Source organism: Balaenoptera acutorostrata, chromosome 3 (genome assembly GCF_949987535.1).
Source record: "Balaenoptera acutorostrata chromosome 3, mBalAcu1.1, whole genome shotgun sequence".
Lineage (NCBI taxonomy): Eukaryota > Metazoa > Chordata > Mammalia > Artiodactyla > Balaenopteridae > Balaenoptera > Balaenoptera acutorostrata.
The window spans coordinates 106,360,267-106,430,270 of record NC_080066.1 but is presented as its reverse complement, the minus strand read 5'-3'; the positions used below and the strand labels follow the sequence as shown (position 1 = coordinate 106,430,270).

Here is a 70,004-nt window from a genome sequence, read left to right as displayed (position 1 = left end):
CCTCATCTATAAAGAGGGAATAATATCTAATATTTACCTACTACCTATTTATGTCTGTCTATCTGTCTGTCTATCTATCTCATAAGAGAACAAGGCTTTTCCAGTGGCATGGGCCAGACTAATGACGGCATTCTGCCTTTAGTTCACCATCTCCCTCCAAGGATCCTAAAGCTGAGGGAGTTTTATTTCAAGTGATGCAACATCACTCTACCAAGGCCCTCAGAAATGGCTTTCCTTTCACTGACATATCTTAGTCAATCAACTATTTATCAAGGGTTTTGCTAAGTAGCTAGCTCCAAGCAAGGAGGTACAGAGTACTTACTAAAAAAAAAAAAAAGAAAACAGACATAATTATTTGTAACTCAATTCCTGCCATTAAGTTGTTTTAATAGTAATTACTAAACACTTACCCTTCCTTTTTAGGTCCTACAAGCTTTGCCCTGAATCTTGACCATGGGTTTTTGGGGTCAGGGAAGGAGTCTACATGTGTGATTCCCATATCCACTCTGCACATGATTTGTGCTCAATACAGTTATTCTCTAGGTAAGAGAACTGGATGAAAGCATATGAAGACTGTCCCTACCCCTGGGTGTGACTGAACAATGCTATCAAGGCCTCTGCTACACCAAGAAAATTCCTCTTAGACACGAGGCTGTACTTGTTCCAGTATAAACTCCCCTCAGGAGTTCTGCCTCCACCACAGTATCAGGTTTCCATATGATCCTGAGTCTACAGACAGCTAAAGTGAGGCTCCCCATTGCTACCACCCAGGCCAGGACTGAGGCCCTGAGATCTCCCTGACTAATGGATCTGCTCAGTTGATCTTACATCGGACTGCACACAAATGGTCTGCTCCAAAGCACACTCTACATCACAGTGATGATTTGAGCATGCCCGACTCCCTTCTAAACTGTGAACTCCTCCAGAAGTGGGCTCGTGACTTCTCCTACTCTTCTGACAGTGCCTAATACAAAAGAGATAGTGCATGCCTAGCAAATGCTACCTGTTACAGACACCATGCTGCCCAAATTACCCAGGCCTGGAGTCATTCCTCTGGTCTTCTGCAGGCAGATGTGCTTCTCTTACCTAGGTTAAGGTATATGTCATCTGGGAAGGATACCATGAGAAGTCAAACTCATTAGCAGTGATTAGTTGATTTCATTTATTCATTGTCTCCTAACAAAAATAAGGCCTTGGGCTTCACTGGTGGTGCAGTGGTTAAGAATCTGCCTGCCAATGCAGGGGACACGGGTTCGAGCCCTGGTCCGGGAAGATCCCACATGCCGTGGAGCAACTAAGCCCATGAGCCACAACTACTGAAGCCCGCACGCCTAGAGCCCGTGCTCCACAACAAGAGAAGCCACTGCAATGAGAAGCCCACGTACTGCAACAAAGAGTAGCCCCCGCTCACCCTAACTAGAGAAAGCCCGCACGCAGCAACGAAGACCCAACGCTGCCAAAAATAAATAAATAAATAAATAAATTTTTAAAAAAGGTCTTTTGGGAAGGGGGGGTATGAAAAAATAAAATACGATCCACAAAGGCAGATAAAGGTCTAGAGCACAGGGTGCCTCAGTGAAGAGGGATCTGGCAGCCATGCTAGTCAGCACAAGATACAACAGTTCCCGACAGAAGCTCGGGAAGGAGAGGGGGTGAGTGTGGCCAATTTCCTCCATCCAGGGCAATCTCTGCACAGAATTTAGCCATAAGGGAGCCAAGGATTCCCAGGCATTTGTATCTTTTTGCTGAGGCCAGGGCCTCAGCCTTGTACCTTCCAGTTTCACCCCCTCCTCCCTTTTTCCCTCTGAAGATTGCAGAAAAATCCCAGAGGCCAACCAGACATTTTCCTCTCAGCAGCTCCTGGTTAGGAGGAAACAGAGTTGGCCAATAGGATGCTGGCTCAAATCAGCCTCATCCATTTGGGAGTCCTGGCCAACCAGAGCCGGCAAGCACAGTAGGAAATAAGGGAGGAACTCAAAGTACATTCCTCCCTGCTCACAGCCAGAGCTAGATCCAGGATCACCAGTCTGCTGCCAGTTTTGATAAGCTGGTCAATTAAGCCTCTCCAACTGAATACTGCCTCCTATCCTGTACCTCTGCAGGGTTTCTGTCCCAATTATCACACTATACACAAAGAAGAATTTGTATGGAGGGGAGGGAAGTAGGGGGTGGTGGCATGTTTTTTCTTTTCCTTTTTAAAATAAAGAATGAATGAAAAAAGACTGCATTGTGCGGTGGTAGAAAGGAAACTGGGCTAAAAGTCAAGAAATCTAAATCGGAGTCTGGCTCCGCTACTCACAACTCATGAACTTGTGCTGTCCATGTCACTCCCTGAACCAGTCTCTTCATGCAAATGAGGGTGCTGGCCCATGTGATAACCACATGTACAAAGTACCTTCTATATGCCAGGTACTACGAGAAATGTGTTATACTTATTTCCATTCCTCGTAAAATCCTATGAAGTAGTTATTATCTTCATTTTGCAAACGAAGCAACTGAGGCTCAGAGGAGATAGGTGACTTGTCAAAAACTATGCAGCTAGGGAGTTGAGTTTCAAGGTCAGGTTTTTTCAGATCCCAAAACCCATTAAGCCATATGCTATTGTTAAATGACCTCCAAACTTCCTTCCAGCTCTAATGCTCTGGAATTTCTTGAATAATCCCTCACTGTCACTTTTTTCTTCATTCATCAGTTCATGCCATCAAGATCTGGAAGCTAGGGACTTCCCTGGTGGCGCAATGGTTAAGAATCCACCTGCCAATGCAGGGGACACGGATTCGAGCCCTGGTCCGGGAAGATCCCACATGCCATGGAGCAACTAAGCCCATGCGCCACAACTACTGAGCCTGTGCTCTAGAGCCCATGAGCCACAACTACTGAGCCTGCATGCCACAATTACTGAAGCCCAGAGCCCATGTTCCACAACGAGAAGCCACTGCATTGAGAAGCCCACGCACCACAACGAAGAGTAGCCCCTGCTCACCGCAACTAGAGAAAGCTCAGGCACAGCAACAAAGACCCAACGCAGCCAAAAATAAATAAATAAATAAATAAATAATTTTTTAAAAAAGATCTGGAAGCTAAATTACCCAATTGTACTTTCTATGGCCACAGAGGCAAACACTCCAAATTATTCAAGGACCCCGAGATCCCCAGGGCTTCAAGAGGCTCTTACCTCTCCACATATTTATTCTTCCATTACTCACACAGGAGAAAAATCAAGCCTTAAGAAATACAAGGCTTCCTGAATTCATCTGTCTTCTTTCTTTTTCTTCTAATAATTATTAAGGCAACTGAACTTTTTTTAGTTTTTATTTTTGGCTGCGTTGGGTCTTTGTTGCTGCACACGGGCTTTCTCTAGTTGCGCTGAGCGGGGTCTACTCTTCGTTGCGGTGCACGGGCTTCTCATTGCAGTGGCTTCTCTTGTTGCAGAGCACGGGCTCTAGGCGCGCGGGCTCAGTAGTTGTGGCTCGCGGGCTTAGTTGCTCCGCGGCATGTGGGATCTTCCTGGACCAGGGCTCAAACCCGTGTCCCCTGCATTGGCAGGCGGATTCTTAACCACTGCGCCACCAGGGAAGCCCAAGGCAACTGAACCTTTTAATGTATCAAACAATGTTTATTTCTTCTCATTTAATTTTAGAATTGTTTGTTTCTCGTTGTTGTTTACTTATTCCTGTGTATGTGATCCAAAAGACGGCAGGGCAGGCCCATTTTCAGTCTGGGTACCAGCCAAAGCTGCCCTATAATCAAGAGGCCTCTCAACGAACTGATGATGATCCCGCCCTTTAGCGGCTTCCACTCAAGGTAGCCTGACCCACACATTCTAAACAGATCACAAAAATATGGAATAATAACAGCTAGTAAACAAAGAAAGTGTTAAAGCAGAAAATAAGCAGTTGGTTAAAACAAAGTGTTATGTAATTCTTCAACTTGCCTCTCCCTGTGCCAATAGGTAATTGAGAGAAGTCATTCTGGCTGTAAGCAGGGTTATGCCTGAACCACTGCAGACCTATCACTGACTGCAGGAGGGAGATGCAGACAGGCATGAGGATGTTCCAGAAGAGACACAAGATTTAGACTCTTAAAAAAAAAAAAAAAAAAGTCTATGTATGTTAGAGAACAGGCCCAGGACAGAGGTCAAAAATAATAGGGGAAAAGTTACCCTAGAGTTTAATCAAAAGAGATCTGTCAATATTTGGCGTGTTCTGCAGGAGACCATCCAGAAGAAGCAATTAACATAAAGTAAATTCAGGGGAAGAGCTGCAGCGTGTCCTGTGCTGGCAAGGGAAATGGCACTCTCACAGGCTGCCGGTGGAAGTATAAACTGGCGTATTAGCCTTTTCGGAGGGCAACTTCAGTCTCTATTAACATTTCAAACTTCTATCCAGCAATTCTACTTCTAGACATTTATGAGAAAAATAATTCAATACTCTTTACAACAACAGTGTTTAGAATAATTCCCATCATTAGGGAAATAGTTACATAAACTATAGACATTATGTAGCAGTGAAAAAATTGAGAAAGATCTTTAGGCAGAGATATGGAAAGATTTAAGATATATTATTAAGATAAAAAAGCAAGTTATAAAACCCTATGTATAGTGTGTTCCCATTTATGTAAAAATAAAATAACTATAAAACACTCACAAAACCATGTATTTCTGTACATACATAAATACATGGAAAAGAATCCAAAAGATATACATGAATTTGATAATAGTGGTTGTAAGAATTGGAGTGAAAATCAAAGGGGTTTCCCTTATCTGTATTGTTTGAAATCTGCTTTAGAAATGTATTCATGTGTAGTAAATAATGACCAACAAAAACACCCTCTAAAAATGAACTAAATTATGTATACATATAGATATATACACCTTTATATATGAAATGAAAGATATTCAAGGTATGTTTTTAGTGAAAAAAGCAAGTTACCAAACACCAGGCATAGTATAATCTAATGATGAGGGTGGAGGGTGGAGGGTAGAGGGTAATGAACATCAGCCTGGAGTAAGAGGCCTGAGTTCAAATCTTCACTCTGCCACTTAATGGTCCCTTGATCGTGGGTAAGCTGCTTAATCCTTCCAAAGCCTTGGTTTAAGAATTACCTAGTACATGGAGTGCTATGGGGTTAAGTGAGAATGTATAAAAAGTACTTTCCACAGAGCCTGGCACAGATAAGCACTCAATAAATGGTGACCATTATTTGCATTAATAATAATAAATTCAGTATCAAAAATTGGATCTCTGAGATCATTCCTAAGAGAATCTATGATACTTGATGATTTAGTCCTAACATTAATCATCATTATTTTTTAAATTACTAATTCTGTGAGTTTTAGTCATTAAATTTTAGACCTGGAAAGAATCGCAAGAATTCATCTAACCTGATGGTCCCAAATCTGGCTGCATAGTAAAGTTAGCTAGAAAGCATTAGGGGAGGAAAAGAGACATTCCAAGGTTCCACTTCAGACTAGATTAGAATTTCCGGGAGGTGGGATCAAATGATCTCTTTATTTACAAATGTTCTTTATCTATACATGTGCTTATACATGCATAGAACACCTCTGGGGAGGGAAATGAGGGACAAAGGTACAAAGGAAATTTCATCGTACTCCCTTTTGTAGTGTTTACATTTTTACCTACTCAAAAAATAAATTCTTTTAAGAAATATAGGGATTTTCCTGGTGGCGCAGTGGTTAAGAATCCACCTGCCAATGCAGGGGACACGGGTTCGAGCTCTGGTCTGGGAAGATCCCACATGCCACGGAGCAACTAAGCCCATGCACCACAACTACTGAGCCTGCGCTCTAGAGCCCACGAGCCACAACTACTGAGCCTGCGTGACACAACTACTAAAGCCCGTGCGCCTAGAGCCTGTGCTCCACAACGAGAAGCCACAGCAATGAGAAGCCCGCACACCGCAACGAAGAGTAGCCCCCGCTCGCTGCACCTAGAGAAAGCCGACGCGCAGCAACAAAGACCCAACACAGCCAAAAATAAATAAATTTTTGGGGCTTCCCTGGTGGCGCAGTGGTTAAGAATCCGCCTGCCAATGAAGGGGACACAGGTTTGAGCCCTGCACCTTGAAGATCCCACATGCCATGGAGCAGCTTGAGCCCGCATGCCGCAACTAATGAAGCCCATGCACCTTGAGCCCGTGCTCCGCAATAAGAGATGCCACCACAGTGAGAAGCCCAAGCACCACAACAAAGAGTAGCCCCCGCTGCCACAACTAAAGAGAAGCCCGCGCGCAGCAATGAAGACCCAACGCAGCCAAAAATAATAAATAAATTAAAAAATTTTAAAAAATAAATTTTTTTAAAAAAGAAAAAAGAAATATAATCATAACCTCCTTCAGGTGAATCTAATGCAGTCACTCCACAGACCAGAATGGTGGCCTTTATCCTTTGCCCCAGAAATTCCACTTCAGAAAATTGCAAAGACTTCTGTATAAAGATGTGGGTAGCTGTCACAGAAGGAAAATACAACGACAAACCTGCAAACATCATAAATGTCTAACAAAAAGAAATGATTTTATAAATTATGGTATATCCATGATGAGATATTACATGTTGATTAAGTATTTTTTAATCTGATTTTTTAATAGCATAAGAAAATACACCACTACGTTAAGTGAACAAAACAGGGTCCAAATGTGTACAAATGGCCTAACCATAATTTTGGAGTAGGAAGATGGTGAGAAATGTCTATAAAAAAGTAAAAGGAAATACAGTACATATAAAAACAAGCCTATGTCCTTTTCTCTGCACTCCACTGCCACTCCTCAGCCCTGGCCCCTCTTTAGGAACTGGCTTAAAATCCTACTGAGGAGCCTAAGCACTATTATACTGTGTAGTGACCTCCCTTGGTCATCACATAATTATCTTACTCATCATCATACTTATTGTAACTTTTTGTGTCCTCCCTCCAGAGGACAAATATTTACCACAACTAGGAACGTCACAGACTCTAAAGCAACTATTACACCTTGATATATGGCTCTATGCCAATTCAACACATTTGCCGAATAGCTGGGAATGTGTAAGGCTTTAGGCTAGTGCTACGTGTACCTCACTTTAAAGACCTGGATTTCTGCCCTCAAGGAGCTAGCATCCCATCTCTGTGGACAGCTAAGACACATATATAAGAAAGAGTAAGTAACAATATAAGAGGACACAAAAGCAGCACAGGGAATAGGTGCTACAAGGAGTTCACACCCATTTGCACATAGACACACAACGTGAGTTACTGCCATTTACTGTATATTCTTTATTTCCCCTTTGAACCAAAATATAAACCCCTTAGATGTAGCAGTTCTATCTCATCCCTTATTTTTATATCTAAACCTAATGCCTAGTGTCTGGCAGATAGTAGGTGCTTAATAAATGTTTCTTAAATTAATGATACTCTTTACTCTGCACAGTTTAACACGCAAACTTCTGAGTGAATTAATTACTGCGGTATGAATAACAGTGGGGAATGCCATCTAAGTGAATGGTGGTTAGGAGAGTAGACATGATAGAACTTGCTCCTGGTGTATTTCAGACTGAAAAAGGTTGGGAAACAGTGGGGTAGCTGCCGTCAGGAGACTCTGCTAACCCAAGGGACTCCTCCCAGACTTCAGTTCTTTGGTGAAGGGCTAGACAGGAGGGAGTCTAAATCTGCATTGAATATAGTCTCCTTTACTTTTCAGAGGAGAAAAACGATGACAAGCAAGTTGTCCCTCTTTGTTTCAGGTCGGACCACAGTAGTGACCTTAACAGAATCTTCAGTGCCAACCACACCCTTGTCAATGCACACCCCAACCTCCCTTCTTCTGCTCCATATACATCTGCAGCTCTTCTCTTGTCTCTCCAGCCCTCGGTCAAGGACAGAAGCTATGCTAGCCATCAGACAGTCATCTCTTTGAAATCCCAGCTAGGAATCAGTGCACTAAACCCCCCAGGGAAGTAATTATCTGATTTGAAGAGAAGGCTCGTCCCTAAAATGTTGACTGGACCACAGAGATCAAACTCAAAGTTCACCCTGAATGCAAGGAGGAAAGGGAACTGAGAATGAATCCTGAATTTTCCTATCCTGGATGTTCTTGGTTCTCCAGGACACAGTACACATTTAAGGATTAATATGTCTATCTAGAAAAAACCTTCAGAGTTCATCCGGCTTTGGGTAAACTTTAACCATTCTAGACAGATAAGAATTTATCTCCCAAAGAGTTCCTTCACTAGAGCATGTCACTGACTTGCAAGGAGGAAGTTCTCCTTCATTTCTAACCTAAAGCACTCCTATTAAAATTGAGATTTCTTTCTTTAGAAGACCTTCAAGGAAGCAAATTAGCATCCTCTATATCATTATTTCTCAGGTTATTTATGCATGCTAATGTTTGAGACCCACAGCTCTACCTCTAACCTTTAGAAGCATCAAGACACTCTCATTTCTCCAATGTTACTAATTCTAATTATTTTCCTCTTCAATAGGCTCCACTCTCCATGATTTCCCTTCTCTGTCTCTTCACACTTCCCTCAGATTTCTTTCCACTCTTAGACTGTTCTTTCCTCTTCAACCCTTCAGCCCCCTTTCCATCCCTAAGTCTCCTATCCTAAATGGACAGAAGCCTTGCTTTACCACCTCCTACTTTTCTGACCTAGCATTCTTCCCTGTAGGAATGTTAATTAGCATGTGGGATTTAATTAATTCAGCAGCTAATTAAAAATGGGAGAGGAAGAGTAGGAGAGGAGGTGGGCGGGAGAGACAGAGCCCGCCTCAGTGCAGAAGGCACCGCAGATGGTTCTGGGTTGGCTGGCACCATGCCACCGCCCTCCAACCCTCCCCCCCCAACAGCACGCACGGCGACGGGGGAGGGGCAAAAGTGAGGGGCACAGCCTGGCAGAGCCTCTAGACAGACACATTCAGTCCTGCCGCCGCTTTGTGCTGGGGAGAGACAGAAAGAGGGAGAAAACGAGAGAAAGGGTGGGAGAAACAAGGACAGACCACACTCAGGAAGACCCAAACAAGGGGGCGCCAGAGCCGAACAACCGGGAGAAGCAAAGGGGAGAGCTGTTCATCCCAAAGACAGCCAGCGCCTTGGGGTTCCCTGGCTCCTGAGGACAAGATGGGGAAAGACAGCTGCTGATCCTCTGGAGAAAAAGGGACCGCGTACTCTGACAACCAGGGACCCACTCTGCAGCCATTCTTCCCATAGCATGCTGCTTCTTCAGCATGGGCAGGCGATGAGGAAGACAGCTACTGAAAATGAAAGGGGGGGGGTGGAGGGAGCGGGCGCAGATGGGCGACGGTGAGCAAGTGGACGAGAAGGAGATTGAAAGGAAGAGGAATGAAGGGTATTCGTGAAGGGAAGGGAGAAGTGGGACAAGGTGAAGGAGAAGAAATAATGAAGAAAGAGGAGGAAGTCAGGGGCAGAGTCATGCTTTGTTTGCCAAGAAGGATAAAGAGGGCTGGAGTGTCTGTGCAGAGGACTTCCACATTTGATCCCGCCCAGCCCAGGCCAGGCAGCGGGGTACAGAAGCACTGCAGGGAGGGGGCAGGAGCAGATCCCTGAGGGTCAACAAAGGTGCCGGAGACAGGGGACTCATCCCATAGGATCTTCCTAAATTCTGGATACTTCTGCCACACCAGGAATTTATCAAAAGCAATGGAGAAAAGCTTCCAAATGAACAGAAAAGGAGGCTAGGATGACAGGAGGCTGCAGAATCCGATTCCAGGAGCTCCAGCGGGGAGATGGGTGAGGAATGGGATTTTTAGCAGCACCCAGCAGGCTCTTTAAGAGTGTCACCTGACACTCTGAGGGAAACACAGCCATTAGGGGATCAATTTGAGGATCTGAGGGATGAGAAAGAGAGCGAAGGCTGGGTTTCAGAAAGCACCCTTTTGGTGGGAGGCATCTAGGAAGCTTTGGAGCTTAAAGCCTTGGGAGGGAATAAAAAGGGCAAGAGAAGCCTGCCATCAGCAATAGATTACTTAAGACTTGACTGAAAGAAACTGAGAAGGAGGGTATGAAGCCAGATGAATCTTCTCTGGTGTTAACTGCCACAGAACTGAACGCAATGGCAGACAAGGGTCATTGTAGCTAAGAGACAGGGTTTTCCTGGCTAGGAATTCTGATTTGATCTCTTTACCACCTAGGGCTTTCTGCAAGAGCTAGCAGTGTGTGAATCAAAATTGGGGAAGAGGAAGTAGACACTCAAGGGCTTTTTATTCTCCAGATCTCACCCGTGGGGCTAAACCCAAGGCTGGCAGATGAGACAAAGCAGTTCTCAGAGTAAGTTGCTACAGGCTCAGTCCTAGTGGAAATACACGAATGCTTTCTGAGCTTATTTTCTAGTCTAGGCTTTAATTAACAAAAATTGTAAGAACATTTATTAATAGAATCACAATGATGCCTTTACAGTAGAGATAAATTCTTTAAGATTTAGGATTATTAAAAAAAAAAAAAAAAAGATTTAGGATTATTAGCACTAAAGGAGGAAGTGGGTGGTCCACAGAGCCTTTTGTTATTTTATTGGTCCCGGACCCAAGAGTTAGTTGCAAACGAGCTGCAAGACAAAAAACGGAGACTCCAGAGTTTCTGGCATCCACCACCATGTGCTATCCAGCCCTGAAATATTTTTAAGGGGAGAGAAGGCTTAGGGCAAGGGGTATATTAGTTAGCAGTAAGGTCAAATTAAATCTGGAATGGGCAATAGCAGCCAAGACTTTGGAAATTCTCTACCTTGCTACTGTCAAGGTTCCCTCCAAGAGGCTGGACTATGTAGCACCTGAGGGGAGTGCTAGCCCTTCCCAGGGAGTCACGTACCTTCTCTGCCTGCACACCCCAGCTCTCGCACTGCTGCTGCTCGCCCTCAGCAGGCCAGCCCAGGCTGGCTTAGCTACAAAACCTGACTGTGCTGCTGGCTTCAAAGCTGTCAGTGACTGTGGGGATGAAATGGGAACACTGGCTTCCATCAGGGTAGTCAACAAAAAGTCAGACCCAGGTATCCGAGAGAATGTGGGTTCTAACGCCAGCTCTGCTAATGACTTATCTGTACAGTTTTGGACAAACCACTTTCCTCTACAGTGCCGAGTGGAAGAAAACAAAAATTTTAACCAATACAATTTTAGCTACAGTACCGTAAGCACCTAGAGAAGAAATAGTTAAAAATTTATAACTCTTGTAGAAGGTACTAAAGCTGAAAAGTCCCTACCATTCAGGCAACAAATATTTACTGAGCCTTGCTTGGGAATTCCCTGACAGTCCAGTGGTCAGGACTCAGCGCTTTCACTGCTGGGAGCCTGGGTTCAATCCCTGGTCAGGGAACAAAGATCCCACAAGCTGTGCAGCATGGACAAAAAAAAAAAAAAAAAGAGAGACCGTAACAGGTTTCCTCTTTCATCGTCTAAGTTACATGAGTCCACGACGCTAACTAGAGTCCCCCGAATAGGATGAGAGGTCTTGAAAAGGACAGCAGGAAAATCAGCTGAGGAAACAAAGCAGCCACTGGCCCATTTGTCTCCACCAATATACACACCTTAAGACGGCAGGAGAGGCAGGCAAAAGAGAGGTTTCCATAGGTACCTCCAAGGCTCAGGTAATAAAATAAAGGATGTGGTGTTTTGCACTGTGGCTCTTTCCAGGGCTCTGCCTCTCTCCACAGTCTAGGAGTCAGCCTTGACTCACACAAGCAAGGAAAATGGAAGCCAGTCATTCTGAGGCTGCCATTTATGCTAAGGAAGATCTCCTCCCACCAGGGAATGAAGGAAAGAGGCCACACCATCCATCTTGTGGGCAATTCCTAGGCCATACACAAGGCGAAGACTCAGCACTATTATCCAGGGAGCTATCAGAATGCTATTAATCCACAAAAATAATTCAATAAGAGGAAAATTAGTCATCCTAGAAACTGGGTAACTTTACAACCAACAACACCACTGAGTTAGCTGAGGGATTGCAGTGGTCAACACAATGAATGAGCAGTCTCCGGATAAAGTTAAGAAGCAAGGCGGGGCAAGAGCGAGGGTACTCTCTGGTGAATTTGGGTATATTCTGGAAAGACTAAACAAATAAAGGGAGCTATGGCTGAGTGGGGAACCCCATGAACTTGGCTGAGATAAAGGAGAGACATGGAATGATAGGAGGAGGAAGCAGTCCCAAGAGAAAAATGAGGTTCTACAGCCAGAATTGTGCTCAGTAGTGACCAGGGAGCCAGGGTACCCACCAAGTAGGCGTCACAGCTGCCCTGGCAAGGACCATTTGAGGACTCAAAAGATCAAAAACAGGACATTTCCTAAGGGACCACAGGACAGGTTTTAGAGCATGGTTTTCCTCCAGATTCTACAAAATACAGGATAACAAAAGCACAGCTATCCTTAGCAATCTAAACCAAAAGTTTTTGGATGAAGCCCTTATTATCTGAATTATTGTGACTCCCCATCTTCCATTTTCCCAGCACGTGGAACCAGATTCTACAGATTCAGGTAACACCAGGTCCCTTGTCAGCTGAACTCTATCTAAAATCCAGGCACTGAACAGACTTGGACAGCAAAGGATAAGTGTACTTTCCCTTCTCCACTCATTCTCCCCAGAGCCTCAGCCTTCTCTTCACCTAGCCCTTAACACTGACCCCTGAGCTCCCCAACCCTGTCCTCTTCTAACTCACTCTCACCCATGGCCCCTTTTAATTACGAGAGTCATCTGAAAGATGCCAACGGCAGAAGAGATAAAAAAAAAAGGGAGTAAGGAAGAGTGTAGATTTTAGACAGGGGAGTGAGATGGAAATCCTACAGACAGAGAGAGAAATAGAGACAGAGAAAGCAAGGGAGCTGGAGCAGGGGGGAGGGGAAGAAGATGGCACTGCGGAAAAAAGAGCGCCACAAAATTAATTTGAGAAAGGGAACAGTAGAGGAGACGTTGGTGGAATAACAATCAGGCAGTAGAGGGCTGGAGAAAGGGGGAGGGCGCCAGGGGAGGGGAGGACCCTACATGCAGAGCAGCAGCAGCACCACCTATGGGCATGGCGGAGGGTTACAGACAGCAACAAAAGAGGCCCCCGCCTGGGCACAGGAGCCTGGGGTGCAGGTGGGGAGGGAGAAGTCATGGCTTCTGCCCTTCAAGCCTCTCAGTAACACAACATGCGGGCTAGAAGACTAAATTCTATATGGCTCTCCTGGGAAGAGAGTGATTTAACAAGGTAAGGGAGGGGGACAGAGAACTCCTGGCTTTTTCCATTCCAAGGGGGTTTCCCTCTCAGAATTCAGGTAGTAGAAAAGAGAAGGGTAAGGAAGGGGAGGAATGCCAGGTACTGAAAGGCAAGTGTGCGCTGCCTGCTTCTTCTTTCATTAGCTGGAGAAAGGATTTTCTCTTTATTTCCAAGTGATTTCCTTTCCCCACGGGATGCTGGAGTATAGCTCCCTCCCTGGGGCAATGGACGCCCCTCACTCAGCTGCTTCCTCCCAGCATTGCCGTGAAACTCCCAACCATCATTAGAAACCCCTAGGGAGCCACCAAGCTCTGAGAAGGAAAGGGAAGGGTTGCCCCCCCCAACAAACAGACCTGGGGGGTGGGCGCAGGGGTAGGGTGGGAAGAAGGAGAGAGAGAGAATGCAAAAGCTCTGCAGATGGAGGGGAGAGAGAAATGTGATCAGTGGTATTTGTTGTGCTTCCTGGGAGGAAGGATCCTTCACATTTTTAATAATAATAAATACATGAAGACAGATTTGCCAGCATTGCTCTGGCTCCTTGGGAAGTGTGGGGGAGGGGAGCCAATGCAGCTGCAGCACAGCCCAATATCTCCCTGGCCCCCTCCCCCATTAGATAGGCTCGGTATTGCAGCAGCCTACCCCTCCCCCTCTAACCGCAGTCCTCCCATCAGAGCCCACTCTTTCCATGGTCCCTTCACACAGCCCTGCCCCTCCCTCCTCCCCCTCTCTCCCTCTCTCTACTTCCCCAACCCTAGACTCTATCCTTTCAGCACAGGTCCTCATTTAACACAGTCTCACTCCAGCTCTCAGAAGCCCTGGTACCCACCTAGTCCTCGCCCAATCTGAGGCCCCGCTCTTTCCTGCCAGTGCCCTTCGCAGTTGACATGCAACACCTCCACAGAAGTAACCCAGCACAGTTCAGCATTTCCCGGATCCCACCAAAAGGGATTGCTTTTTCCCCATTTTTATTTCAATGTGACCTCCTATCTCACAACCTTAAATATAACGGCCATTAAATGTGCCTGTACTCAGGGGGTGTCGGGGCCTCGGGACTAGGTGACTGCTGCCACCTATTGACCCAAATTTGTTCGAGACAGACCTTTAATACACTTCTTACACAGTGACGCTCTGTTATTTCAAAAGCATCAATAGCTTAAACATGCAAAGGCATGGCTCTTGGGGCTTCTCTGAGACCCTCTGAACAATGAGATCAAAGAAATACAAAAGCAAGACTGGGCAGACAGCCAGATCAATGATGCCTTTCTCCATGCAGAGGCAGAAAAAGAGGCCAAGCCCAAGGAATGAAAAAGCAACTTTCAGTCTCCTCAAGGGTCTGAAGGCAAAGAAGAGTGGGGGACAGACAGACTTTTTCTCAAGTGCTGTTAAAAACCTCGTGCATCACAATATGAATGATGTTAGCAATAGAGCAGAAGGCAGTATTTCATTCATATGCCTCTGTCAAATTAGCCAAATCCTTGGATAAGTCTCAACATGAATCTGAGGTTTACACACCTAATAGATCCCAAGGAGGATGGGGATACTCAGGACTGCTGCTGACTCACACTCAATCCGTACCAATCAGAACTGGAGATGGAACAGATAAACTGCGCTATGCATTAAGGGCAGGTCTACACCAGGCAGCTCTATGGATTGGTTTAGCTCTGTACCTTCCACCAACCCAAGGCAAGGAACAAGATGAGAAAGCTTGAACTCTCCATGGTGCTGAAAATGGACATAATTGAGTCATCCTTCCCTCATAAACATGTTTTTCTAGTACGGTATCCATGAAGACTGCTGTGAACTCCTGACAGACATTTCCCCAGTCCTTCATAAAATCATAACAAAACAAAGCTTCAGAGACAAAAAAGGCCTTGATCAAACCCTTTTCCCACCCCCTCAGATGACAATACTAAGGCTTATCAGTACTGGAGAAAAGATTTTCTCTTTATTTCCAAGTGATTTCCTTTCCCCACGGGATGCTGGAGTATAGCTCCCTCCCTGGGGCAATGGACGCCCCTCACTCAGCTGCTTCCTCCCAGCATTGCTGTGAAACTCCCAACCATCATTAGAAACCCCCAGGGAGCCACCAAGCTCTGAGAAGGAAAGGGAAGGGTTCCCCCACCAGTCAAACAGACCTGGGGGGTGGGGGGATAGGGTAGAAAGAATGACAGAGAGAATGCAAAAGCTCTGCAGATGGAGGGGAGAGAGAAATGTGATCAGTGGTATTTGTTGTACCTCCAGGGAGGAAGGATCCTTCACATTTTTAATAATAACAGACTAAATAAATTAAAACAAGTAAAAATAAATCCTAAGACTCTCCTTACCATCACATGATAAAACTGAACAAGTGCCCATGAGCACTAACGATATACATTACTTAGTGAACGCTGGAAGTGATCTGCTGTTAGCACTGCACTGAAGAAATCTGACATTCATGTGGTCTGAACAACCAGAGAACTAAATCTGAGTAGGAATAAGAGAAAGAATAGCAAACAACAGCCATAAAGAAACCCTGAAATCTTAATTCTCAGTTGCCCTGCCCTACTACTGTAAAAGTGATTTTTAAACTACATTCTATGGAGTTCTAAAGGTTCCTAGGAGCTCCTCAGAAATCCTGGGGAAAGTGGGCCATGAGAACTCGAAGTTCCAGGACCCCTCATCCTCGCTTCAACCACAGTAACCTAGCTTATGCCTGTTTTACAGGTTGAGAATCCACACAAAACTTTGTCAACAATGGACTCTAAACATTGTTTGATGACTCTGGTGCAAATATTCTCAAAATTACTCAATTTTTTGTTGGAAATCTCTTTCAAATATCGCCTGTCATCTAGAAGGCCAGGGATAACAAGATTTCCTAAGATTAAAGACTGGATTCAATTAATTTAAGGTCCACAAAGGCAGGGATTTTAGTCTGTTCAGTTCACTCCTACAATACAAAAAGGCCAGAACAGTGTCTGGAACTTGTGGTTTCTTTGAAGGCAAGGGCTTGAATAGAAATGGTGCAATAAGGAGGGGAGAGCTACAGGTCATAAACTACCTACCAATGTATTTTTAAAGGGGAAAAAAAAAGGAAAAACAAAATCCTGAAGACGTTCATGAACCCCAGGACACTTGGCAGTCCTCCATCCTCTGTGTTCCCCAAGAACTGGTTCTCTAACTCATTAGTTGTGTAACCTTGGGCAAATAAATAACCTAAGTTTCTCAGTTTCCTCATTAGTAAAATAGAGATAACATATATTTTGCAAGAATTAAGTATAAAGCACTTAGCTCAGTATGTAACACAAAGTTAAGATCTTTTTCAAAAAAAGAGCATCTCCTTTTCCTTGGCAGTTCCCACAATCCAAAAATCCTTAATAAATTAGATGCAAATGCAATAGCTAGTCCTAAAAAGAGAATGTAGTAGTCCTAACCACTTGTCCAGTTAGTTCAGCCAGAAAGGAAAAAGAATCTCTAAATATGTTCTTGAGGCTCTTTGCTTGGATTCATTCAAGGAGATGGAAGTATGAGGGCTCTGGGCACATCAGGGTCACTCAGATCTGCCAGGGACTAAGTCAGAGGCCCCAGAAGTAAGCGCATCTTGGTATCATCCGTGAGAAACAGCTCTAGGCTCTTTGGTTTGGAGGAAATCTCAGGGATTCAGTCTAATACATTTATTTTTCAGCTGAGGAAAATTAAAGGCCAGAGATGTCACATGATTTGCCCAGGATCACAGAGTTAACAGAAGACAGTACTGCGTTGTCTCTCTTAACTACTTTCTACCAAGCTACACCTGACTGAAAACAGACCCCCACCCCAACTGGGCAGACCAATGTAAGTCCAAATTCATAGGACTTATAATCAACTAGGTTTTACTGATGTAATGATCCAAATTATATCCCTCTCCATGACACATCATTAACTCCAATGAATTACTTCTAGACTCAACTCTCTTCCCATCCCTCTTTCCACCTTCTAAATTATACAAGGCCAGAGGGATCTCTCGCTAACAGAAGTCATTCTCTGAACAGAATACAAGATCTCAGATATGTAACTCCCACCAGTCTCCTGACTTGGGCTGATATGACTGAGGGGTTTTCATTCTCTTGGTCTTCAAGAATTTTCTGTCTGCCTGCTTGTTGGCATTCTTTCACAAGCTCTTTGTAAAAGGGCTGGCGTTTGCTCAGTGGTAAACTGAAGACTTTGTTGAAAGAGGGTCAAAGAGGCTGAAAAACACAAGACTATACTGATTCTTCACACTCCTCTCATTCACTCTACTGTTCTCTCCAGATAAACTCTAACTCTTAATAACTGACCTAAGATCAGCCCTACGTCCATGCTATTTTAGAAAGAAAGGAAAAACATTCAGAGAAGTGGAGACAAGAATAACTCTTGGTAATGAGAAAAGGTTCTATCTAGCTTTTGATTATAGTCAAGCACCAAAGGAGGTTTCCTGAGCCACTAATGCCACCTGGTGGCCAGCAAGATATATTAATAAACCTTAAAATCAATATATTTCAGATGATCTGTATTATCATTATAACAAATCATACAGGAACTTGGGGCAACGTGGGGCTGAAAGAGTGGATTATACTACTCTAATCTCTCAATATTTTTTGATTAAATAACCAATTTCTAGTTTCTGGTGAAAATGTATTATCAAAGAAAACCATGAAAGCCAAACTTTCTTATTCCCCCCAAAACCTCATCCTTCCCTTTTCCTTCACCCTCTCACCAAAAACACCCCATACCCAGTGATTCCAGTCACATAATACATGTGCAAAAGGGGCTTCAATTCGTAAGTAAAATCAATTTTATTAATAAAGATCTTTCCACATGTCCAGAGCAAATAATTAATGAATTCTGAGGAAAAAACCTACATACAGTGAAATTAGACGTATCCCAGGATGACAAAAAATAAATTAAATATGTACACCCATAATCACCGCCGCCTCCGAAAACCTGAAAGGAAGGGAAACCAAGAATGAGGCAAAGGACAGTTGGGAAAAGCCAAAGGGACAGAAAAAAAGGACATCTAGAGAGAATGGCTCGATAGGAGTGGGTTCCCTCGGCAATACTCTCTATATCCTCCCAGGACAAAAGACTAGAAGCAGGATGGAAACTGAAATGGGATAATGGTTCCTTCAAGTGACACTTTTATAGTTTACTTAAGGAAACCTGAACAGGAGCTGTGGGGCCTTCAGAAATAGAATCCAGAAATGCCGATTTTCATCTTGGGAAAGAAAAAAATAAATGCCCACCTCTAAAGAGATTAACACCCAGTATGGAAGAGATACTGTAAAGGTTGGTTAAGACCTACAGGATGGCAAATCCGGAGTTGGCATCCCAATTCATAAACCCCATCCTGCACTTGTTCACCCAGGTCCTAGCCATTCACTAACCTTTTTTCTTCTGACCTTTCTTAGCTATCTTCTTCCGCTTCTTAGTAGAATTCTGATCCTGGAGACACATGGCGAAGGGAAGGAATGGCAGTGAGCTTCCAAGTTTAGTGTCCCTTCCCAAGTTCCTCACGGCAACAAGCCCACATACATTTAGCTGACAGCATTAAGGTCACCTCCCACCACTGTATCACTACCTCACCTCATCAAGATGAGGGGCTCCTCCTGTCAAAGCACTGATGTCACTGAAGTGCGTGAGGGAATGAATTTGTGAGCTCATGACATTTGCTCGTTTTCGCCGTCCTTTCTCCCGCTTACTGACACTTAAACGCACCATCATGCTCTCCTCATAGTTAATCCTGCCAGAGAAACACAGACACCACTTGCAGCATGCTCAGTACATAGAGGCAGAAAGTTGCAGCCAAGAACGTGGGCCCAGGTGTTTACTCACCCCTCGTTCAGACAGTTCTCAAGAAATTTCATAGCAAGTCACTACAGTATTTAGTGAGGTGATACTGTGTGCTCAACACTCAATGCTCAATACTCAGTGAAATGTTCTTTGCACTAGAACTTCCCTCCTCCCCAGAGATGAACTCACAGCCCATCCACAGGAATACTTAAACTATATCAGAAAATTCTTCATATTCCAGCTCCATAAACAGGATCCTCTACACGAACCTTCTCACTCAAATCTACCAACTGTAGAGATGAACACCTGGGCAAAGTTGATGCGTCTGTGTTCAACTTATAACTGCTTTTCTACTTTTCTTCCCTGAACTTATCTAGCACTCTCCATGCCATTATAAAAACGTGACTTTCTTGCCTTCTGCAGAAAATAAAGAGCAGTGAGAGTGAAATACAGAACTTTAAAATCCTACTAGGTGGAACTGCATATATTCTTCTCCATGTAGCACTTGCTCAGCCTGAACAGTTGGGGGGAAAAAAAAGACATTCCCCCCGCTAGTTCCTATTCTGTACTTCAAACCCCTAACTCTTAGAAACCGTCACACCAAATTTTGCACTCCACTTTCTAGATAATGTGGGTTCTCTTGGAATTAAGACTTGATCATCGTCATTCAAAGCAAAAGGACAGGTCTCTACAGCATAGCAAACAATTTCTAACTGCAAGGACTCGGACCTGTGTTGATCCTCCTGGCTCTGTCGAGTAACATGAGGATGCCGAGCATCACGGATTTCCTCTGGAGCATCTGAGTACTGCTCCTTTAGTTCACGAATGACAGAGCTGCTCAATGCCCGTCTCTTGGCTCGTTCTAGGCGCTTCTTCTCCCGCTCAGCTTCTGTTTCATCTATGTGATAAAAATCAGCAAGGGTTATCCCAGAACAAAGAAGAGAAACACAATTCATGCTGAGGAAGCAGCAGCCACAGTTCCTACCATAATGCACTGGAACCAAGCGTGGTGGAACATATTTCTTAGCTGTCCCTTTTCCAGATTTCATCCCTGAAGCCCCAGACTGGCCTTCCTCTGCTTCATCTTCCTCCTCATCCCCAGAGCTCAACTACAAAAGGAACATAATGTCCACAAACTTAGGAAGCGTTAGTCAAAGAAGCGCTAAGAAAATCCAAAGCTGAAGTACTCTGGGAAGGTGGGAATACAAACAAGAGGGAGAAAGGGGAATCTCACATTCAATCTAAGGCACAAGCTGGGAATCAACGGTAATAAGAGAATCCCAGGAGATCCAGGAGCATTACAAGGCTCATTCAGGCTTAGATTCCTGAGGAAAATCAGGATAATGCAACCTCTTACCTTGCTCATCATATTGCTGGGATGAGGCTTAAAACGGAGTGGGTCACTCTCACCTAAAATAAAAGACCCAAGAGATTTTACAAGATCTGGAACTTTGTGAACGGCCCACACATAACCTTACAGCTTCCCCCACTTACTGAGGCTGCCTGTCACTGCTGTCTTCACCAGTTTGTCAATTTGATACTTCAGTTTTTGGTCCAAAGGACGAAGCTTTTCCAAAACCTATAATGTGGTTAAATAGGATTACATGTCCTCCTCAAAATTAAGCATACACCAAAAGTCCCTATGTTAAGTTGCCAGATAAAGCACCTAAAATATGCACAAAGTAGAGCAAATGAAGACAAAAATGCTTTTTTTCATTTGGTTTCCTCCCTTAAACATGAGAACACCCACTTAAATGAGAGCTATTGTGTCACAGTCCTGGAGTTCAGGATATAGAAACGCAGAACTCTAAGATGACAAATGCCTCATACCGTGCGAATCTCCACCAGTCTCAAAACTGCAGGATGTCCCTGAAGAGACCCTCCTGAGGCTTTGTCCAGAATGAGATGGCTCAGATCCATAAGGTACATTAGCAACAGCTGATCTTTCACTTCCAAAAGGCTGAGACCCTGAGTTGAATCAAACAGTAAGAGATGCAAATTCAGTTTTAACCACAGAATAAGGAGAAGAGTCTAGGGAGAACAGGATAATTTTTTCCAAGTTCAAGTTTTTTCCATGCAGTTCATATAAGGTATCTAGAGTAGTCTCAAGGAAGTGGCTGTACCTAAAATGGCCACAGAGAAAATTATGCTAACACAACAGAAGCACAGCTCAGAGAATTACTGTATGACAATAAGAACAGGAAAATCAATAAAGTATCCCCCAAAATGACTATAGCAAGGTTTCTCAAACTCAGAGCTATTGACATCTGGGGGACAGATAATTCTTTGCTGTGGAGCGCTGTCTGGGCACTGAAGGATGTTCAACAGCATCCCTGGCCTCCAACCATTGATGCCATCCCCCAAGTTGTGACAATCAAAAATGTCTCCATACAGTAATGAATTTTAAATTAATTTAACCAAAACAATCACTGATTTTATCCCCATACAATGGAATTATGTAATATAGGTAAAAACAATGACCTGTACATACTGACATGGACTTATCTATGTCAACACACTTTCTACACTGTATAGGAAGTGTGAGTAATGTGGTTCCAATTAAGGGGGGGAGGTGAGAAGTATGATACACACATTTTATATGTATAGAAAAATTTCTGAAAATAACATAATTAACAACTGCTACCCCTGAGGATCAAGATGAGGAAAAGCAAGAAATGGAGTGCTTGTACTGAAAAAGTGGTTTTCCATCAAGCATATATTACTTTTACAATCAACAAAATAAAAAATGTACCCCAGTGATTATCTCAGAATGGTGATTACACTGATTTTTAATTCTCTTCTTTGTGATTTTATGTATCTTCTAAACTTTCTAAAATTAAAAGTGTATTAGGGGCTTCCTTGGTGGTGCAGTGGTTAAGAATCCGCCTGCCAATGCAGTGGACATGGGTTCGAGCCCTGGTCTGGGAAAATCCCACATGCTGCGGAGCAACTAAGCCCGTGTACCACAACTACTGAGCCTGCGCTCTAGAGCCCACGAGCCACAACTACTGAAGCCTGCATGCCTAGAGCATGTGCTGTGCAACAAGAGAAGCCACCGCAATGAAAAGCCCTCGCACCGCAACGAAGAGTAGACCCCGCTCACTGCAACTAGAGAAAGCCCGCGCGAAGCAACAAAGACCCAACACAGCCAAAAAATAAATAAAAATAAATTTAAAAAAAATTTTTTTAAAGTGTAGTATACTTACAGGCAGAAAATCATAAATTATAAGTGTATTCTTTTAAATAAAAAAAGTAACGTGTGTAAGCAGACTTAAGCTATAGTTATTAAAAAAAAAAAAGTCACTGTGACTGCATAAAACGAAAATGAAAAAGTCCACAGCCATCGGAAGACCTATTTCAGACAGATTAAATACTCTGCCTAGGATTACATAGTAAGAGGAGTACAGCTGGGATTCAAAGTCAGCCTGACTCCAACACCCAAGCCCTAGGTATCTGTAAACCAACATGCTAAGCTCTTGAGATCAACACTAGCATGCTACAGAAGGATGAGCAAAGGATTTAAAGACAGACAAATTGAGCTCAAGTTTTGAATGAGGCATTTAGTAGTCAAATATTGGGTAAATTATGACCTCTGTCTCCTCATCTATAATATGTACAGTATTTCCTTCCCACCCCCAAAAGTAATTATGAGGCTCAAATAAGATATGAAAGCACTTTGTAGCCTAAAAAGCACCTACTAGAAGTCTTTGATCCTGAAGGTTAATAAATATCTGTTCAGTGAATAAATATACAGTGATCTAAAACACACGTGAGCAGCCCATCTCAAAGAGGCATTAAAATGGATCAAAGCATGATACCAGAATAAAGACAGCCAAGAATTTGAGAAATAGGCTCTTCTGACATGCTTGGGCATTGTCAAGTTCTAATGGGTTACAAGCGTATGAAAGAAAGCCAAAATAAAAAGCAAAGATTAAAAAATGAGAAATAAGAAAAGAATGAAAATGAATGATGAGAAAGAAAAGGCAAAAAGAAGATACATTAAAAATTCGGGGACTTCCCTGGTGGCACAGTGGTTAAGAATCTGCCTGCCAATGCAGGGGGGACATGGGTTCGATCCCTGGTCCAGGAAGATCCCACATGCCGCAGAGCAACTAAGCCTGTGCGCCACAACTACTGAGCCTGCATGCCACAACTACCGAAGCGCACATGCTCTAGAGCCTGTGCTCTGCAACAAGAGAAGCCACCGCAGTGAGAAGCCTGTGCACCGCAATGAAGAGTAGCCCCCGGTTGCCCCAACTAGAGAAAGCCCGCACGCAACAATGAAAACCCAACGTGGCCAAAAATAAATTAAAAATTTTTTTAAAAAATCCGTTATCTTTTTTTTTTTTTAATTTATTTATTTTTGGCTGTGTTGGGTCTTCGTTTCTGTGCGAGGGCTTTCTCCAGTTGTGGCAAGTGGGGGCCACTCTTCATCGCGGTGCACGGGCCTCTCGCTATCGCGGCCTCTCTTGCTGCGGAGCACAGGCTCCAGACGCGCAGGCTCAGTAGTTGTGGCTCACGGGCCCAGTTGCTCTGCGGCACGTGGGATCCTCCCGGACCAGGGCTCGAACCTGTGTCCCCTGCACTAGCAGGCAGACTCTCAACCACTACGCCACCAGGGAAGCCCTAGCTATCTTTTTAAAACACAAATCCGCTGTGAATCTCATGCTTAAAAATCCTTCAATGATTTTTATTAACCTACTATAATGATTTTCGTATTTCTGTTGACCTACAGAACGTTTTGCTTAAATGATATCTTAGGACGAAAGCTCAATACATAAAACAGGTAACACCCAAGTTTTCCAGCTCAAGTAGGTATGAGGGATCCAGAGACCTCCTTCTTTTTTTCTTCTTTAAATAATTTTTTGGAAGTGATCCATTTTTAAAGTCTTTATTGAATTTGTTACAATAAACATCTGTTTTATGTTTTGGTTTTTTGGCCGCGAGGCATGTGGGACCTTAGCTCCCTGACCAGGGATCGAACCCACACCCCCTGCATTGGAAGGCAAAGTCTTAACCACTGGACCGCCAGGGAAGTCCCCAGAGACCTCCTTCTATACTGCCCCACACTCAATGGTCCCTGAGAAGGTTCTATAAAACCTTAATTTGAAAACTACCATATTTAATTTTAAGATACGCATCATTTTTATATTTTAACATCTCTGAAGTCACGATACATCTTTAAATCAATGGTATCTTAGCATTATGTCATAGATTAACAAGCAACATTGTATGCTCAGTATATAAAGTCAGTGATATGTCCCCAATTAACAGCATTTTATATTAAATGAAATACAGTTGGCCTACATGGCTCTTCACACAGAGTGACTACTTTTCTGCCCCCAACACACACACAAAATGTACACCCAAGCACACTACATGACTTACCTCCTTTCCCAGAATATCACCATACTTGTAGGTCTTTGTGCCTTTGCACATGCTGTTTCTTTCTATCCCTCTGACTCCTATTTATTCCTCACAATCCTGTTACCTCTCTGAGATGCCTCCCCTAATTCCCTTTGCTCCGTGATATTTATTTAATCTTGCTCCTCAGCTTGCACAGCCGCTCATCATGACTGCTACTGCTTATACCTATTGCTTTCACCTGCCTTCTCTACTAGACTTCAGCACAGAAACTGGATCTTATTCATCTTCAAAGCTCCAGCACTAAGGACCTACAAGACACTCACTAAGTCTACGATGGAAAGAACTGTTGAGAACATCAAGTCAAGGGGTGCTTACTCTTCATTTATGTCCTACCTTCTCTGTAGGATAGGCTTTAGCTTGAACTTTTTTGGTCAGAGCTTGCACCTGTGCAGTGACAGCCATCACCTGAAATTAATCCAAATAAAACCACTGATTAGAATACATCAAGTTATCTCTGTGAGCTGTGAAGTGCAAAAGCTAAACAATACCACCTAAAAATTATCTGAAACACTGCCTAAAGTACACCACTATCTTTTCAGTTCTGGGAAAGTATAGGAGAGATGGTTTCTGATACTTCTTTAAAAGACAGAAAAACCTTTCCACCTCTTCTTAAAGCTAAAGAGACCATCTTACAAAACCAGCGGGAGGGGATGGGGACTGAGACAGTGGTGATGGGGGCATCGTAGCTTTGTACCAGTTGGATTTGCAACGCACAGAACTATATAAACGTATATGAGCTAGGCACCCGAAGGGCACATCGTGTCACCTTTTTTGGCATCGGTTTCCTTAGCTGTAAGAATAAACAAAATTGATTCAGATGCTTTCTTTCTGGAGTTTTCTGTATTCCTTTGGAGGCAGAAATCAATTACTCGTTATTGTAGCCTGAAAAGGTTTTCATTATATCATTTTGCTCTTACTGTATCTGGTGATTCAAATATGTGCCCCCAAATCACCAAAGTTTAGAGGTGCGGCAAACAAAGTCAAAGCCGATTCGTGACTCATCTATTCCAAAGGGGTGCCATTACTCACCTGCTCCTGGAGGTTTTTCAAAAGCGCCACGGCATTTGGCAGGTCTGACTCCAGCACCTCCTATGGAAGAGAGAGTAAACAAAAAACATGCTTTCCTCAGGATTATAAGACGGAACGTGTGAGGTGGAAAAGCCCCCTCTCTCCTTCAAACACCCCGGACTTCCTGCCTTCCCACTCCGGTGCACATACAGCCTCGCCTCAGAGCCGGCCGGCCTCTCAGGTCACTGGAAAAGAGCGGTAACTCCAGCCCCGTCTCCCTACTACTGCTTTTGCCCCGCTGTGGCAAGGAGGGCGCCTCCCTGGAGTTATTTCCATCACCACCCTTCCCTCGCCCCAATAATTTGCCTCGAGGCACTGAGGAGAAAGGAAACGTCCACAATACCAAGCCGAGGAAGCAAACACACTACACTCACCGGCGCCGCCATCTTCACAAAGCCCGCCCCTTCCGGAACTGTACTTCCTGAGAGCTGACGTTGTCTTGATAGACTTGAGAGGCCGCCGCCGCTTGCAAACCTAAGCCAATAGGAATAAGGGCTCTCTCACTTCCGCCCCGAACAGGATATACGAGAGGAGGGGCCGGGTCCAGCCAATGGAATAGAAGAACTGGCTAAATTCGTCAGACTTAGGAGGAGCTTTAACGACGTAAAGATGCTATTGGAAAGAAGCATGTGATTAGTAAATTGAGTAGAATGATTGGAGCTAAGCCAGTAAAAACTCGGCAACTGATTGATTGACAGTTAGAAAGACCCAATGGAAAAAAGGAGTTAACTGAGCGACCTGAGAACATATTGACTCCTGGACGCCGCAGTACCCGGAGTCTTTTTCAAGAGGCTTCTCTTGCATTGCCTGAACCCGCCGCTAGGTGACGGGCTTCGGCCTCTCTCTGAGAAGGTGGCCACGTTACGAAGCCGCCATTGCTGGCTGCTGTTCCAACGTGGGCCGCGCTAGATTACTCACAGACCCCAAGGCCCTTGTGTGATCGTGGAGAAGTCATTCGATCTCTGAGCATTTTTCATCTATAAATAGGAGAGTTGGGCCAGAGAAGCCCAGAGCCAGTTTAGACACGGACGGTAAGGACACACGCGCCTCGTACGCACCTGGGGGCGCTGCGAAGAGACGCCCCCAGCTGCAGCCCCAACACTTCCTACTAGTTCGGCGACATGAAGGGAGGGACGTTTAACAAATGAAGCCAGTTCAGATTTACGTGACTTGCCCCTGGTCACACATGTCCCTGCAGAACTTGGTTTAAACCCAGCCTGTGCATATATAGTATTTCATTATGCTCTGTCTCATCTTTCCCCAATACTTGCAAATATGTCAGCTCACTCATGCTTCTCACAGGCTGATGAAGTCAGTTGGATGGGTATTAATTGTTCCCATCGTCTGCCTTGGGAAGTAAGCACTGCAAGGGGAAATGATGGTCTTGAATTTTACCTGCAGCTGTCGAGCAGAGCTAGGACTAGAAATCAGATTTCCTGACTTGGAGTGGTCTTCTGGAATTAAACAAGGAATAACTCCCATATCTCGGCAACCAGGGTGGGAAAATCCTGGTTTCTAAATCTTTTGCTGGATTCAGGAAGAAAAAGGCAGGGCCCAGGTATCCAGTCCTCATGCCTCTGCCTCAAGCATTTATTTGCTGTTTCAGGCCCAGCATGGAAGCTCAGTGTGCCTTGACAGCCTACTCAGTCAATTAACCAATAGTTTTTATACCGTTTATCAGGATTTGTATTATGAAAAATCTCCATTTCAACATAAATTTGTGACCTATTCAGATCCTCTGCCCATTTTTTTTTTTTTTTTTTTTTTTTTTTATTAATTTATTTATTTATTTATTTTCGGCTGTGTTGGGTCGTCGTTTCTGTGCGAGGGCTTTCTCCAGTTGCGGCGAGCGGGGACCACTCTTCATCGCGGTGCGCGGGCCTCTCACTACCGCGGCCTCTCTTGTTGCGGAGCACAGGCTCCAGACGCGCAGGCTCAGTAGTTGTGGCGCACGGGCTTAGTTGCTCCGCGGCATGTGGGATCTTCCCGGACCAGGGCTCGAACCCGTGTGCCCTGCATTGGCAGGCGGACTCCCAACCACTGCGCCACCAGGGAAGCCCCCTCTGCCCATTTTTTAATCAGGTAATTCTTTTGCTATTTAAGTTGTATGAGTTCTTTATATATTTTGGATATCAACCACTTATCAGATATATGATTTGCATATATTTTCTCCCATTCCATAGGTTGCCGTTTCATTTTGTTGATGGTTTCCTTTGCTGTGCAGAAGCTTTTTAGCATGATGTAGTCCCACTTGTTTATTTTTGTTTTGTTGCCTTTGCTTTTGCTGTCAGATCCAAAAACAATCATTGTCAAGACTGCTGTTAAGGAGCTTACTGCCTATGTTTTCTTCTAGGAGTTTTAAAGTTTCAGGTCTTCCATTCAAGTCTTTAATCCATTTTGAGTTAATTTTGTGTATAGTGTAAGATAAGGGTCTAGTTTCATTCTTTTGCATGTAGCTGTTCAGTTTTTGCAACACCATTTATTGAAGAGACTGTTCTTTCCCAATTGCATATTCTTAGCTCCTCTGTAGTAAATTAATTGACCATACACGTGTGGGTTTATTTCTAGGCTCTCTATTCTGTCCCATTCATCTATGTGTTTGTTTTTATGCCAATATGATATTGTTTTGATAACTATAGTTTTGTAATATAGTTTGAAATCATGGACAGAAATAACATTTAACCAACTATCTGGGCACTTCATGACTCAGTCAGGTTTACACATAAAATTAACCATCACGCTATACGCAAAAATACTCATAATCATTGACTCAGAAATCTATTTCTTAGAATTTATCCTGACAAAATCTTTCAAAAAAAGAAAAGAAGCCATATATATATATGTTTACAGAGACATTATTTATAAGTTCAAAAAACTGCAAACAAGGGGTTAGAGAGTGATTGTTAATGGAAGGGGGTTTCTTTTTGAGGTGATGAAAATGTTCTAAAATTAGGTAGTGGTGATGGTTACACAACTCTGAATATACTAAAAATGACTGAATTGTACACTGTAAAAAGGTGAATTTTATGGTATATGAATTGTCTGAATAAAGGTGTTATAAAACTATAAGCAATCTAAATATCAAACAAGTAAATTTTCATATATTATCACAGAAATAGCAAATAGCTCCATTTATTGAGTGCTTACTATATGCGAGGCATTATTCTGAACACTTTACATGTATAAATTCAGTGGTTTTTCAAAGTGTGGTCCTTGATCTAGTAGCATCTGAAATGCAGATTCAGGCACCCCACCCTGTCCTACTGAATCAGAATTTCTGAGGCCAAGGCCTAAGATGCTTTATTTTAATAAGCCTTCCGTGTATTCTGCAACATGGTCAAGTTTGAGTGTCTCTGTTTTAACTTGTTTAATTCTCATAGTAAACCCATAAGATGGGCAATATTATTTTCTCCATTTTATAGATAGTAGTGGAACATCTGCCATCATAAAAATGATAAAATCTAAGATTGCAGAAATATGGAATTCTAATGGCTAGAACATAAGATTATGTACATATTGTATGTACCCACAGCAGCCCTATATGTATACCATATATGTATTTTTGTATGTATATATATAATAGAAACACACACACACCTTGGAAAGAAGCTGAGAATTGAAAATAGTTAATGTGATTGGGTAGGAGATCTTGGGTGTTATTTCTGTACTTGCATAGTTTCAACAAAGTTTTGTTTGTGTTTCAGGAGCAGCCCTGCTGAATCAAAAAGTACTTTCGTAGAAGAGCCACTGATACTACTATATATAAAATAGATAACAACAAGGACTTACTGTATAGCACAAGGAATTATACTCAATATTTTGTATTAACCTATAAGGGAAAAGAATTTGAAAAAGAATATAGATAGATAGATAGATATCTGAATCACTGTGCTGTATGCCTGAAACTAACATGACATTGTAAATCAATTATACTTCAATTAAAAAATGCACATTAGGGCTTCCCTGGTGGCACAGTGGTTGGGAATCTGCCTGCCAATGCTGGGGACACGGGTTCGAGCCCTGGTCTGGGAGGATCCCACATGCCGCGGAGCAACTAGGCCCGTGAGCCACAACTACTGAGCCTGCGCGTCTGGAGGCTGTGCTCCGCAACAAGAGAGGCCGCGATAGTGAGAGGCCTGCGCACCGCGATGAAGAGTGGCCCCCGCTTGCCGCAACTAGAGACAGCCCTCGCACAGAAATGAAGACCCAACACAGCCAAAAATGAAAATTAATTAATTAATTAATTTTTAAAAAAATGCACATTAGAGGGAATTCCCTGGTGGCACAGTGGTTAAGAATCCGCCTGCCAATGCAGGGGACACGGGTTCGAGCTCTGATTCAGGAAGATCCCACATGCCGCGGAGCAACAGAGCCTGTGCGCAACAACTACTGAGCCTGCACTCTAGAGCCCGTGAGCCACAACTACTGAGCCCACGTGCCGCAGCTACTGAAGGCTGCACACCTAGAGCCCACACTCCGCAACAGGAGAAGCCACCGCAATGAGAAGCCCGTGCACTGCAACAAAGAGTAGCCCCCGCTCACCACAACTAGAGAAAGCCCGCGCACAGCAATGAAGACCCAACACAGCCAAAAAATAAAGAAAGAAAAAAACATTTTTTTCTAAATGCACGTTAGAATCATCAGAGGATCTCATCCATTCCGTCAACATTTTTGTTATTTATATATATTGTGGTATTACTGAATGTTTAATCAGAGCCAGCTAGGCCTTTAAAAACTTGAATTTCCACATTTGGAAATGGGAAAAATATAATTTTGCTACTCAGTTTTGAGAATCTACTGAAGCAAAGTATGTGTAAGTACATTATAAATCATTGTGGACTTCACAAGTTAATGATATTTTTATTTTTTTTATTTTAATTTTTTAAAAATATATTTTATTTTATTTTATTTTTATTTTTGGCCGTGTTGGGTCTTTGTTGCTGCGCATGGGCTTTCTCTAGTTGTGGCAATCGGGGGCTACTCTTTGTTGTGGTGTGTAGGCTTCTCATTGTGGTGGCTTCTCTTTTTGCGGAGCACGGGCTCTAGGCACGTGAGCTTCAGTAGTTGCAGCACGCGGGCTCAGTAGTTGTGGCACGTGGGCCCTAGAGCCCGCGGGTGTCAGTAGTTGCGGCACGTGGGCTCAGTAGTTGCAGAGCGCAGGCTCAGTAGTTGTGGCGCACGGGCTTAGTTGCTCCATGGCATGTGGGATCTTCCCGGACCAGGGATCGAACCCGTATCCCTTTCATTGGCAGGTGGATTCTTAACCACTGCACCACCAGGGAAGTCCCTAATGATATTTTTAAGTGATTCCTGGATATATTGCTGGCAATTTATTAATAGTGGAATAGTTAAAAAAAAAAAGAAGAGCCACTGAGCAGTGCCTGGAGGGGCAGACAGGAAAAGTCCCAATAATTTTAAAGAGGTGGGAAAGCCCAGCCTGGGGTGAGGGTACTGTTGGGAGACCAGTCAGATCTGGAGGTGGGAGGTTGTGAAGGGCTAAGTTGGGACAATCTGGGGCCAGTTTATGAAGTGTCTTTAAGTGCCAGTCAGAAGAATTCAGGCTTTGTCTCCGAGACAACATGGAACCCTGGAAGTTTCTATGAGTGACAGATATGTTAGAAGTGGTACTTTAGAAAACTGAGTCTGCCAGTCATTTGGTGAGATGAGAAGATGGAAGACTAGTTAAGGTGCTATTGCAATTATCCAGGCATGAGAAGGGGCCTTGCCTCATGACGTTAAAGAGAGAATGGGGAAGAAGGGAGGAGGCGGGACCTTTTGAAGGTGGAATCTACAGATGAATAGAAATGTGGTTGGCTGCCTTTCTCCTGAGCCCCCTCCCCTTTCTCATGTCTAATTCTCAGCTTCTCTGGGGAGTTCCCTTCGTTCCCTACCTGTGACCACAAATCTAGAATCTCCTCTGCAAATGAATCTGAAAACTCAATGTTAGTTTTCCCAAGAATGACTGGTTATACCACCAATTCTATAAAATCAGATAATATAACCACCCCCCCACCCCACCCCCACCACACACACACACACACACACACACACACACACACACCGGCACCTTAAAACACATTAATGGCTGCTCGGTGCCTGTAGGTTAAAATTCACACTCCCTTAATTTGGTTCATGAGGTCCTTTGTGACCAGCCTTCACCTGCCTCCCAGGCTCTTCTGCGGTCAGATCCCCTGATTACTTCCATTCCTTAGCCACACTGAGTTCACCTCAGTTCCTCTCAGGCCTTTGGACAAGCTGGTCTCTCTGCCCAGCTCCTTCTTTTCTTGATCTACTCCAGCTCATCCTTCAAGTCTGACCTTAAAAGTCATTTCCTCCAGGGAGCCTTTCCTGATCTCCAGTCCAGATTAGGTGGCCTTGCTTTGTGCTCCAGGATTTCTTCCATCACAGCACCTGGCACTTCCTCCATCACAGTACATGCCACACTATACTGTCACTGCCTGTCACTGCCTATACCTGTCTGCCTCTCCGTAGTAATCTGTGAGCTCCTGAAGTCAGGACTGTGCCTGCCACAAAGTTGGTGCTTGATCAGTGTTGGTGGAATGAACGTTCATTCCTGGGCTATGGTAAGGCACGCTCCCATTAACATTATCATTCTCATTAACATGAGTTGAACAATCAAACTGGAAGAAGCTGGGATCTGGAATTATTAGACAGGGCCCACTGAGATGGGGCAGATCCTGGGGAACATTGTCATTGCAGATGCTGGAAGAAAGTACAGACCAGCCTGGCAGCAGATGAAGGGAGTTAGTCTATTAAAGCAGTCAGAATCAGGAAGATATTCTAATAAGAGGGCACTGGAACAGGTTTGGAAAGCCAAGCAGGCAAGTGGAAGTAATATTAATAGATACCACTTGGCTTCCCTGGTGGCGCAGTGGTTGAGAATCCACCTGCCAATGCAGGGGACACGGGTTCGAGCCCTGGTCTGGGAAGATCCCACATGCCGCGGAGCAACTAGGCCCGTGAGCCACAACTACTGAGCCTGCGCGTCTGGAGCCTGTGCTCTGCAACAAGAGAGGCCACGATAATGAGAGGCCCGCGCACCGCGATGAAGAGTGGCTCCCACTTGCCGCAACTAGAGAAAGCCCTCGCACAGAAACGAAGACCCAACACAGCCATAAATAAATTAATTAATTAAATTAAAAAAAAAATAGATACCACTTATTGAGCATTCACTGTTTGTTGGGAGCTGTGCCTATAACTTTTTTTTCCCCATCTTTATTGAGGTATATTTGACAAAAAGTGTATGTATTTAAAACGTACAATGTGATGTTTTGATATATGTATACATTGTGAAATGTTTTCCACAATCAAGCTAACAAGCTAATTAACGTATCTATCACCTTATATAGTTACCTCCACCCTTTTTTTGTGGGGTGGTCAGAACAATTAAGAACTACTCTCGGGCTTCCCTGGTGGCGCAGTGGTTAAGAATCCGCCTGCCAATGCAGGGGACACGGGTTCGAGCCCTGGTCTGGGAAGATCCCACATGCCGCAGAGCAACTAAGCTCGTGCGCCACAACTACTGAGCCTGCGCTCTAGAGCCTGTGAGCCACAACTACTGAGCCCAAGTGCCACAACTACTGAAGCCCATGCGCCTAGAGCCCGTGCTCCACAATAAGAGAAGCCACCGCGATGAGAAGCCTGCGCACCGCAATGAAGAGTAGCCCCCGCTCGCCGCAACTAGAGAAAGCCCGCACACAGCAACGAAGACCCAACACAGCCAAAAATAAATAAATAAAATAAATAAATTTATAAAAAAAAAAAAAAAAAAGAACTACTCTCATAGCAAATTTCAAGTACACAATACAGTACTTTTAACTATAGTCACCATGCTGTATGTTAGATCGCCAAAACTTACATCCTTCATATATGAAACTTTGTACACTTTGAACAGCATTTCCCCCACCTCCCCAGCCACTGGAAACCACCGTTCTACTTTCTGCTTCTAAGAGTTTGTCTTTTTTAGATTTCACATATAAGTGAAATCATGCAGTATTTGTCTTTCTGTATCTGGTTTACTTCACTTAGCATCACACTCTCCAACTTCATCCATATTGTCACAAATGATAAGATTTCCTTCTTTTAGGGCTAGATAATATTCTTCATCCATTCATCCATCACTGGACATTTAGGTTGTTTCCATGTCTTGACTATTATGAAGAATGCTGCAGTGAACATGCAGGTATCTCTTCACGACAGTGATTTCATTTCCTTTGGCTATATATACCCAGAAAAGGAATTGCTGGATAATATGGTACTCCTGTTTTTAATTTTTTGAGGAACCTCTATACCGTATTTCATAATGGCTGTACCATTTTTTTTTATAACTTCATATACGTAATCCTTAAGTCAAGTATATGGGGTAGGTATTACCATCCACATTTTACAGTTAAGACTGTGGTTTAGTGCTGGGATTCAAAAATAGTTCTTCCTGGGCCTGTCCTCTTTTCTCTACATGAGTGCTTCTCCAACTTTAATGTGCATTAAATCACCGGGGGTGGGGGGGGTCTTATTAAAATGCAGATTCTGTTAAAATGCAGAAAGGTAACTCAGGCCTGGGTTGGGGCCTGAGATTCTGCCGTCCTCATAAACTCCCACTGATGAGGATATGTCAGTCCACGGATCATACTTTGAGTCACAAGACTCTGCACGATACTTCACTTTTTTCTCAGAGAGGTTAAGTAACTCACCTAGGTCACACAGCTAGTCCATAAGCCAGGGTTTTTGACCACAGGCCTATTTGATGTCAAAACCTATGGTCTTAGTCATTAAGATATACTGTCTCCCTCTATTCGAAGGAAACAGGGCACCCCGCTTCCAGTCTGGGGCTTAAGGGAAAAAATCTAATCCCTGAGAAGTAGACAGGCACCAGAGAAACTAAGAGGGTTACCAAGACAGGGCTTCTGGCAGAGGGAACAAAACCAGGGCTCAGTTACCAGACTGTGGCACAGGGTGGGGCCCAAGTCTTAGGAACAAGACAGAAGCTGCATTTCCAGAACTACAGCACAGAAGCAAGGGTGACTTGATGATGACACTCCAAAGGTGGGCAATAGCTTGTTCTATCCCTCCTGCCTGGAGCCTGAAATGGGGCCAGAGCCTGGGGCAGGACTGACCCTGCCAGTGTGACAAGGTCACATGGGAGAGAAGAGAAAGATCATAGGGGTGGGAGCCTCACCACCTTCACACCCTCCTCCCTGGGATCCTTGGCACTGCCCAGAGAGGCTAGGCCTTCCTGGGGCTCACCAGCATCCTATGGGGCTGCTGACCCTATCCCCTGCACTCTCCCTTTGCACCTTCTCTTCTCTTGATTTCAAGCCCTCCTCCCACCTCAGTCCTCTACATACCAACTCCCTGTTTGAATGACAGGATGGTTCCAAATTTCAGGCCCTTATCCTATTGACCTTGTTCTGTCAGGATCCATAACAATTACCTTAAATTTTTCTTTCTTTTTTCCACCACCTTAAATTTTGCCTTGTTCCCTTTGAATGGCCAGGGTATAGGTATCTGGGAAGTGGCAGAAACCAGGGACGCTTAGTACTGGCTAAGTCTGGGGTCTTCAGTGGGGAGTGGGGGGCCCACAGGAGTAGCACAGAGCAGGGTGAGAATCGGGTACAGGATATTTCAGATGCTTCTGGACTTATGCTTCCACAGCAGGAATCCAGCCATCCATGTTACACCAGCTGTCAGCTCAAGAGCTGCATCAGAGTCATCAACTATATTAGGATCTTGGTCAGAACTTTTGATTGACTTCTGGCTAAAGGTCAGCAAAGGACAGGTACAAATGTGACCTAAAGGATAAGTTACAGAGCCCCAAACAGAAAAATGACCAGACAAATTTCTGAGCATGAAAAATGTGACAGTTCAGAATTGGCTTTGCAAAATAAATTAGCAGACATCTTTATGTCAATGTTAGGGTTGTGCAGAGACAGATATAGCCTCTGCTGTATTAGGATAATTTCCCATGACCCCAAAGCCCACCACATACCTCCTGCACTTCTGCCCCCAGGCAGAGTCCCTCTGTCCAAGTGACCCCTCTTCCAAGAGGAGGATGTCCAGGGACAAAGACAAGCTGAGACAGAAGGGGGATGTTTGTTGGCATCCCTTACATATCCTCCTGAGCCTCTTGGATTCATTTTCATTTGGGTTCTTTTTTAAGAGCTAATTACTGTTTAGCCTCTGGAGACTCTGGTAATCGTCCAAATGCAAGTTACTTGAGGAGGGACCCCTGGGATACCTCCAAAACTACAAACATTTCATTTTTGTGTATCCCGGTTTAAAAAAAAAAAAATCCCAAGCGTGTATTTTATACCTACACATAAATGTGTATCTGGATGGACACTCTCCAACTATTAACCATGGTTGCCTTTGCAGAATGGGACTGTGAATAGTGGAAGAAGCTTTCCCTCACTTGCCTTGTAGAAGATATATTGTTTGAATTTTTAAAGTAACAAGCATTACTTTTATAATATGGGAGGAAGGAAAGAAAGAGGAAGGGAGGGAGGAAGAAAGAATGATTTGAGAGAGAGAAGAAAAGTAGAAAGACAAAAAAAAGAGGGAGGGAGTGAGGGAGGAAGGAAGGAAGGGGGGAAGGAAGGGAGGGAGGAAGGGCGAGAAAGGGAAAGAAAAAGGAACAGAATGAGAAGCCTCCTCCACTCTCTCCCTGAATAAGATCCAGGGAATCTCATCTATGTCCCTATCCTGCAGGAGCAATTGGAGGCCTCATAGGAAAGAACAGCAGCTGTTCACCTTCTTTGGTACATTATTCATCATGCATTTATTTTATGTAGATTCATCAGAGTTGAAAGAGCTCAAGATAAAAATATACATAACTTCTGGCCATTTAAAATATCAAAACAATGAAAAATATTTAAAGAGGCTAGAGGCAAGAGGGAGGGCAAGGGGAAAACAGAAAAAGAACAAGAAAGAAAGAAACAGCAGTTTCAAGTAAATAGCAACAAATACCAGTGTGCCTAAAAATCCTAAAAATCCAGTGTGCCTAAAAATCCTAAAAATCCAGTGTGCCTAAAAATCCTGCTGCACCCTGTTAAGCTATGACAGCCTTGTTCCCTGGAGGCTGGGCCAAAAAGGTCGACACAGAAGCCTTTGTCTCCTTTATTTCCCCCGGATGGGCACAGCTTTGGACAGTGGCCGTGGATGGGGTTGCTCAAGACCCAGCCCTTTCAGGACGCACCTCCAGCTTACCTTCCGCAGAAACCTTCCCTCATCGCCCTCTCCCCTTACTGCCCTGCCTCTGCATTCCTACATTTATGGACTCAAATTTTCAGTTATTTTCCCCATGTTAAGTGTTGCCACTCTGGACCTGTGATCATGTTGGCCGTGTGTTCATTGATCTGAAAACTCTTTGAGGACAGAGGGGCCTCTGACCTGCCTCTTTACCCCCTCGGAGTCTAGGTGCTGCCTGGTCCACAGAGGGTGTGCAGTGACCTTCCTGTCCCCTTCCCTCCACCTCTCCACGCTCTTCTCCAGTGACAGTGCCAGAAGCCAGGAGGACCCTGGTTAGCAGATGACCATGCAGGCATGTCTGTCTAATTCTAGCCAAGGGCATGGGGGAAGGGACAGAGCCCAGGGCCCTGTGGCCTCTTCTCTGAGAGGACGCAGGGCTAAGAATAGGACGGGAGATTAGGGAGGGATTTGAACTGCATTGTTATCTCACAGGAATGGTGTTCATTTGGGAGTGTTTTCTTTCCAAGCTCTTCCAAGAGCCGCCCCACCCCCTCCCCTGCCCTGTGTCTCTGTAGGGGTGCCCACCACTGTTCTCTCACCACTTCTTTCTCTTCTCTTTCCATCTGCTCTTCTCTGCAAGCGCCCATCCATTCCTGTCCCCTCCTCCTGTCCCCCGTTCCTCTCCAGCCCCATCCTAATTCCTCATCCCCTTTCTTCCTAAGTTCCTACCCCTTCACCTATTTTCCCTACTTCTCTGCCTGGATCTGCTTCCTTCCACCACTTTCCACAAGTCCTTCCCACTTACCCTTCCCCCTGCTTCTGTCTCCCTCCTGGCCCCTTTGCCCCCCCCCCCACCTCTCCTAAGCGCCTCACTCTCTTCAGCTTCAGGTGCCAGATTTGTTTTCCAGGCTGGTGGCCTTTGACTCCCCTTTCCTAACACTTTTGGACCAGTGTCTCGTCCACTCCTCCCTCTGTCCCGCTGCTGTGTCCCCTCCCTCAAAGCTGAGCTGGACAAGCACAAGTAGCAGAGGTTGAGGTGGGCTGACAGCCTCTACTCCCCTGACAACTAGAAACCATCAGCACTAGACACCGGGCAAAGGGCTACCTCTGAGGACGAGACCCAGGACATGCAGGCCATAGGGGACACCTCGCAGAGCCCAGCCAGAGCTATTCTTAGGAACCCAGTACCACAAAAGGGCCTTTTGCTTTGTGTCACACCACCCCCATGGAGCTGCTCTTGGCAGCCGAGGCTGTAATCTCAGAGACAAGGGGCCCAGACATGGGAGGCTGGGCTGGAAATGGCCCCCTGCCCTGACTTCTCAGAGCATAAAGGCTCTGTCCTTGGGGCAAGGTTATCTCCCACCACAATGCACAGACACACAGCTACACAGCTCTGCCGCTCTTTCTGCAGTCTTGGTCTGTTCACAGCTGAACCTCAGCTCTGCCGCCTCACCCCTTACTCCTCCGCTGCATCTGCTGGCCTTGCCCTCTGCTGCCTCTCCTGGTTTCCCCCCCAGGAAAAAGGATTTTCCTGGTTCTTCCCCACTCCCAGCAAACCAACTCCCTTCCCATCTTTCTGCCTCCCCACTCTTCCTGCTCAATATGGGTCAGCCTTTTTATCTAGTCAGTCCACAGCCCTTTGATAAAGGCTCTTCTTTCCTTGCTGCAGGTGGGGAAGCTAAGACCCCGGCTCTGGTCTCTTGAGACCTTGAGGAGTGTGACCAGCTCTCAATCCCTAGTCTGGTCCATGGATCCGAGGTGAGCTGGCAGTCAGGTTGCCTGCTGCCCCTGAAAAGCTCCCCTGGGAGAAAACAGCAGCCAGCTCCCGGCTCCTTTGTTCCAAATCAGACCCAGGGAGGTTGCTTACCACCCCTGCCCCATGACAGGAAGGACCTGCGTGATGTGTATATGTATCTCTTTGTGTTCTTAATCAGTTTCTAATATTTGTGTAGAACTTTGGGGCATATGTGGCAGAGGACGGGTATCAGAGTCCTGCACTAAAACTCAGGCTTGCAAACCCAGCAACAGGAATGCTGCCCAGCGCTGCAGCACAGGCAGATCAGGGAAGAACCGGCCTCCACCTTCCATCCTCTTGGAACACCAGCGAGAGCCCTGCTCCAGGAGACCAGCCGTTCTCCCACAGCGGGTTATGGGTTGGGACAGGCAGAGGTACCTGGGTCGTCAAACCAGGAACATCATCTTTCCAGGTGCAATAAACATACTGAGGCATAAGCAAGCAGAAGAAGCTGAGCCACGGGTGCTACTCATGTTTCCAGATCACTCTGTGGGGCTACTCTCTGCCCTCCAGCCCTAGGCTAGTACTCATACCGTGGAACACAGGAGGCCTCAGTCGGTGAGGGCCACAGGATGACAGCACGGCTGCCCCTGTGCTCTGCTGTGAGCTCCCTGCGTGCATCTCTGGGAACGAGGAGCGAGCCAGCTGGGCCTCCTCCCGTTTGCAAGCGCACTTTGTGGAGGCAGTCACCTCAGCCCTCCAAGTATTCCCAAACCACCCCTCCAGCTTCCCGAAAGAGAGAAGGAATAAGAAACCAAAACCAGAAAATGTAAAAGGGACTGGAGAACAAAACAAGGGCATCTTTTATCACCCCCTCTTCACAAGTGCAGGATTGCCCGATTTTTTTTTTTTAATTTTATTTATTTATTTATTTTTGGCTGTGTTGGGTCTTCATTTCTGTGCGAGGGCTTTCTCTAGTTGCGGCAAGCGGGGGCCACTCTTCATCGCGGTGCGCGGGCCTCTCACTATCGTGGCTTCTCTTGTTGCGGAGCACAGGCTCCAGACACGCAGGCTCAGTAGTTGTGGCTCACGGGCCCAGTTGCTGTGCGGCATGTGGGATCTTCCCAGACCAGGGCTCGAACCTGCGTCCCCTGCATTAGCAGGCAGATTCTCAACCACTGCGCCACCAGGGAAGCCCGGATTGCCCGATTTTTAAAGCAAAGCAAATCGTGTTACTCGGCCCTCTTCCCCTTCTAGCTGCTGTCTAATCTCTCAACTCACTGCCAAGCTCCTCAAATGCAGGGGTCACACCCACTGCCTCCACTTCCTGGCCACTCATCCATTCCTTAATACCTTGCTGCAGCCTGGCTCTGCCCTGTGACTGCAGAAGGTGCTTGCTCCAAGATCACCCGAGTTCCTCCTCTCTGCCACCCTGACATTCAGTCTGTCTTTGGCATCTGACGCTATGGCCACCTGCTCCTCTTGAAGAACTTCTTCTGGCTTTTAGGAAACTGCCCTTTTCTCGTGCTCCTTGGTGCTCTTTGAGTCACCTTCTCCAAGCTCTCCGATCTCATGGCCATCCCCCGAGGCAGCCGGTCTCATGTACCAGCCCTGCCCGCCAGTCCCATTAATTCCAACTTCCTACAGGGATGCAGACCATCTTCGTCAGATGCCCCACTGTGACCTCCAACTCCCCTGAACCAAACACGTTGTCCTCTTCCTGCCCACCTAAGAGCTTGTTCCCTTTTGCTGCTACCCCCATCCTTGCCAACATCACACAGTCATGAGTCTTCCTTCCTCATTTCCTGCATCCAGTCTGTCAGCAAGGCACTTTATTTCTTCCTGAGAAATCCTTCCAGCCTCGCCCTTTCCCCTTTGCATCTGCTGGCCCTGCTCTTCTCCTGACCTTGATCGTTACCCTACCCTCCTCTCCAATCTCCCTGCCTCCAGCCTCTTCTCCCTCAAAGTGCCCAGTAATACCTGTGCTGGGCCCTCGAACTCTGCTGTCATGACATCACAGTGACTGCTCCCAGGTCTACAGAGCTTTAGTCATTCATCACTGCCTCTAGGACACTGTCCATTTTGCTGATCTGGGACACATGGCAGAGTCAGCAGAAAGCACCTTGGAATAAGACAGAATGGGGCTTGAATCCCAGCACCACACTTGCTGCTTGATTTTTTTTTTTTAATAAATTTATTTATTTATTTATTTTTGGCTGTGTTGGGTCTTTGTTGCTGTGCGCGGGCTTTCTCTATTTGCAGCGAGCGGGGGCTACTCTTCTTTGCGTTACATGGGCTTCTCACTGCGGTGCCTTCTCTTGTTGCGGAGCACGGGCTCTAGGCACACGGGCTTCAGTAGTCGTGGCACGCGGGCTCAGTAGTTGTGGCGCACGGGCTTAGTTGGTCCACGGCATGCGGGATCTTCCCGAACCAGGGCTCAAACCCATGTCCCCTGCATTAGCAGGCAGACTCTTAACCACTGCACCACCAGGGAAGTCCCGCTGCTTTATCTTGAACAAACATCTTAGCTCTCTGGACCCCATTGCTGAACCATAAAATGCAATTTAATTGATTGGCAAATGTGAGCGTTAAGGGAGATGATGTGCATCAAACACCGGGCGTGGTGCTTGGCACAGATAGGCACTCCACATACGAACAGCCCTTTCCCCTCTTCTACAATGTGAGCCCACCTGAAATCTCCAGAGCCCAGAGTCTGGCCAGGCGTATGTCCTCTGAGTCCTTACTACCTCACCACGCCATTCCCCTGCCATGCCTTTTGTCGTGCTGGGATTCTCACCACCTAGACCACATCCCTGCTCCCAGTGCTTCTCAAAGTCCTACCTTCCCTTCAAGCCCCACCCACCTAGAAACCTTTGTTCCAGCCCACACTGAACAAGAGCTTCTCTGCCTTGGGGTCGTCCTGGATGTGGACCACACTGTGTAGCCCTGAGCCATCCTCACTTGGTTTCCAGTGTGCTACCTGTGGCTTCCTGATGGGAATGCCTGTGAGTCAGAGCCCATGTGATCTTCCTGTGGCCCCCACAGAGCTGGGCATGCAGCAGGCTCAGCAAGGTGCCTGATTAAGTGACTGACTGGGACCCAGCTGGAGGGTGGAAGGAAGAATGAGACAGGCTGGCAGCTGGAAGAGAGGCATTCCTGGAGAGTTCATCAAACACTAATGCTCTGTCTTGAGACTGGCTACAGATACGGCTGACTCTGTACCATAGGTGTTTTGCAGAGATGTATACATACCCATGTATGTGTAAAGTGTGTAGGCACGTGTGCTCATGGCCACTCACCTGAATTTATGGCAGGAGTAGAGGTGGGGAGACAGGCGATGGTACCAGGGAGGCTTGCTTAAGAAAAGGTGGTCTCTGATTTAAAAAAAATAGAGAACCCCTTCTCCCCTTGGGAAGGGGCAGCTGATTACTCAACCTCTTGGCTAATCACTGAGCAATTACCAGCCACTTCTATTAAATCCCATGGTCTCTCTATATCCTGGGCTGATCCAGGCTTGGCAGCCAGGATACTGCCCCAGGGATGCCTGTGAACAGAGCAGAGGTCCTCAGGTGGAGGAGCCGGGGACCTGGGCTGGGTCCCTAGCTAGAGCCCAACACAGAGAGAGCAGTGTGCAGGGCTCCAGGTCTAACACCGAAGTGCCCAGGTGACTCCAGGATGCTGGTTTTCAGTTTGCCCGATTATTTCATAGCACAATACCCTGGCCATTCTCCTTCCGGAGGTTCCTAGGCCCTCTACATGCTAAGTCTGGCTCAAGCCCAGGGATGGTTAGAACCGCTGAAGGAACCTCGGTCAGTCCCCTCGCTGAGGGCCTCAGTTTCATCTGCCCCCCTCCACACCCCAACTCCCATTCCCTAGGGCCAGCCCAGCTCCATTAGGCAGCTCCACCCAGGATCCCTAAGAGCTTCAGGCCTGGACACACACACAAAATCTAACTGACGGTTGGTTCTAATGGTCAAGCAGCTTCCACCTCAGGGCATCTGCTCCCATCAGGTGTCCTTGGCCAATGTCACCACTTAGTCTGGGTGACTCCTGGTGGGACTCAGCACAGTGGCCTGTCAGTCATGCAGTGGTGTCTCTCCCGGCCTCAGGGCTGGGCTGTGGGCCTGGACTGGGCCTAGGACAGCCTGAGGACTGCCTCTTGGTCATGCTGCTCCCAAGGGCGGCCACAATCTGGGCAAAAGAGACCATGGGCCTGCTGGATCTCTGACCTACCTTGGCCCAGACCATCCCTTGGACCAAGTGGACTTAGTGGGACTGAGGGAGATGTGGGGCACAGAACCTATGGCAGGGAAACCACCTTACCTGCCTGCAGTCAGGTCTGTGTTCCTAATGCCAAAAGCTGCCATTTAATGAGGGCCCACTATATGTCTAGGGCTGTGTTGGAACCTTTATCTGTGCAAACTCTAATGGCCTTAATTGCCCGTGACTATCCCCGTGTTACAGATGATGACACTGACTCAGAGAGGTTCCACGACTGACATCGACCACACAGCTGGGAAATGGAGGGGCTGGGTTCCAAAGTGGACCTTTGTGACCAACTCCAAAGCTTGCCAGGTTGCCCCTCGAATGCTCTCTGAGGCCTCCAGCCTAGATCCAGACTAGTCACACACCCCCAAGCCTCTCTTTTAGTGAGTTGTGCCCCTCTAAACACTCCCTGAAGGCAAGATCTACCTTCCCCAACACCCCAAACTAAACTGGGCCAGCCCCAGCCCCCCAGGCCCCTCCGTCCAGCTGTCCACTGTCTATCGGAAAGCAGAGACTGGACAAGGGAGTGGGGGCAGAGTGCAGGGGGTCAAAGATTTGGAAGCCAGCAGGAAGACAAAAGAATGACAAGAAGGAACAGCTGTTTCTAAAGGGAAACCTGAGACAGGCACAAAGCTCCGGCCCTAAGCCCAGGCTCGTGTGGAGGCAGGGTAGGGATCCCCCCAAGGTCAGGGACTCTGGGGGCAGGCAGATAGGAGTGCTGGGCCCACTCCAGGGCGGGTCCCTTCTCCCATGTGTGCAAACAACCCGTGCCTCCTTCCTCTTCCTGGGCCAAGACCCCTGCCTCTTTCTACCCCTCTCCTGCTCCCATCCCTTTGGGTTTGGGGGCTCCTTTCTGATTTCCCTCTTTTCATGCTGAGGTCTCCTCTGACTTGCCCTAGTGCACCCCTCCTCCTCCCATTCCTGGTAGTAACTTTAGCAACTTTTTCTCTGAACTCCCGCTGGCATGTTCACAGCAAATGGCCCCTGTTTGGGCCTGACACTTGATCAGGGTGGTGACAGAGCCCAGACAAAGCAGTCACAATGCTGGGGAGGGGAGAGCAGGGGAGACAGATTACCTTCCTTCCACTCCAGGCCTTATTTGGTCTACCTTGGTGAAGCGGCCCTCCCTCGGGCCCCTCTTTATTTATAGCATTTCGCTCTGCTCTCCTTTGTCTTGTCTGCTATCACTCCAGTACACTCTGCACTCTCCCCACACACCCACCACACGAGGGGCCCCTGGCCCCTCGCTCCTCCCACCAGGAATGGGCATGTGAGCAAAGGCACTGGCTCTAAGCTCAGGCCTGGATTTCACTTCTACAAATGGTTGAACAGAGCTGTCTGGAGGAAGGATCTTTGTATTGGTCACTGTTAGATCCTTATTGACTAGAAAAGTGCCTGGAACATCGCTGTTCCATAAATACTCGTTGAATGAAGGAATCAGCGAAGCTGCTCAGTCTTCAAACAGTAGCGAACAGAAGGAAGAGAATCATGATGGAGCCAAGAGTAGGTGCCGGAGGGCTGGAGAAAGAGTGGGGATCTTTAGGACCTCAGACCCTCCAGTCTGTCTCCAAACTGGGGCACTGAGGCAGAGAGCCTAGAGGCAGACAGGCGAGTACTATTCTGAAGTGGGGTGTGAAGAACAATAACACCATAACATCAGTAGGCCAGCACCCCTCAAACCCAACAGGAGGGGAGACAAAGTACGACTGATTTACTAGTACTAACTGTAGAAAAGGCTTTCCAGTTCCACGCCACAGAGGCTGGCCCATGATGAAGATACTGCCTTTGAAATGGCTCAGCTATCTCCCAGACATTCTTTGTGCATCTCAATTGCCTGCATCTGTGTCTGAGCCCTGGGAAATCAGGGAGGGGCAGCAGCTTTAGCTTGGAAAGATGGAGGGGTGGATGAAAAGAGATTTTGCCCTTCATCGCCAATCCTGAGGTCCCTACCAGTGGGCCTAATCGCTCAGCACCTGGCAGGGCCTGGTCGGGAACCCCCGGAATTTGATCTGCTGAGCAGGGCCTGTGGGGACTACCTCGGCAGCTGCATACCTTGACACTGTGGAGCTGCGGCTGCATTGGACGCGCAGCCCCTGCGGTTCATGGTCTGCCTCCCACTTGCCTGCTCCCTGCCCCTAATGCCGCTCAGCGCCCTCACACTGTGTCTTGGTTACCAAGCAGCCCTCACCGAGGCCCCCACCTGGATTGGCCCTACCCTGCTGCACCCACCCCCCCCTTCAAAATGTACCTGTGCTGCACCCCATCCCCCAGCCTGCAGCTCTCCTTCCAAGTAGAAAGCTAATCAGATGGAGTAACCCACGTGCGCTGAAGAGCTGTGATTGGGAAGGAGGGGGAATTTCAAACCAAACCGTGCAGTGGTTGCCTGGACACAGAGCCAGTGAAGCTTGCACACCCAGTTGCCGGAGGAGTGGCATCGGCTACGTTCTGTGCTCACAGGCTGAGCCCCAGCTCCCTTTTCTCCCCTCCTCTGTGGCTTCTCCTCAGGCCCCCACGGAAGTGGGAGATCTTTCCTGTCCCTCTGCCCGACTTGCCAGAATACCAATCTCACCAGAGCCGGAGAGATATCACCCCACAGAACACAAGAGGGGTGTGGGCAGGCACAGCTGTCTTGGTTAGGCATCTCCTTCTAGATCAGGGCAGCTGTATTATCTATGGCCCTGGGCTAGGGCATTATGTACCTGTGGGCAGAGCTAGGAAAACGGGCAAAAGGCTCCAAACTAGGACCATCAGGCAGCCGGGTCCTGCCCTCCGCGCACAGTGGGTCCTCGAATTCTTGGACTCCCAGCCCTCCTTCCCAGGCCTCCCTCCACAGGCTGGGCTCCATCTGCATCTGCTGAGCTCCTCCCCACCGCCCTTGAATCTTGCTGCCCTGACTGGCTGCATGACCTTAAAGAAGGCATTTCCTCTCTCCATAAAGTGAAGGACTTGGACCCATCACTAAGACCTGTCTGGCTCTGAGGCTTGGTGACCTCAACACATTGCCCAGCCATCCAAAGAAATCAGTGCCCGAGCCAGAGTCCCCATCTCTAAGCTCCCTGGTCGTCATTCTTGCCATTTGGCTGGGAAACCTCCTTCTAGCTGCCCCCATCTAGCCCCTACCCTGGGCCCAACTCTGCCCTACCCCTCTGCTGCTGACACTCAGCCCCATCCCATCTCACAGTTGGATGCAGGACCCAGGCCAAGGAGCAGGAAGGACACTGTGCAAGAGGAACCAGGCTGGTCCTGGGGGCAGGGGCCCTGAGGGCAGCAGTGTCAGGGGCCAGGAGAGCACGGAGGGGGCGGGGACGGGGAGCAGTGGGCCAGGGCCCTGCCTGCCTGAGGTCATGGTGGTCGTGGTCAGTTTCCTCTCCTACCAGCTGTGGAATGTGAGGCCTGGCCTGGGAGATATTTTGGCTGTACTTGGAGCCATCCCCGCCCCCTGGAATCAGACCCAGCTCACTCCATGCCATAACAATGACAACCACTTCCAATTGTTTCCTAGCTGGAGGTGGCGGGGAGGGGAGCACGGTTTGGGAAGGGGGGGGGGGAGCCTGGGGGAAATGCTTCCAGTGACAACAGTCCTTTCTAAATCTGGCTGGGGACTGGGTGCAGGTGGGGGTGGGGGGCGCCCTGCTGCCCCATATATACAGCCCCTGACCAGGTCACTTCCACAGCACTCTCCTGCACTCTGTCTGCTTTCCTTGCTGCTCTCAGGTAAGAGCGTAGAGCTGGGGGCCTTTCTCTGGGATAAGGGGCCCCAGGTTTCGAAAGGGGCTCCCTAGGAACAGCAAGCTGCATGCAGGGCTTCATGCAGAGTACCAGGTCGGTCACTGAGCACACATGGGAAGGTCTAAACATGCATGTTATGTGCCAGGGGAGTGGGGGGGCTCGTGTGTTCCCGGGGGAGATGTCTGTATCTGAGCATGTGGGACCAGAATGCACAAGAGGGGTGTGTGTGTGTGTGTGTGTGCGCGCGCGCGTGTGTGGTGTCTGAATGCATGGCGAGGGAGGCTATGTACCTCACTGCCTAAGACACAAAAATATCAACTGGGAGACATGTTTATGATCAGGCCCGAGGACAGGTAGGTCCATCTGTGGGGAGGGGCAAGAGGATGGCGGAGGACGATTATTGAGGAAGCGTGCGCATAAAAGCTAGCCTTGTGAGGCTTGCAATGTGTAACTACCCACGTCCACGCACGCGGAGGGGCTCGTGTGCGCAACTAGGAGTCGAGCCCGCTGCCGTGTGTGTGCCCCCTGCAAAAGTTGCCCCCAGGCACAGGCACGTGGTGTGGCTATTCCTGTCTTCGTACCCTTGACACTGTACTTGTGCTGTATACATACTGAATGTGCACGTCTGTTGTGGAGAGCGCTCGGCTGTGCCATGGGTCTGTCTGCGAGAAGATACCCACAGGGGCTCCTCTCTGACAGTGTTCACCACAACTGATGATAAAACGGGGAGAGGAAGGATGAGAACTGGCTTTGGAGTCCTGAGACTGGGGTTCAAGTCCTGGCTCCACCACTTATTGTTACGTGTTCTTGGACAAGCAAGCCGGTTAACCTAGATTTCCTCCTCTGTAGAACGGGGTGAGGACTGAGTAGGAGAACATGCATAAAAGTGCTCTGTAGGCTGTAAAGCCCCAAAATGTGACCACTGGTTGTACGTCAGGTGGCTCAAAAAGGCAAGCTTCACTAGATGGGGATAGGCAAGGGTGGAGCCATCTGCCAGGAGTGAGGAGTGAGGGGCTCATTGAGTTGACATCAGGAACCTGGGCGGGGAAAGCAAGAGAGAGGACAGGACCAGAGAAGCCACCACCACCGCCCACCCACGTTCAGGCCTGAGACGGAGGGAAGATGAAGGGCGGGGCCAGGGCGAGGCAGGGAAGTAGTCCTGACCAGCCTTCCTTCTCTCCAGACCCCAGCCAGCTTGAGCCCCTTTCCTCTCAAAGGCACAGTTGAGAAGCCAAGGTAAGGAGAGCTGAAGATGGGGTGTGGGGGGATCTGGGAAGACACACAACTCTAGTTTGTGCCTTGCCTTGGGAGCATGGCTTGGTGGCCAGGAGTTCTCACCTGTGACTAGTGAGGGAGCCAGGGAGGGATGAGGCTCAGAGACGGGTACAGTGGGCATAGTTAGCTTCCTGCTCCCAGAAGCCGGGGACACTCCTCCCTCCTCTAGGAGAGCCCCAGCCGGGACAGAAGTTAGCCTCCCCCCTCTGCCCCGACAGGTTTGCTAGGGCGTTCTCGGGCTAGAGGATGAGCTCAAGGAACGAGGGACTCTCGGTGACCCCTCCTGACCCCTGAGCACAGTGCTAGGCTTCGGGGCTCCCGCTGAAGGGGAGAGCCCCGAGAGGGGAGTGGAGGGGAGGGCAGCTAGCTCCTTTTCCCTCCCGCTGCAGGCGCAGCCATGGGGGATACAGAGATGTCTGCGTTTGGGGAGGCCGCCCCCTATCTGCGCAAGTCGGAGAAGGAGCGGCTGGAAGCCCAGACCAGGCCTTTCGACCTCAAGAAGGATGTCTTCGTGCCTGATGTCAAAGAGGAGTTCGTCAAGGCCAAGATTTTGTCTCGAGAGGCTGGCAAAGTCACCGCCGAGACAGAGTTTGGCAAGGTGGGTGGCAGGGCCGGTGTGAGAGGCCACCGTAGATGCCCCCCACACCTGGGTGGCCGGAGAGGGGTGCCACCAGGATTGCCCTTCCTCTGGGTAGGGACCTACTCCCTCCAAATAGCCCTTCTCATCCCCAGCATCAGGTCTTTCTTCTCTGGGACCCTGGGTCCTTATCTCATGAGCGTCGTTGTCCTGTAACTTGCCCAAATCCTATCCCTGCTGAGGGGGCTGACAGCAGGGCCTGCACATGGGCTGTTGCAGACGGTGACCGTGAAGGAGGACCAGGTGTTGCAGCAGAACCCGCCCAAGTTCGACAAGATCGAGGACATGGCCATGCTGACCTTCCTGCACGAGCCCGCGGTGCTCTACAACCTCAAGGAGCGCTACGCAGCCTGGATGATCTACGTGAGTGCACCCCGGGACGTCCCTCTGAATCTAGTGGCTTCCTGCTCCATGTATTTCCACCTCCTGGAGTCCAGAGAGTTTCTGTCTTTTGTGCCCAGGCAGTATTGCACTCTGTCCCAATCCCTGCATCCTTGGTGCAATTCTAATACCCTGAGGGCTGGGATTCCTCAGATTGAGCGCGTTCATATGTTTTCCTTTCTCTTCCTCTCCTAAGACCTTTCTCTAACTCCGAAAACCACCAACCCTCCCCCTTCATCACTGGCAACTCACTCCTCGTTTTCCTCCCCTAGACCTACTCGGGCCTCTTCTGTGTCACCATCAACCCCTACAAGTGGCTGCCGGTGTACAACGCCGAGGTGGTGGCCGCCTACCGGGGCAAGAAGAGGAGTGAGGCGCCGCCCCATATCTTCTCCATCTCCGACAACGCCTACCAGTACATGCTGACAGGTGACAGGCCCCAGGCAAAGGGTTTCCTGAGGGCCCTTCCTCCTCCGGAGGGGTTCAGGCCGCTGGGAGTTGCCAAAGAGAGGCAGGGAGCTGGGGCGGGGTGGCGGGGGGAAAGCCAGACGAAGCATCCTGTGTGGCTCCTGAATTTTCCTCCCCATTTTCCCCCCAACAGACAGAGAAAACCAGTCCATCCTGATCACGTGAGTGTGGCTCCTACCTGTTCCCTTCCAGAATCTCCCTGAGCCCAGCCCCTATCAGGACCCCAGCCCCTGTGCATAGACCCACAGTTCTCTTTCCCTCCACCTTCACGCCAGCTCTGATTTCTTCTCTGGGCTTCACCCTGATCTCTCCTTGCTCTCCCCCTTCCTTTCTGCTTCCCATCCCTCTCTTATTTTTCCTCTCCCATCTCCTTCACTCACGCCCCTCCAGCTCATCACTCATTTATCCATAATCCCAGTAACACCACGTCTTCTTCACCTCTTCATTTTCTTTCATCGTTCCCTTCGTAAACCTTCCCCATTCTTCCAGCCCCACCCATTCTTTTCCAAAACAGCCCAGGCCCATCTCCTCTGATTGACCTTGCCCAGCTAAGACCAGATTCCACCTGCCCAAATCCACACCTTCTTGCGGCATCCTTCCTGGTTGCTACCCTTGACCATGTGAACGTCAGAGTACAGCTGTGTGTTTGGGATGCGTATTACCTGGTGGCTTTCTGCTTCAGGGCTCCCCCTGCCAAGTAAAACTAGGCAATCTCTCCTGACTTTAGGCTTGTTGGTCTCAAACAATGTTTGTTCACTGCCTAATAAGCCCAACTGTCCCGACAGCGGAGAATCCGGGGCAGGGAAGACGGTCAACACCAAGAGGGTCATCCAGTACTTTGCTGTCATTGCCGCCATTGGGGATCGCAGCAAGAAGGAGCAGACCTCAGGCAAGGTAGGCCTACTGTCCTCCAGGGGCCTGCACCGCAAAAAGGGAGGAGGAGGCCTCTCACCTGCCACCCTTCTTGACCTCTGCAGGGCACCCTGGAGGACCAGATCATCCAGGCCAACCCCGCCCTGGAGGCCTTCGGCAACGCCAAGACCGTCAGGAATGACAACTCCTCCCGCTTTGTGAGTGGTCCCTGACTTTGGACTTGGGATTTGGGCTGGTCAAGGGATGGTGTCAAATATGAGCCTTCCCTCAACTCATCACCACTCTTCTCCACCTCTCCAGGGGAAATTCATTCGAATCCATTTTGGGGCCACCGGAAAGTTGGCGTCTGCAGACATAGAGACCTGTGAGTGCCATGGATCTGCTAGGGCTCAGCCTGAGCTCACCCTCATTCTAACCATCTCTGTCTCAACCTCCCTCTTTCTCTTTCTCTAGGGCCCTCCCCCTCAGGCTCTCTCCCTCTCTCCATCTCTGTGTCTCTAGGTCTATATATTCGTCTCCTTCTGAGACTTCCTCTGGTCTTTCTCCATCTCTGTCGCTGCACGTCTGTGTGTCTTGCTCTGGGACTTTTCTTGGAGATCATTTCTCTCCTGGGACTCCATCTTCATCTCTGTGTGTCTGTGTATGCATCTCTCTCCCTCTCTTGTCTCCCTCTCCCTCTGTCCTTTTCTCACTACATTTATCATTCCTTTTTCTCTATTTCCTTATACTTAAATCCCAACCTTTTCTTCCTCTCTTTCTTCTCCCCTACTATTCACAGACCTTCTGGAAAAATCCAGAGTTATTTTCCAGCTGAGAGCAGAGAGAGATTATCACATTTTCTACCAAATCCTGTCTAACAGAAAGCCTGAGCTGCTGGGTGAGTCACAGCTACCAACCGAGACCAACTATCTCCATGGCAACCTGGTCACCTCGGCTTGCGGCTGCTTGTTGACAGGCCCTGGGTTTATGGCACTGCTGGATTCAGTCCTGTGGGATGTAGGACCCTGTTAAGCCCTGTCATGTGCTCTTCTGCAGGTCATGTGCTGTGGCAGATAGCCCCAGGGAGGGCCAGGGGTTTGCACCCACATTCTAACCATGTCTTTCTCCCCCCAGACATGCTGCTGATCACCAACAACCCCTATGACTATGCATTCATCTCCCAAGGAGAGACTACTGTGCCCTCAATTGATGATGCAGAGGAGCTTATGGCCACTGATGTAAGTGCGTGAGGACCCAGCTGAGAGGCGAGGGGATTGGCGGTCAGGGGTAAATGGGGCCAGTTCACTGGCCCAGGAATAGAGCTAAGACACTGGCTGTCTGTTGTTCAAAGTGGTATGGCACTCCCTGAGGACCAGAATGTGCCCTATGAGCAGGGTGTGCTGGGGTACGGGTGTGGTAAGACAGGGCAGGCCAGTACTTGGTGTTTTCAATCAAAGCAGAGAACAGTTGAACACCATGGGTCAGAGAAGCAGACAAGCCAAAACACAAGGCATTACCAAGGGAAACGGGGTAGTGGTGGTCATGCAGATGCCATGGGCCTGGGGCAGGCTGTTAGGTAAAGAACAGGTATAGACACATATGAAAGGTCCAGGCAGGGAAGCAAGGGTAGGGCCTAGAAGAGGGGTAACAGTAGGAAACATGAGTGGGCAACCCAGAGCACCTCCAGCGAACAGCCTGACCACTGATGCTGGGGCTGAGGCAGTCTACACCCCACCCGGCTCTTGTACCTCCCGTCTTAGTTTTGGAGTTCCCCACTGGGGATGGGAGTCTCAGAACTCACAGGGATTCAGGAGACAAGATCTCTCTCCAGCTAAAGAGGGGTCTCACTTACCTGCCATACTCCCATTTCTGGGTTCCACCAATACTGGGCCTGCCTGCAGAATGCCTTTGATGTGCTGGGCTTCACTTCAGACGAGAAGAACTCCATGTACAAGCTGACGGGAGCCATCATGCACTTTGGAAACATGAAGTTCAAACTCAAGCCGCGAGAGGAGCAGGCTGAGCCGGATGGCACCGAAGGTGGGAGTCAGGGATGCGGGGAGCAGCTGTGGAGCCACTGAAGCCTACAGCTGCAGAGGAGTCGTCTCATCCTTTACCAACTTTGCTACCTGCCCTTTCCTTCCAGAGGCCGACAAGTCCGCCTACCTCATGGGGCTGAACTCAGCCGACCTGCTCAAGGGGCTGTGCCACCCTCGGGTGAAGGTGGGCAACGAGTACGTCACCAAGGGGCAGAATGTCCAGCAGGTGGGTCATCTTCAGAAGTTAAATGGGGGGCTAGCATGGGGCAGTGGGAGCTTTGCAACTCACTCTTTCCTACCACTCTCTCATCCGGGCCTCTCCCCAACCTTCCAGGTGGCATATGCCACTGGGGCGCTGGCCAAGGCCGTGTACGAGAGGATGTTCAACTGGATGGTGACGCGGATCAATGCCACCCTGGAGACCAGGCAGCCGCGCCAGTACTTCATAGGCGTCTTGGACATTGCCGGCTTCGAGATCTTTGACGTGAGTGGGGAGCCCGGGGGCCGGGAGAACAGTAACTCACTGGTCCGCACCGACAGCCACTGCTGGCTGAGCCGGCTACAGGCCAGGCGCGGGGACGGCGGTGGGCTCTGCAGTGGTGGAGACGGTCATGTGTCTTCAGGGGGCTGTCCCTCCCCGCCCTGACAGGGGAGGGGAGGGACCAGCTGCACCCCTTGCTGGGCTGGATGCAGCCCTGGGCCCACCCCATGGGCCACGGACAGCTGCCTGCCTGACCCGCTCCCCTCCCCCACCCCCCTGCTCTGTAGTTCAACAGCTTTGAGCAGCTCTGCATCAACTTCACCAACGAGAAGCTGCAGCAGTTCTTCAACCACCACATGTTCGTGCTGGAGCAGGAGGAGTACAAGAAGGAGGGCATCGAGTGGGAGTTCATCGACTTCGGCATGGACCTGCAGGCCTGCATCGACCTCATCGAGAAGGTGCTGCTTCGGCCCCTCTGCCTGAACTCTCCACTCACACCCCACATGCATGAACGGCCCAGAAAAGTGGCAGACCCCTCTCCCTTCTGGGGATCACGATCCAGACAGCAGAAGAAGCCCAAGCCCTAGTTCCCAGAACCTTGCATTATCCTGGTCACCCAGGAGAGGGTGGTGACTGGGAGAGCTGAGTTTCCAGAGGCTTGAGAGTGGACACACGGAGGACAGGCACCTCAAGGATGGTCTCCCACACCAGTGTGCTTGCGGCCCTGGTTTACCCATCAAGGAGCAGGAAGTTTGAGGGTGGCACAGGGGAGCATAAGAGAACACCTATTTTCAACCCCATCATCTCAGGGATCTGGGCGATGGAGTGGTGTGTAAAGCACCTGTAGCATCCACATTCCCAGACTTTCACAAAAGTCCCTCCGAAATCAAACAAAGTCCCACCTTGGGAAGGCTTGAACAGGTGCCAGTCAATAGATAACTGTACTCAGAGCTGACACTGATACCTAATACCCAAAGGAGCATCTCCATTTGCAAATACTGACCCTAGAGCAGGGTCCATCTCCATCTGCTTAAAGCAGGCTCAGTGATGCTCTCCCCTCCACCCTCAGCCCATGGGCATCATGTCCATCCTGGAGGAGGAGTGCATGTTCCCCAAGGCCACTGACATGACCTTCAAGGCTAAGCTGTTTGACAACCACCTGGGCAAGTCCAGCAACTTCCAGAAGCCACGCAACATCAAGGGGAAGCCAGAAGCCCACTTCTCCCTGATCCACTATGCCGGCACCGTGGACTACAACATCATAGGCTGGCTACAGAAAAACAAAGACCCGCTCAACGAGACGGTGGTGGAGTTGTACAAGAAATCCTCCCTCAAGATGCTCAGCACCCTGTTTGCCAACTATGCTGGGTTTGACTCACGTGAGTGGAGACTGGGACCCAGGGGACCGGGAGCAGGATTTCTGCCGTGGTTCTGAGGCAGGTCAAGTGCTACACCCCACCACTTCCATGTCAGGCTGGGCCCCAAGGTTTACAGGTTCAGTGAGATGAGATAGAATTGGGTGGAGAAGCTGAGGCACCCACAGTGAAGACCCTGGCCTGCAGGCTAAATGTGAAGAGAGGTTGTGATTCCTCACCCCCTGTCCAGACTCCCCACATGCACACTCGTCCCGTTTTCTCGACTCTCCTTCCCACAGCTGTCGAAAAGGGCAAAGGCAAGGCCAAGAAAGGCTCATCTTTTCAGACCGTGTCAGCTCTGCACAGGGTGAGTGTGTGACCCAGCGCCACCCCAGCCCTGCTCGTCCCCTGCCGGGTTCATCCCCAGCTCCTCCCTCTCAGTCTCTTCAGGCCCTTCCTGATCCTGTCCACTCTGTCTTCTCTCCCTTTCATCTGCTGGCCTCGTCTCTCACTCCTTTCTTATCTCACCTCGCTTCGCTGTCCCTCCTGCCTCGCATCCTCTCCCCCTCCACGTCTCCCCTAGCCCTCCTTTATCCTCTAGCTCCTCTCATTCTCTCTGTCTCTCTTTCCCTTCCTTCCTCTCCGCTCACTTCTCTTTCTTTGACTTTCTTTACTTTTCCCTCTTGGGTTTTGGACCACAGGAGAATCTGAACAAGCTGATGACCAACTTGCGCTCCACACACCCCCACTTCGTGCGGTGCATCATCCCCAATGAGACAAAGTCTCCAGGTGAGCCTAAGAAGTCGGGCCCAGCCCACTGCTGAGACACATTGCCCCAGGGTCAGGGCCTTCTAGGTCACCTCCTGAGCTCCCACCATGGAGCCTTCCAAATCACACTCTTCTCATCCCATTGCCCATGGAGTCTCACACACTACCTCCCACCCCGGCCACAGTGCTGCCTTACATTTGGAATGTGTAGCTCAGAGTAACGTGCAAGGCACTTTGATGGACATTACCTCATGAGTACCTTACAACCGCTGATGACACGTGTAAGGATTGTTTATCCCTTTCTGAATGAATCATAAGGAGATGGAAGAGTTCAGGTGCCTGGGTTCAAGGCTCTGGCTCTCTTCTGATCAGTTCAGTGACCTTGGTCAGGTCCCTTAACCTGTCTGGGCTTATTTTATTCTCTAGAAAATGGGCTATATTTGCCCTGGCTATCACCTATGATAATAGGCATAAACCATACAAAATAAGGACTGTGAAAGCCTTTCGGTTACTCTCAAAACATGGCTAGGAAAAAATACTGACTTGCTAAGGTTATAGGCCAGTGTGTGGCAGAGCCAGGATCAGAACCCAGAACTCTTGGCTCTTAGTCCCGTGCTCTCTCCACACACTCCTCTCTCTTACCCTCCTGCCACAGGGGTGATAGACAACCCCCTGGTCATGCACCAGCTGCGCTGCAATGGCGTGCTGGAGGGCATCCGCATCTGCAGGAAGGGCTTCCCCAACCGCATCCTCTACGGGGACTTCCGGCAGAGGTGGGTACCAGGGCCCCCCAGGGCTCAGGGAACAGGTGGAGCATGGGCAGCCTCGGGTGGGAAGCAAGTCTTCAGGTGGCCTCAGATTCTGTGGGCAGAGCAGATCAGTGCAGAACGTTGATAACTACGGGCACCTCCCTCCCAGGTACCGCATCCTGAACCCGGCAGCCATCCCCGAGGGCCAGTTCATTGACAGCAGGAAAGGGTCAGAGAAGCTGCTGGGCTCCCTGGACATTGACCACAACCAGTACAAGTTCGGCCACACCAAGGTGAGGAAAGGGAGGAAACAAACTGATTACAGGAAGACCTGTCTTGTCCTTTGACTCCTCACCTCATGGCTCCTTTCCTTTTACCAACCACCTCAGGAACATTACTGAACCACGTGCTAGCCCTCCCCATGGACCAGACAGCACTGCTCCCCCATAGCAGCTCCAGCTGCCATTGACCTCCTTCCTCCAGTTCTTTCCTGCCTTGTTACCCTCCCTAAGATAAGCACCCCCTCTTTTCCCTCCTGCCTGTCCTAGTCACGTCCATACACCTTCTCCACAGGTGTTCTTCAAGGCGGGGCTGCTGGGGCTGCTGGAGGAAATGCGGGACGAGAGGCTGAGCCGCATCATCACCCGCATCCAGGCTCAATCCCGGGGTGTGCTCTCCAGAATGGAGTTCAAGAAGCTGTTGGAACGCAGGTGAGAGATCTCCAAAGGAGGTTCTCAGGTCTCTAAGGCCCAGGTTGGTTCAGGGCAGTATAAGGAGAAAGAGCACACCAGGTCTTCAAATGACAAAGGGGGCACGACACACATACAGACACAGGGTGGGCCTTGCTGTCGGAGTGTGGGATGGATGGAGGACAGGGCCATGACCCAGGAGCCAGGGCCTCAGGATGGGAAGGAGGGAGGAAGCTCTCTCACCTACCTTCTTGCTGTGCCCCCGCAGAGACTCCCTGCTGGTAATCCAGTGGAACATTCGGGCCTTCATGGGGGTCAAGAACTGGCCCTGGATGAAGCTCTACTTCAAGATCAAACCGCTGCTGAAGAGCGCAGAGACAGAGAAGGAAATAGCCCTCATGAAGGAGGAGTTTGGGCGCCTCAAAGAGGCTCTGGAGAAGTCAGAGGCTCGGCGCAAGGAGCTGGAGGAGAAGATGGTGTCCCTGCTGCAGGAGAAGAACGACCTGCAGCTCCAAGTGCAGGCGGTGAGGCTCCCGGGCCTCTGCTGGCTCTTCTGCCCTACCCTGCCCACATCTCCCACACACCCTGCACTTCCCCACCCAGGGGCTCACCATCTTGTGCCCTCATAGGCAGAGGATTCTGGAATCAACACTTCCAAAGACCTCCAAAGAGGTCTCTAGAGGGAAAGGGAGAAAGAACTAACTTAAAGACATGGACTTTCCACCAGGGTTCAACCTGGATCCACAGCTTAATAATTTTGCAACCTTGGGCAAACGATGCATTATCTTTGAGTCTCAATGTCCTCATCTCTAGATGGGAAATAGAGCCGCCCATCTCACTAGGTTGTAAATATGTAAAGTGCTGGCATCAACAAACGCAGTTCCCTCCCTTTGATGGAGGAACCAGAGGAAGAGGGCCAGATAAAGAGACTTCTGGTTCCCTTCCTCTCTGCTCTCATCCGCCAGTGCTCCCATCACATTGCCCTAAAACTCTTCCTCTCCCCATCCTTCTGAGGTTCTTCTCAGCTGGGGAGATCCTAGAGCTCCCCTCCTATAGTGAGGGTGGAGCCTGTCCCTCCATGTACTTGCCAGGGCAAGGACCCACCCACCAAACAGCCTCCCCTCTGTACCTTGCCCTCAGGAACAAGACAACCTGGCTGATGCGGAAGAGCGCTGCGACCAGCTGATCAAGAACAAGATCCAGCTGGAGGCCAAGGTGAAGGAGATGACCGAGAGGCTGGAGGACGAGGAGGAGATGAACGCCGAGCTCACGGCCAAGAAGCGCAAGCTGGAAGATGAGTGCTCTGAGCTCAAGAGGGACATTGATGACCTGGAGCTGACGCTGGCCAAGGTGGAGAAGGAGAAGCACGCAACAGAGAACAAGGTGAGGGCAGCTCCCTCTGGCTCCAGCCCAAGTCTCCTCAGGATTCCCAGACCTGAGTGTGGCCCTGGTCCTTGGCATTGGAGGTCTCCACAGATGTCTCCAGGTTGGTGACCTTTGACCCTAAAGGGGATGGGGTTCTTGGTCAACAGGTGAAGAATCTGACAGAGGAGATGGCTGGGCTGGACGAGATCATTGCCAAGCTGACCAAGGAGAAGAAAGCTCTGCAAGAGGCCCACCAACAGGCCCTGGATGACCTTCAGGCTGAGGAGGACAAGGTCAACACCCTGACCAAGGCCAAGGTCAAGCTGGAACAGCATGTGGACGATGTAAGTAGATTGTCACAAGGGCCTAGATATACCATGTCCATCTGTGCTTGTGTGTGTGTGTATATGTTTGCGGGGGTGGGGTTGGAGAGTGCTCCCTCTCCTGACACTTTTCTAGAAGGGAGCTGGGGAATAGAAAAGGGGAGGGGTGATCAATTCTGATTTATATATCTCATCTTGCTGATGTGATCAACAGTAGAGATGGGCTTCCTTATTTCACTTTATGTTCAAGCCTATATGTCCCTCCCTTCAACCACAGGACTTAGAGGGTTATCTCGTAAGAACATGAAACATTTTCTTGGGAATTTTGTGAAGCTCCTCAAGGATGATCTTTGGACTTCTAATATTTTAGCCAGGATCTGATCCTCAGTGATCATTGTTCCCACAGGTAGTCCTTTGAGCATATCTCTACTGAATCACTCTTTATCACTCTGTGTTATCATTACTGAAGTATTGGTCCCAGCCATAGACTGGAAGCTGCCTTTAGGTGGGAACTTGGATTTATTCAATTTTGTGTCTACAGTGCCTAATATGGGGCCTGGTATCCAGTAGCTGCTTATAGGATGCAGAATGAATGAACGTAGCTTTGGGATTTCATCCCACAGTCATTCATTCAGTCATTTATCAAATAGTTACTGAGCATCCCTCCATGCTAGGTGCTCTCACAGTCCCCTGGCAACAACTGGCCCATTCTGGGGAAGCTTTCCCAAGTCTTGACACCTCTCAGGATTCCTCAACCACAGAGGGACTAAGCTCCCAAATCACCAAATAAGGATGCTTGGCCTAACAGGGCACATTGGTCCTTTTCTCCATCAGCTGGAGGGATCCCTGGAGCAGGAGAAGAAGGTGCGTATGGACCTGGAACGAGCCAAGCGGAAGCTCGAGGGAGACCTGAAGCTGACCCAGGAGAGCATCATGGATCTGGAGAACGACAAGCAGCAGCTGGATGAGCGGCTAAAAAAGTAGCGTGTTCCCCGCCCCATCGCCCTTCCTCCTCCCCCGCCCAGCAGCCTGTTCCGCCCATGGCAATATTAGCTGAGCCAAGACATCCATCCTCAGAGGCAACAGCCTCATGCAACCTCCATAAGTAGGTGCAAAACTGTGGGCAAAGCCTCCAGGAAGAGGGCTTTCCTCCCCCAGACACGCACATCAGGGCCCGGCAGGCCTCCCTGGCAAAAGTCTAACCCAGATCCCTCAAGCCCTCTCTTCCTGCTGGGCACTCAAAAGGGATGGAAAATAACAGCTCACCCCCTTTATACACAAGTCTCTCTGGAGACCAGTTGCTTAACACGGAGGAAAGCTCCACACAAAAGCCCCTCAGGTAAGTCCTTTCAGGTCCTTCACAGAGAGCCCAGAGGACCACAGAGAAACGGCTCAGCCGCCATGCGTGAGCAGTGCACGGTCTGGCTACTTCTTTGTTCAGTGATCTTGTGGTTCCAATTCTTATTGCAAGATCTTCCAAAATGTGTAGATCCACTTTTCACACTTGGTAAACAGTGAGTCTGTGGGGCATTTTTGGATGATCAAAGATCTTATGATGCTTTAGGGTCAGGACTATGAAAGGCTGTGAAACTCATCCTGGTCTACAGTCTCACCAGGAAGTCTTCACACTTCCCCAGGCACAGTACTTGCTGAATGAATGAATAAATATATGATCCCATTGATCCTCAAACCACTTTTAAGAATGGTACTTGAACCCCACTTACCAAAGAGGAAAGGAAGGGCTTCCCTGGTGGCGCAGTGGTTGAGAATCTGCCTGCCAATGCAGGGGACACGGGTTCGAGCCCTGGTCTGGGAAGATCCCACATGCCGCGGAGCAACTACGCCCGTGAGCCACAATTACTGAGCCTGCGCGTCTGGAGCCTGTGCTCCACAACAGGAGAGGCCGCGATGGTGAGAGGCCCGCGCACCGCGATGAGGAGTGGTCCCCGTTTGCCACAGCTGGAGAAAGCCCTCGCACAGTAACGAAGACCCAACACAGCCATAAATAAAATAAATAAATAAATAAATATTTAAAAAAAAAAAAAGAAGTAAACTTTTAAAAAAAAAAAAAAAAAAAAAGAGGAAAGGAAGGCTCAGAAAGGTTACCAAGTTGCCCAAAGTAACAGTGACAGAATTAAAGACCATCAGAGCTAAAAGGGGCCTTTGAGTCGACCTAGTCCAACGCCTTCATTTTACAGACCAAAGAAGGGAGCATCTCGGAGCCCAGGTCCTGTCACCCCACCTACAGTGCTCTTCCTGTTATATTTCCTATTGAACTTCAATCCTTCAGCAGGTGTTACACTTTCAGGGACCTTACAACAGCCCTGGAAGCTGGGGGTTTTTTTGATGAAATTTTGCTCCTCGTTTGTTTCATTACCATCTCCAACCACTGGCAGGCCCTCCTGGAGCCCAACCAGCCTTCCTTGCCTCACCCTCCCTCCTTCCCCGCAGGAAGGACTTTGAGCTGAATGCCCTCAATGCGAGGATCGAGGATGAGCAGGCCCTGGGCAGCCAGCTGCAGAAGAAGCTCAAAGAGCTTCAGGTAAGGTCCCTGGGCTGGTCCTCAGCCCCCCAACCCTCCTCCAGGCCGTTCTCTCCCAGCATCACAGGCACTGGCTCTGTGTTTGTGAAGGGAGGTCCTGGGCCATCACAGTTCCCCTGTGGAGCACCTCGAGGAGGGCTGGCTGATCCAAGGATGACATAGGAAGAGATCTTGAAACACTCATGGGTCTGGGGACAGAAATCCCAGCTTCCTATGTCAGCTGTGGTTCAGCTGGTGACTGTGGGGAGTCCACTGCCAATCTCTGGGTCTATATGTCCTCCCTTGTTCCCTGTGGCTTTTAAGACCCCTTCAGCCCTGACGGTCTGTGACTTCAGTTCTTACCTCTAGAGTGGACACTGTGTTGGGTCTTTAGTTGTCTGGTCAGACGAACCTGGCTCTCTCATTCCAACTTCTATTATTTTTGCCACAAAACTGCTTAAACTATCCCTGGAACACAGGTCTCTTTGTCCTTCTTCAAGAGCAAGCTTCAACCACTTTCCTTCCAATAAAGAGAATGTACAATGTTCTGGCCTAAACTCAGCTGTCCAAACCATGTCACTAAAATCCTTTCATTTCTACCCGTCCACTGGTGGAACTAAGCTGCCTGCTCTTCCAGACAGGCCAGGAGCCTTCTAGAGCCCTGGGGAGGGGGCTCTGATGGAGGGGTCAGGCGGTGGGTCTGAGCCCCCTATACCCTGCCCAGGCACGCATCGAGGAGCTGGAGGAGGAGCTGGAGGCCGAGCGCACTGCCCGGGCCAAGGTGGAGAAGCTGCGCTCAGACCTGTCCCGGGAGCTGGAGGAGATCAGTGAGCGGCTGGAGGAGGCCGGCGGGGCCACGTCCGTGCAGATCGAGATGAACAAGAAGCGCGAGGCTGAGTTCCAGAAGATGAGGCGGGACCTGGAGGAGGCCACGCTGCAGCACGAGGCCACGGCAGCCGCCCTGCGCAAGAAGCACGCCGACAGCGTGGCCGAGCTGGGCGAGCAGATCGACAACCTGCAGCGCGTGAAGCAGAAGCTGGAGAAGGAGAAGAGCGAGTTCAAGCTGGAGCTGGACGACGTCACCTCCAACATGGAGCAGATCATCAAGGCCAAGGTGGGCCTGTGCTCTCCTCTCCCCTCCTCCAATTCCCTCCACCTGCCTCCACTTTCTGTCCGTGTCTCCTCTCTCTTCTTTGATGGTTCAGCTTCCCGCTTCCCTTCTTCTACCCAGTTCTTGGACCCTTTCGTTCCTCCATGCCTTTCTCTTCCCTTCTCCTTTAATTGCACCGCTCACACCTCTTCAGCACCCCCTACATAGATCGTATGACTCCCCTTCGTGTCTCAGGCTAACCTGGAGAAGATGTGCCGGACCCTGGAGGACCAGATGAATGAGCACCGAAGCAAGGCCGAGGAGACCCAGCGTTCTGTCAACGACCTCACCAGCCAGCGGGCGAAGCTGCAGACCGAGAATGGTGAGCCCCACCCTGGTCTCCCAACTTCCTGAGCCACCCCAGGCTTGGGTGCACACAAATATCTCTCCAGAGAATGGGACCTGAGGGTTGGGGGAGGGGTTGGGGGAGAGAGGAGTGACTGACCTTTGAGAGTTGAGCGTGCCTCGGTGCCTCTCCAGGTGAGCTGTCCCGGCAGCTGGATGAGAAGGAGGCGCTGATCTCCCAGCTGACCCGAGGCAAGCTCACCTACACCCAGCAGCTGGAGGACCTCAAGAGGCAGCTGGAGGAGGAGGTTAAGGTGAGGCCTAGACTCAGGGCACTTGGTCCAGCATACTGGCTGGCCTCACATCCACATCACTTTCTTAAGAATGAGGCTTGCCGTCTACCCAGTATTTTCCCATTTTCCAAAAGGGATAATAGCCCAGACTCTACCACACGCCTCCTTAATCTATTCCCCATGCGGAGGCCCTCTGTCTTTCTGCTGCTGTCTCTGGAGGGCCTGAAGTAAGGGTGCCCAGGTCGGGGGGAAGTGAGGTGAGGAAATAAACGAGGGAGGTGTGATGGCCTTCACTGGGTATAGGTATGGGATGCAGAAACTGTACAAGTGGTCCTGGGATTAGCAGGGCAAGCTGAAAACTGCAGAAAGAAACTCCACTGGTTCCTGAAATTCTTAGCACTTTGTTGGGCTCATGAAAAAGGGGAAAGAATATGACTTTTCAAAAAGGCCAGGGCTCAAATCCTAACCTGCCTCTTAGAGCTTGGTGATCTTGGGGAAATCAACTAACCTCTCTGAGCCTCCGTCTCCTTCCCTGTAAAACAGGGGTGAGGACGATAACGCCTGCTGCAGTGAGGAGCACGGTGGGGGGGGATGGGCAGGAAGCGTTTTGTAAATAGTGCAGTGCTGTACGGACGTTCTTTGCTTATAGTACTTAGTAAACCGTTCCAGGTCCACTAGGGATTTAGAGATAGGTGAGGCCATGCGAGGATGTTGAAAATTAGGGTGAGGAGACGGGCAGGAACTGGAGTTGCATCACAGGGAAAGCTGAGCCCGCCTCCCGGTGCCGCCCCTCCCAGGCAAAGAATGCCCTGGCCCACGCGCTACAGTCAGCCCGGCACGACTGTGACCTGCTGCGGGAGCAGTACGAGGAGGAGACGGAGGCCAAGGCCGAGCTGCAGCGCGTTCTGTCCAAGGCCAACTCGGAGGTGGCCCAGTGGAGGACCAAGTATGAGACGGACGCCATCCAGAGGACCGAGGAGCTGGAGGAGGCCAAGTGAGTCCCGGGCAGCCTGCCTCTGGCTGAGGCCCCTGTGAGGGTAGGATGCAGCCCAGCCCACTCCTCAGTGGGTCCAGCACAGGGGATGGAGGCTTAGCTGCGTTTTGACCACACAGAGGACCCTGCCCTGGCCCCACCTCCTTCTCCTCTCAGGGAAGCTTTTTGCTCGCGTTATGTTTCTCATCCGAATATAAGACGAACAAAAGGTTTGTCTGAGGGCAGAATGCTCCCACCTGGGGCAGGGTGCCATGGCAGGGGAGATGGGGGTGCTCAGAGCCCATGTGTCCTCCGTGTCTGCAGCCTAGAGCCTAGGGATGCCTCGCAAAGGGCCCTCCGGGTGCTGTGGGTCTTCACACCTCCCAGAACCTCTGCCTGCCCCGTTCTCAGCCCCTGGGCCTGTCCTCAGGTTTCTCCAACAATGCTTCTGAGTTTTCAAAGACTGTTTTCTACAAGACTCACAATGTGTACCCTTGTCCAAATCCACACCCTCCATCCTCCCCACCCTCTCCCACCACTACCCCCCTTCCCCCAACACGGGCAGGAAGAAGCTGGCCCAGAGGCTGCAGGAGGCGGAGGAGGCCGTCGAGGCAGTCAACGCCAAGTGCTCCTCGCTGGAGAAGACCAAGCACCGGCTGCAGAATGAGATCGAAGACCTGATGGTGGACGTGGAGCGCTCCAACGCGGCCGCCGCGGCTCTGGACAAGAAGCAGAGGAACTTCGACAAGGTGGGCCCAGCCCGGGGGCTCGCAGCCAGGGGCCAGAGCAGGCGGGCAGGCGGGAGTCGGGAACGTCCTCCCGGGAGGCAGAGGCCGGCAGGAGGCTGAGCCCAGGACGGGGGCCTGGGCGCCCCTGGGGGTGGGGCTGGGGCTGCCCGGTGAGCCGCGTCGCGTCCACGCAGATCCTGGCCGAGTGGAAGCAGAAGTACGAGGAGTCGCAGTCGGAGCTGGAGTCGTCGCAGAAGGAGGCGCGCTCCCTCAGCACCGAGCTCTTCAAGCTCAAGAACGCCTACGAGGAGTCCCTGGAGCACCTGGAGACCTTCAAGCGGGAGAACAAGAACCTGCAGGGTGCGGGCCCAGGCCGGGGGCGGGGGCGGGGGCGGGGCAGGGAGGGTCCGCACGTGGCGCCACCCAGCGGCTGCTAGAGGCGTGCCCCCCGTTGGACCACGGCTGCCCCAGCTGAGCGGCCCGCCCCTCCCACAGAGGAGATCTCCGACCTGACGGAGCAGCTGGGCTCCAGTGGAAAGACCATCCACGAGCTGGAGAAGGTCCGCAAGCAGCTGGAGGCCGAGAAGCTGGAGCTGCAGTCGGCTCTGGAGGAGGCCGAGGTGCGCACACAGGGGTAGAGGGGGCGCAGGGGGTGGGAGAAGAAGCTGAGCTCTAGGCTATGGTCCCTGTTCTCATCTCCCTTTGTTTTGTTCACTGCTTCATTCTCAGAGCCTAGAACAGTGCCTGGCACATAGTAGGCACTCAACAAATATTGTGGAATGAACGAATGAACCTGTCACTTAGTTCCCTTCACATTTTACCTATTACATCTTAGACAAGACTTCCTGTTTCACTCCCCCACCCCCCTTCCATCTCTGCCTCCCTCTTTGGGTTTTTACATTCTGTGCCTGATTGCCTCTGTTTCCTTGGCAACACTGCTCTCCTCATTTTCCTCTTTGTCTTCATAGCTTGCTCTCCTCTGTGAGAGCCTGAATCACCTTTTCGTAGGACTTTTTTTTCTTTCTTTCAAATTCTCTTTTCTTCTTCCTCCTTTTGCTTCTTTGACTGAACCACTTACACCACTCTTGAACTCACTTTGTATCCACAATTCATGGACAGACCCCTGCCCCCATCCTGTGCCCTGACTTCCTCGGACCCTCTCTCCCCACCCCCCTCCAGGCCTCCCTGGAGCACGAGGAGGGCAAGATCCTCCGGGCCCAGCTGGAGTTCAACCAGATCAAGGCAGAGATGGAGCGGAAGCTGGCAGAGAAGGACGAGGAGATGGAGCAGGCGAAGCGCAACCACCTGCGGGTGGTGGACTCCCTGCAGACCTCCCTGGACGCGGAGACGCGCAGCCGCAACGAGGCCCTGCGGGTGAAGAAGAAGATGGAGGGCGACCTCAACGAGATGGAGATCCAGCTCAGCCACGCCAACCGCGTGGCCGCCGAGGCCCAGAAGCAAGTCAAGAGCCTCCAGAGCTTGCTGAAGGTACACGGTGACTCTTGGGAGCAGGAAGTCACCTCACCCAGGGAGGGGTGGTGGCCGAGTTGGGTGGTGGTGTCCCATCACAGCACCAGATCCCTCCTGCCCCTGGGCCGTCGCAGACACCTCCCACAGGTCCCACCTGAGCTGCCGCCAGGGGCTCTCCACAGCATCCAGTTCAGCTGCGGCCTTCTGATGGGCCAGAGCCCAGCTCCCTCTCTCACGCCCACTCTCCTGATGCGCAGGACACCCAGATCCAGCTGGATGACGCGGTCCGTGCCAACGATGACCTGAAGGAGAACATCGCCATCGTGGAGCGGCGCAACAACCTGCTGCAGGCCGAACTGGAGGAGCTGCGGGCCGTGGTGGAGCAGACGGAGCGGTCCCGGAAGCTGGCCGAGCAGGAGCTGATCGAGACCAGCGAGCGGGTGCAGCTGCTGCACTCCCAGGTGAATAGTTCCCCTGGACGGTCCCAGAGGGAAGCACAGGCCGTACTCAGCAGGTGAGTTTCGGGAGACGCTCGAGGATGCTCAGTACTTTTCCGGCTCTGCCCACCCCGACCCTCAGAACACCAGCCTCATCAACCAGAAGAAGAAGATGGAGGCAGACCTGTCCCAGCTTCAGAGTGAAGTGGAGGAGGCAGTGCAGGAGTGCAGGAATGCCGAGGAGAAGGCCAAGAAGGCCATCACGGACGTGAGTCCCCCCGCCCCCCTGCCTGCTCCAAGATAAGGTTTCCTTTGGCTTGAAGACTTTGACCACGTGTCACCTCTCTCCCGTGCACAGGCTGCCATGATGGCGGAGGAGCTGAAGAAGGAGCAGGACACCAGCGCGCACCTGGAGCGCATGAAGAAGAACATGGAGCAGACCATCAAGGACCTGCAGCACCGGCTGGACGAGGCCGAGCAGATCGCCCTCAAGGGCGGCAAGAAGCAGCTGCAGAAGCTGGAGGCCCGGGTGCGGGAGCTGGAGAATGAGCTGGAAGCCGAGCAGAAGCGCAACGCGGAGTCGATCAAGGGCATGAGGAAGAGTGAGCGTCGCATCAAGGAGCTCACCTACCAGGTGCGGGTGCAGCGGCTGCTCTGGGGCCGGGGCCTCTGCATCATGGCATGAAGCCTGGGTGACAGCCTCCCCAGAGGGATGAAGTGTTCTCTCTTAGCCTCTTACAGGTCAAGGAGTGAGAGTACAGCCCCTGGCTGCCCTGTTTCTACTCTGCCTGACCCTGTTCTACCCTGAGTGTCCCCTGACTCAGAGGGCAGTCTCTAAGCCTCCTGGCCTTCAAGTTCCACTTCAACATTCCCCCTGAGCCTTTCCCCTGGAGATGCCAGAGCTCAAGCAGAGCTCACCCAGCACAGATTACCAGAAAGCAAATATGTAGCCAAACCTTAGCCTGGCGTCGTCACCACCAAAAAACACCAAACCATTAAAACGAATCTCAGAGCTTTTCGGTTACTCGGGGAAGTGTAGACTTTAGCTCTGATGGTGTTTTCTAGAATCAGACTGTCAATTAGATTTTCTTTCCATTCTAATCCAGAGAGTCGCCATCCCTCTATGCATACTTGTCCTTAACCTAGATCAAGTCAATGTCATTTCCCAGCAGCCCAGGAAATCCCGTCAGGCCTGCAGTCCCAGAGTTCCTGCCAGCACACGCTGGGTTCTAGAAACAGGGGGTTTACTCTCCACGGGCCCCCAGGACCCCCCAGGACCTGTGCACACACACACACAGTTTTGTGTGCAATTTCAGGGAGCCCATCCGGTCCCTAGACTCCTTCTTGGTACAAACCATTAAAAGTATTCATACCTTTTTTGATAAGAAATTGTAAGGAGAACTCAAGTGTTTGGTGAGGATCCAGAAGTTGAATTGGGTCAGGATATTGCATTCAGGGTAAAGCTGATGAGTGGGGAAGGGGCTGCAGTGCTCCCGTGACTATGCCATCCTCACTTCTGACCGACCCCCAGACGGAGGAGGACAGGAAGAACCTGCTGCGGCTGCAGGACCTGGTGGACAAGCTGCAGCTGAAGGTCAAGGCCTACAAGCGCCAGGCCGAGGAGGCGGTGAGTGACCCTGATGGGGCCCAGGCCTGGAGGAGGGGACAAGGAGCTGGCCCCCAGGCTGGGAGTCTAATAACCGCTGGCTCCTCTCACCTTATCCTCCCGCCCCCCCTCGAACCCCCGCAGGAGGAACAGGCCAACACCAACCTGTCCAAGTTCCGCAAGGTGCAGCACGAGCTGGATGAGGCAGAGGAGCGGGCGGACATCGCCGAGTCCCAGGTCAACAAGCTGCGGGCCAAGAGCCGTGACATTGGCGCCAAGGTGGGTTTCCCCCACGGCAGCACTCACACACAGATCGGTCCCCCCCAGACAGAGCCCCTCGCACCAGCATCCCTCCCCTTCATTCACCCCCACAGCTGAACCCCACGACCAGAGGTGGGGTAACTCAGTCCTCCATGATTTCTAGGATTCTTCCCGTTCTGACTACCAGTGATTTTGTGAATCCCAGCCCTAGGGTGGTCAGCAAAGACCCCAATGGATAGACACCGAGTGTGTCCCAGTTTCCCCCAACTGCTATTTCTACTTCTCTTCCACCTAGTTTAGGCCTCCAACCTTGTAATTCCAACCTAAGGTGCACCTCGTCCTCACCCAGGAAGCACCCGTCCAGCTGACCCCAGAGCCCTACCCTCCAGAACTTGCCCTCCACACTGACCCCTAGGACCCATCTCCCACCACCAGGGGGCCTCCCTCAGGCCACACAGTGGTCCTCCCCCCATCGGTGCCCATCTCCCCTTTGTTGCCTGTGCCCATCCCTGCCCAACACCCAGTTCTCCAGAGCTAGTTTGGACTTTGTTTCCTTTCCAAAGGGCTTGAATGAGGAGTAGCTGTGCCACATCTCCTCGATCTGCCCCATCCTGAGGGTGCAACGAAGCTCCCAGTCCTGGAGCCTGGAGAGCAGCCCCTTTGGAGGAAGTAGAATAAAGCAATTTTCCTTGAAGTGAGATCCTGCCTCTAGACTCTTCTTCACAGCCTGCCAGCCACAGGAACACAAGGACATGGACACGGGGTGGGGGTGGGTGCTCCAGAGGAGGAGTCCAGACCCAGGAGGCCTCCCTGGGGAGCCTGTGAGGCTCTGAGCATCCTCGGTGCAGCCCTGCCAGGTGCTCCCCTTCACCTCCTCCTCAGCAGGGGACACCTCTCCTGCCAGCCCTCTCCCTGGCCCAGAGACCCTGGGAGTTAAAGGAGATTCACGGAAGCCCTTAAGGCTCTCCTAGAGCGAGTGAGCCCATCTGCATGGACCTACACCCCAGATCTGATCAACACTACCCTCACCTCTGACAATACTGAAGCTGGGCTGTGGGGAGGAGGTTTGGTGTGTAAGGGTGCCCCCTGAGGCGTGACCCACTTGGGCAGGTGGGCCCCCAGCCCCAGTCCGAGACAGGTATCTGAGGGGGCACAAGGACTTGCATCCATAGCCCACCCCCTTCCAGACACGGCCTCCACGGTCTCCAACCACCTACCCACCACGACCAGGAGAACTGTACCCTAGCCCACCTTCCTCTCCCCCTCACCTCCTCCTGGGGCCTGGCCCCTGGTCCAAGGCACTCCATTCTTCTCCCTCGTTACTTCCCACGGTAGCTTCCATTCCCAAGACCCTCCTCGTCTGGTCTTGCTGGAAGACAGGGGTCCTTTGGCCCATTTAGAGCGGGCCATCTGGAGGGGAGGCAGGCAGATGAGGGATTGGGGAGAGTCGCGTGTGAGCAGGACCCTGGGGAAGGAAGGGGAGGGGATGGGTTGCCGGAGGGCTGGAATGTGGAGGAAGGAGCAGGCTCCCCTCCAACTAAAGCCTAGCCCCCCTGGAGTCGCTGCCACACCTGGGCTGCTCAGGGAAGGCCTGGGACTATGGGCCACAGAGGGCAGGGGCTTGGGAGGCCTTGGCCTGAATCTCCCCCATGCACCACACACAGCCACTCTGGGCTCTGAGCTCCCAATGCAGCAGCCAGGAAGGAGGGAATGCCAGTATTAGAGAACGGGAGGAGAGGGAGAGGGGAGAAGGGGAATAGGGAAGGAAAAAGGCAAGACCTGAGGAGTGGGGCAGTGGAGAGAGAGGGAGAGGGCTCAAAAACCTGGAGGACGGTGACCAGGGAAACCAACAGAGAGAAAAGATAGAGGAAGTGCTGTGTCCTCCCTTGGAAAGACCCACAGCCCGTCCCACCTCTCTCCTCACATCCTCCTCCACTCTCCTCGCCAAGCACTGCTCCTCTTCCTAGGAAGGACTTGGAGAGCAATGAGGAGATATGTGAAGCAAAGAGAGGGACACACTTGAAAAGGGAGACGCAGGGGATGCCCAGAGAATCCAAGCTCCCAGAGCAGAGGAGAGAGGCTGAGGAACAGCCAGAGACAGGGCAGCAGACCGGGGGATGGGGCGGTTGACTGGGCTGGCAGCTGAGGCACAGAAGGAGGGTGCTGAGAGAGGATGGGAGAGGGGAGACAGGGAGGGTGAGCCTTGGACCGAGAAGCTGGAAGAGCGAGGTGGGGCGGTACGGGGCAAAGGAGAGAATCCTGGGTCATCTTCAGATGCAAGCAAAATCAGGAAAGTGGAGAACAGTCAGATTAGAGAGAAGTGGATGAAGACCCTGGAGCAGGGTGTGGAGGCAGAGATGGAACAGGCAGAGAGCGAGCCGAGGGTGGGCTTAGAGAAGGCAGAGACTCATGGAAATGCAGGCATGTCAGACCCCGCGATGGGCAGAAATGTGGTGCCAGGGAGAATCAGAGGCCAGGCCCAACTTTGAGACAGG

At 49.6% G+C, this 70,004-nt stretch overlaps 2 protein-coding genes and 1 long non-coding RNA gene across 3 annotated transcripts; 2 read left to right on the top strand and 1 right to left on the bottom strand.

Moving 5' to 3' along the window:
- Nucleotides 1-17,955: 17,955 nt before the first annotated feature.
- NGDN (neuroguidin) lies at nucleotides 17,956-25,888 on the bottom strand. The gene is made up of 11 exons (XM_007180580.3): nucleotides 25,843-25,888; nucleotides 25,430-25,489; nucleotides 24,734-24,805; nucleotides 20,804-20,941; nucleotides 20,468-20,552; nucleotides 20,331-20,383; nucleotides 19,959-20,082; nucleotides 19,703-19,871; nucleotides 18,767-18,923; nucleotides 18,568-18,625; nucleotides 17,956-18,127 (listed from the first exon to the last, which is right to left on the bottom strand). Exons 1-11 carry the CDS (start codon nucleotides 25,852-25,854, stop codon nucleotides 18,108-18,110), a joined length of 948 nt encoding a protein of 315 aa, XP_007180642.1. The 5' UTR covers nucleotides 25,855-25,888; the 3' UTR covers nucleotides 17,956-18,107.
- Nucleotides 25,889-26,361: 473 nt separating this feature from the next.
- Nucleotides 26,362-29,429, top strand: LOC130707705 (uncharacterized). Its single transcript, XR_009007723.1, has 2 exons — nucleotides 26,362-26,499; nucleotides 29,173-29,429. It is a non-coding gene; the product is annotated as an uncharacterized LOC130707705 (long non-coding RNA).
- A 16,869-nt stretch (nucleotides 29,430-46,298) lies between these two features.
- On the top strand, nucleotides 46,299-68,207 carry LOC103014002 (myosin-7). Its single transcript, XM_057543099.1, has 40 exons — nucleotides 46,299-46,388; nucleotides 47,587-47,639; nucleotides 48,068-48,276; nucleotides 48,535-48,678; nucleotides 48,969-49,125; nucleotides 49,298-49,325; nucleotides 49,950-50,058; nucleotides 50,142-50,234; nucleotides 50,338-50,401; nucleotides 50,816-50,914; nucleotides 51,151-51,254; nucleotides 51,918-52,056; nucleotides 52,163-52,281; nucleotides 52,390-52,539; nucleotides 52,824-52,994; nucleotides 53,606-53,915; nucleotides 54,191-54,258; nucleotides 54,593-54,680; nucleotides 55,315-55,432; nucleotides 55,578-55,701; nucleotides 55,982-56,118; nucleotides 56,366-56,621; nucleotides 57,238-57,480; nucleotides 57,630-57,806; nucleotides 58,620-58,765; nucleotides 60,237-60,327; nucleotides 61,031-61,420; nucleotides 61,652-61,778; nucleotides 61,937-62,055; nucleotides 62,832-63,028; nucleotides 63,573-63,756; nucleotides 63,930-64,095; nucleotides 64,231-64,355; nucleotides 64,915-65,223; nucleotides 65,463-65,666; nucleotides 65,785-65,910; nucleotides 66,001-66,276; nucleotides 67,174-67,269; nucleotides 67,393-67,527; nucleotides 68,073-68,207. The coding sequence occupies exons 3-40, from the start codon at nucleotides 48,076-48,078 to the stop codon at nucleotides 68,088-68,090; spliced, it is 5,808 nt and encodes a 1,935-aa protein (XP_057399082.1). The 5' UTR covers nucleotides 46,299-46,388; nucleotides 47,587-47,639; nucleotides 48,068-48,075; the 3' UTR covers nucleotides 68,091-68,207.
- The last annotated feature ends 1,797 nt before the right edge of the window (nucleotides 68,208-70,004 follow it).

Bases quoted from the DNA above. Each gene is read 5' to 3' on its own strand.
- LOC103014002 (XM_057543099.1), top strand. From the start codon at position 48,076: ATGGGGGATACAGAGATGTCTGCGTTTGGGGAGGCCGCCCCCTATCTG. The intron at 52,540-52,823 runs GTGAGTGGGGAG...CCTGCTCTGTAG, and splicing joins CCGGCTTCGAGATCTTTGAC to TTCAACAGCTTTGAGCAGCT. The intron at 67,270-67,392 runs GTGAGTGACCCT...GAACCCCCGCAG, and splicing joins AGCGCCAGGCCGAGGAGGCG to GAGGAACAGGCCAACACCAA.
- NGDN (XM_007180580.3), bottom strand. The intron at 19,872-19,958 runs GTAGGAACTGTG...TTTATCACATAG, and splicing joins CTTGGTTCCAGTGCATTATG to ATGAAACAGAAGCTGAGCGG. The intron at 18,924-19,702 runs GTCCGAGTCCTT...TTTCTCTGGCAG, and splicing joins AGCCAGGAGGATCAACACAG to GATTAACTATGAGGAGAGCA.